Raw genomic sequence first — 68,901 nt, forward strand, 5'->3', positions numbered from 1 at the left:
TCCAGACCTCGTCATCTGGACGATTTTTTTGTTCCCTCTCTCTCTACGCCCATCCGTCCGTCCACCGGCCCTGCTTTAAACTTGGATGTTTCTTTGAAGTCCATGTGCTCCTGATAATTGAGGCCGTATAATCTGCGGAAGACAATAAAGGGAGCCTCGTTTTAATGGATTCCATTCTGGACTTGAAGGGGAACCTACAGGGCTTGTTTTGAATTTACCGTCGCGCTCACCTATCGCGTGAGATCCCTCGGTAATCCACTGACGTGGGATCATCTGTTGCTCCTGGAAGATTTTTAGCCAAGCCGCGCAGATGCAGATGCAGATGCAGATGCAGATGGGGCTCCAATGTGCCTTTAGCCGCTTTCCATCACAACTGACGGATTTGTTTTTATGCTGGACTGTTTGTTTGTTTGTTTGTTTGTTTGTTTGTTTTTTTAGCAAATTTGATTACAAATATTCACACTCAGATTTACACTTTACTGAAAAAAATCTTTCTAGATGTAAACATGTCCCAGAGCATGTGTGTCAACGTTAAGGTAGATGGTCCAAAATGCAAACCGTCAGAACTTTTAAAAGGTAAAGTGAGCTGTGTTAATCATAATAAACTTCCATTACACACGTGGAGATGGGACGCTGCCACTGCACACACTGGTGTTTCAACAATTACAAGAAGGTCCTCGACACTCAGTGCTCAGACCCTAATAACAGTACAGGTCTTGTGTTTTGCACGAGAAAGTCTGATCATATTCATATTTAACCCCAAGCATAGCGATTGTTGATTGGTTAGGCATTTGTTTCAAAAAATGAAATCTTTCCCTCCTGTATCAAAAGAGGATGACCTCTTCATATGCACTCCCAATAAATCAGCCTCCAGTTGTTTCTTCTCAATTAAAGTTGCATGCTGACATAAAAGGAACTTCCTCTCTTTTCCCTATCATTCTTATACTCTTATGCATGTATATATATCCATACATATATGTGTGTATGTATATTTATGTATATACGGTATATGTGTATATAGATAGATACTTATATGTCTATATCTATATATGCATATATCTACATATGTACATATCTATAGATATAGATATATACATATATGTTATTGTGTGAAATACACAAAGCAGACAAAGCAGCACTCCCTGTTAATTAAACGCCCTCCTGTGTCTCCACCACAGGTGAGAGGGTGACCATGTTCCCGGTGGTGGACATCGACCAGAACGATATCGTGGACACTAATGGAGCTGGAGACGCCTTTGTGGGAGGTACGGGGCTGGGAATTATCGTCGGCACAGCTTGACTCCTGTGTGCATTTCCAATTAACCTTTGATACCTGCAAAGTATGCAGTGTAGTAATGTCTCCGGGTTATATGAGCGTGACATTTAGCCTGCTGCTTTTTACTCTGCGTGAGCTTATCGTGGCACCGCATTAAAAGAAAGGAAGAGAGAAAGAGAGAAAAAGCCATCACTCGTTTCCTGTCGCGGCTGTGCCAGCGGCGCCGCTTCCCTTCTCTCCAGCTCTCATTAGCACATGGCTCACATTTGAAACTTGCTTCAGCTAACAACTTTTTTTTTTGAAAGCGAGGGATACTGAGGGGGGTTGACCTCGACCTTGTCGTCTCCCCCCTACCCAGGCTTCCTCTCTGCGCTGGTGCAGGAGCAAGCGTTGGAGGAGTGCATCCGCGCCGGACACTACGCTGCCAACGTCATCATCAGACGGGTGGGATGCACCTTCCCCGAGAGGCCCGACTACCACTGACGCGTCCCAGCGCCGCCAAATGTGTCTATTTCTTTCCATAAGAAACCTGTACATGTATACTCTGGGAATTAATGTTCATTTTTATTTTCATTATTCTTTTTTTTTTTTACTGTAAAAAATAATTCAATATTGTACTTTAATTTTTATCAAGGTTCAATAAAGAAAAACTCACATTTTAATACAATTCAAACAACATGTTAGCCAGAGAGGTGATTTGTTCACATCATTTGTAGAGACAGCAGCTGGAGATCATTGAGAATGTGGCGTTGCGACATGAGGCACTACAAATAAGGCAAAACTTTAAGGTTGCTGTGTTACTCCGGATCTGTTATTATTATCATTATTATAAATTTTGGTGCCAAGCTCTAAATCCATCTATTTTCTTTACTCCAGAAAGCGCTTTACAGAAATGTCCACCCTTTGTGATGTCACAAAAAGGCACTAATTCCTCTCCCACATTAGTGGCCATGCCCCCTAAGCCAGGAGTTGGCTCTGCCCTCTGAGACTGCCTCCTTTTTTGTCCCCTTTCCAAAAACATGTGGTAGGTCCAATGAAGCATCACAGGAGGCTGCCAACAGAGGGCTAAATGTGCTGGTTTCTGGACACTCCATTGATCATGCGCAGCTGCTCCACTGGACTCTAAAATGACAAAATAAAGATCTGAAAAGAGGCCGTGATATAAAACCTTTAGTGGGCACATTAAAGCGTCACCAGAAAGTTCATGATTGATGGTTTCAAATCGGCTGTAATAATGAACCAGAGTTCTGGTGGGAAAAAAAAGAAGAGTATTTAAGTGTCTGTGTTCATTTTCCCAAGCAGACCCGACAAGTCATTTTTTATTTGCAGTTAGGCTTCTGCTGACTATTTTCCAAAACAGTTAGCGCTTTGCCAATACGCACCGCTAATTGCATTACCTCCATCGGAGCCCCTGAGCTATGAGCTGGCAGTGTGGTGACTCAGAAGTAATGTGCAGTGTTTTAATGGTGTAAACTGCAAGTGCCATCCTTCACAAAGCAGCGGGGCTCTTTTCAAGCCTTGAGAGAGTTGTAATCCTGATTGCAAGCAATTGTAGCTGCATTTTCTCCTGGTGATTGTGCTGTTCAAACATTAAAAATAATATAATAATCATAATAAAAATAAAAAGCAGCCGGGCTGCTCAAGACTTAAACCTAATCTCGCCCATCTGGCTAGGTGCCATACCGATCTCACCCATCCATCTTGTCAAGCTCCAGCAGAAAGTGTTTTAATCAGTCCTAAAACTGCATTGTTTCCAGGGGCCATTCATTCTTCGAGTTGTGATCAAACCGGGAAACAGGTGCTGTTAGCAGCCTAGCAGAGATTAGCTTATCTTGCAACAGGAGCTGCTTTTATCAAATAAAGATAAAAAAAACTAAAACAAATAGGTGGCACTAAAAGTAGAGCAAAGAACAAAACACAGTGTTTTTCTCTGTGGAGAAGATATTTTAACTTCATTCCTGACAGGCTTTGGCAAGAATTTTGTGAAAACAAAAGCACATATGAGCAAGGCGAGGTTTAACGACTGACCCAAATCTCAGAACCAGCCAATTCTGGAATGCGATGGACGGGAATCTTGTCCAACTACCTTCCTTGTTTATCGTCCCCCGTACAAATGTTTTCCACGAGCGATCTGAGATGTATAAAGAATGAATGAATAACAAAACAAATTTGCAAATGTCCCATGTAGTGTATTAGATGTGTTATAAAGTTCAGGCAAGATTTTATTTCCAACATCTTTACTTGATACCCCCCAAAAACCAGACAGACAGAGTTTGTGTGTATGTGTTCATTCATTCATAAAAATATAAAACAGCCAGATTCTTCAGACAGGACCAGCACCATCCCTGTCCTGGTTCTGCTCAGTCCCACAAGTGTCGCTGTCCGTCTAGGTCCTGACGGGGGTCTCGGGGTTTGGAGCTGCACTGCAGTGCTACAGGAGAAGGATTTTCCTAGTCGGGGGATTAGCGATTGCTCTTCTCGCTGATCATTAGAAGGACCCTGAAAATTAGGCTGATCCTTCAGACTCAGCTGTGCTGCCGATGGGGGGGGATCAGAGGGCGGCCCCTCCTCTCCCTATACCCCTCCCCTGCCACACAGTGGGCAGTGCCTTGTGTGTTTCTATAAACATGTATATATTAGAGGCAATTTTTTTGTTTGCTTTGAATAACCTGTTACATCACATCCTCTATATTGTTCCATTATGTTCTGGAGGAATCAAATTTGTTCTTTTCCACACTCACTGCTTAGGGAGCGATGTTTTCTGTAATGAGGCATAGTTTATGCATGTATGCAAATCAGGGGCAAGGAGATGAAAACATTCTCCAGCCAAAATGTTATTAACAAGTTTGAGACACTTTTCTTTTTTTTCTTTTTTTTTTCTCTCTCTCTCCATCAGCTTTTTTTTAAGGTTTCACACAGATGCGCTCTGAAAAGGAGCACATTTCTGATTGGGCAAGATCACACTCCATGGCAGCTGGTTCATTTGCCTCTCAAGATGACAGATGGCAAAACACAAACACAAAAAGAGAGAGGGAGAGCCATGATCAAGTAATGAGAGCGCCTGCCACAATAAGGAAGCTACTAAATGTACTTTTCTTTTATATAAACTTCTTGTGGCATCAATGTTTTTTCTCATTTAATGCACGAAAGTAAAGATAATGGGCACACTATTTATTTATTTTTTTTGAATTGGTCTCGTAGTTTGGTGATTCCTTGAGCATTCTGAAATGTGTGGGAGCAGTTTACAGAGTCTCTTCTCATTCGCTGCATTTCTATTGAATCGTCTTCAAAGTTGGTTGGACTTTTGTGATCTCTAAGTGAAATAGAAGCAGAATGTTTAGTCGGGAACACAGACGGCGGAGTAACTGGGGCCTGGCCAGTGTTTTGCCCCACAGATGGGCAGCAGTGTTTGTGAACACCAGTGTGGCAGTTGGCAGGGATTGGGGCAGGGGGGTGGGGGTGGGGGGGTTGGGTAGATTGCAATGGCACATGCTCCGATTCAAATTATCCTTGGACCCTTGAAGCAGCAGAGGACCTGCTGGGCCCCAGTGTGGCTTTCATTATAATCACACACACACACACACACACACACACACACACACACACACACACACACACACACACACACACACACACACACACACACACACTGGGGCAGGTTTGGCCAGTGCCTCCAGCGTGTCCTGTATACATCCAATCAAAACCTTTGTTACGCCCATGTCACCTGTTTGGTCACATTTTATAACCCGGTGCCTCAAATTATCTGCAGGCGTAGATGGAATCCTCATCAATTAGAGCCGTCAGGGTAATAAGAGGGAGCATCTGATGGAGACGCAGCACAATGACAACACTAACGACTTGCAGACTGAACTAAAAATGTTTCCCTCTTCCTAAGGAAAGGGTTGAGATTTTTCCATTTGGGAGGGTTTTTTTTCCCCCTAAACATCACTGCTACAGTGCAGCTCGTACTCATAATCTGATGGTGGGAAGTTACCAATTATCTCTCTAATTACGTCTGTATTACTTCGTGAAAAATTAGCTTTCTGACATTTCTCATGCTGGAAAAAAAAAATATGAGAGCAGCAGTGATCTTCGTTATTGCCAGCAACTTCTCTCCCCCCTCGTCCCCTCTTTTTCTTTCTTCCTTAGGCATGGTGGAGTTAATTAGCAGATTAGGGTGTTACTCTGTGATATCCCATGCTGCCTTTGGGGGTCATTTTAACCAGTGTTTGATAAGCTCAAGTAAAAAATAATAATAATAAAATAAAATAAAACAAAAAAAATCGATACATAATGTTTGTATACTGTACAAACATACACACACCTATATAAATATACATATATATATATATATATATATATATATATATATATATATATATATATATATATATATATATATATGTACACACACACACACACACACACACACACACACACACACACACACACACACGCACACACGTGTATGCATGTATGTAAGTGCATGTGTTTCTGACGCCAGAAATCAATCACATTTAAGCCTTTATCCACATCACATCAATGGGAGTTTAAAAAGCCCTGAGGGGATTGATGTTAATAGGGGTGTTATGACATAAAACTGTAATGTAGCCTGCTGGGACCAAACCTTAAAGGAGAAGGGGGGGGTGCGGGAAAGGAAGATGAGGAGAGGGAGAAGAATGGGAATACAGTGGACGTGTAAAGATATTTCCTGGTGTTGACAGAGCAGAGAAAAAGTGAAATTGACAAGATGATTGTGGGAGCGCGACTGTAAAGGGGCGACGGTCCGCTCCACTACACTGAAGTAGGGATGTCTACCGTGGAGGAGGAAGGAGGAGGAGGAGGAGGGGGAGGAGGGGAGGGTACCACTTTGTCACAGGCTGCTATGTAGATTAACCTTTCAATTAGTTGTTATCAGGTCCTCTCCATGTCTCGGCGCAGGCTTCCCAGCCTTCGTTTAACGGGAGCGAAAAAAAGAGAGAGGAAAAGATCCCACGGAGGAGGAGGAGGAGGAGGAGGTGGCGGTGAAGGAGGAGGAGGCGGAGGAGGGGAAAAAAGCCGCCTGGATATGTCGCCGCGCATCCATCCTTCGACGTTTCCCCGATAATGAAGAGGAGTATCGGAGAGGGGGGGCAAACTTGAAGAGGTAAACTACCAGCATCAAAAAGCCAAAAAATATTTCCGCGCTCGCCCTCGGCGTCAAATCTCTCTTTTCACGACCTCCTCGTCTCTTGTCGTCTCTTTCCGACTTGTTATACGTTCGCCGTTGCATGAGAAACTTGCTCGCTGAATTCTTGTTGTGGCTTTTCTTGCCCCACGGCGGCGGAAGATTACATGGACAAGCTGTTGTTTGTGTAACATGTTATGTATATATATATATATATATATATATATATATATATATATATATATATATATATATATATATATATATATATATATATATATATATATATATATTTATATATTTATATATATATATATATTCTTACCATTTTCATTTATTTATTTGCAAAGCGGAAAAGAAGAACATTGCGTTACGCTGCCACCAAACGCCACTTTAAAGATGACAAATCGGTAGCGAAGCGAGCCGCGATACGTGTTTATCTGTGATGTGTGTTCTTGTGGAAGCGTCGCTCCCCCCCACCAACACCACCACCAGCCTGTCGTGTTAACTTGTATTCCCCTCGGCTGAACGTCTTCATTCTCTCGCAGGGGCTCAAACTGTTTTTCCCCCGTCGCAGATATTTGATAGTTAACGGTGATAACGAGGTCATGGCATCCGCGCACGGCGCAGAGCAGGACGTTCGAATTTCGCCTCGTCAGAAACACTTTTTCTCAACCCCCATAAATGTACACCACTTCCCCCTGAAGGTTTTTTATTTTTTATTTATTTAAAAAAAAATATATATAAATATTTGATGTATTTAAGTGGCTTGTAGTTTAAATGGTTCGATGTCGAGTGGATGATTACGTCTCCCTCTGCAGAAAATAATAAAAGGGGTGAGTGAGATAAAGAGGAGGGGAACACAGGCGAGAGCACACGTTGAGCCCGCAGGAGTCGTTTCTTATATTTATCCACGCCACCTTTGGAAATCGATAGCGCCTCAGACGTGTTCCACTTTAAATCGGCACCACGATCTTCACGGCTTCCCCCCTCCCATCTCGTTCACTCAAGCCATGATAGATTTAACAAACAGCCAATTAAAGTCTAAAATGTTCTCCCAAATCACTTTGAAGCCTTAACCAACTGTTTCAAGGAGGAATCCGTGTAAAGGTGGGCCGGTGTTAAACGACTGCGCAAACGAGGTTAAACGCGGACGTCATTAAACTCTCGACTCCTTCTCATTAGAGCCTTCTAGAATGTGCTAACTGCTTGGAATATTTCCCGTGGCTGCGGTTATGGCGTATTTTATTTTCTAAGATCAGATATTACGAGTGCTGAAGGTAGCCTGATTGTTCAGCACGGCCGGCGGATGAAGGGGGCTGGCGGGCGAAACTGTCGGGGTCCACCTTAAGAGGCGGGTCAATGGCGCCGAAGTGACAGATCACACAGCCAGTGGCGTGCCGCGGAGAGTGAGCTCATACATAAAGATTGACATGTGCTTTATCAAACCAGGGATCGGAACTTGTCTTTAACAGCCAATATTGAAGTTGCTGGGGAGGGCACATTAGCGCGGCCACGCTTTAATGAGGCTCCATTGGATTGTAATCAGCGTCATGTCGGATTCATGTAAACTACAACATTGTAACAAAATGGCGACTGTTTAGGTGACATCAGTACCGCTGGCGACGCTGTCATTTATCTGCTTAACTCAGCGGAACGCAACTCCCGGGTTCGTTGCGTGACTTCTCTTCGGTCTATCTCTCTCTTTCTTTCTCTCACTCTCTCCCTCTGTTCTTTTCCTTCCCCTCTTCCTCCTCCGCCGCTTCTCTTCTCTCGGCGGAATCGCTCGTCCGCGGACGTGCCCCGAAACGTCTCGCGCCAGCTGTCAGGAAGTGAGCATTGATTCTCGCGCACGTAACCAAGGGGCTCGCGCTGATCACTTTGTCGTCGCCACCGACGTCGTGCTGTCAAAAGTCGCGTGCCAGGGGGTTTAAGCGAATTGACGGTTCAGTTGTTTTTACGTTAATTTGACGCCCTTTGCGACGTTATTTTTTTTCACCCTCTCTCTCTCTCTCTCTCTCTCTCTCTCTCTCTCTCTCTCTCTCTCTCTCTCTCTCTCGCTCGCTCTCTGCCTCCTCAGCCTGGCTCTTCTTGTCTCTTGAATTCTGAAATATTGCGTTGACATTCTTATGGAGGCTTACGTGCTGGTGAAAAGTGTGTTGACTTTTATTTTATTTCCGCCTCTTCAGAGCTAACGTGAATTTGTGAAACGTTTGTTGTTGTTTTTCTATCTCACTGACTGTTTATACTTTTTGCACAAAGTTAAAGTTTCACGCTAGCCGTTAGCAGGCATTGTGTAGGAACTCACTGCTTTTGTCGAGATATACGTCTTGTTTTGGTAGTGTGTCAGGGAGCTACAGCGCCTGACCAAGTGTGGACAAAAATAGTAGATTTTGTTTGTCAACCGTGACAGCTCATGCATCCGTTTAAATACGCCTTTCTGGTTGTCAACACGTAATAAATGTCCAACATTCCTCTGTTTTTTTTAGCCTTAACATTTCCCTGACTGCTGACTAGGTTCTAGAGAATGTGAATGATTAATAATAATAAATTGACTAACTTGTAAAGAGTTGTAGTTCGAGTTTATTAACCTGTCTGTTGTGTTTTGTTTCTTCCTTTTAGATTTGAACTTGGATTAAGGCAATAAAGGTCCGGGTCAGCCGGTGACTCACATTGTGGAATTTACTTGTGCCAACTTTGCCTCATATCAAGTGTCACATACCCTGGATTCGGAAGCAATGTGCAGGATTCTGGTATGGAACATAACTTTTTGACCTTTTTTCCGAGGATGTGGATGTACCCAGTGTTTTAGCAGCCTAAGGTGGCAATCTGTATGGATCGCCTATTTGTGAGCGGCGTCATCATTCAACCATGGTAAAACTTGCAAACCCTCTGTATACGGAGTGGATTCTTGAAGCAATACAGAAAATCAAGAGGCAGAAGCAGAGGCCCTCGGAGGAGAGGATTTGCCATGCGGTGGCCACGTCGCATGGACTGGACAAGAGGACCGTCCTGGAGCAGTTGGAATTAAGTGTTCACGATGGCTCTATTCTCAAGGTTACAAATAAGGGGAGCACCTCCTACAAAGACCCAGGAAATCTTGCGAGGGTCGGATCAATCTCGCCTCCACACGTGCCCGTGCCATCAAAGGAATCTATGTGGAATTCCAGCGATCTGCGCCTTATCGATTGGAATAAAATGCTCAAGAGGGCCATTGAGGGCCTGGACGACACCCATGGCTCCTCGCTAAAGAACATCGAGAGGTACCTGAGGAACCAGGACGACCTCTCGAGTGTCGTTGACAACCCTGCTTTCCGGCAGAGGCTACGTCTGGCGGCCAAGCGCTCGGTGAACAACGGCAGGCTGTCCAAGAACGGCCCGCGCTATAAGCTGAGCCACGGCGGTGCGGAGACACGGGGCCCCAGGTGTCCGAGTGCTTTCTCCTTGCTGCTTTCATCAGTGACACTCCTCCCCCACGAGCGAGACCAGGTACACTCACCTTGGCCTCTGCCTTCTCACTTTTCTCTCTTCTTGCGCTGCTCTCATGTTACCATGGACTCTGCCTTGTCATTTGGCATCCTTCAGGAACACCCAAATGGGCCCAAATATTTATCTGCTGAAATGATTTATTTGTTGTTGTTTTTTTTTGAGTTGAGTGACTGAATTGTAAATGTCACACATCAACACCCACCAAAGTTTTATTTTCAGGGCTTTTAGTACCTTTTTAAAACATGCTTTTTCAAAAGCATGGAAAGAGTGTTTGCTGTCCTACTTTTGCTCCCTTTTGAAACAAAACAACTATTATTTTTTTGTGGCGCCTCATCTTGGCTGCTGTGAATCAACGCCATTAAGAGCGCGTCCTTCAGGCGACGCGTCGCTTTTGGTGTCCATAATAAGAAAGCTTGGATAATCAGAAAGTCATGCTGACTGTGTGTGCAGTAGGCAGTCTGCTGTAAGCTACCCACAGGTTATGTAACCCTAGCCTAATGACCTTAGGGGAAATGGCTGGCTGGCTGTCCTGTGCACAGCAAAGCGTTTGAGAACAGATTTGGGGAGTTTTATTGGTCATTTACCAGGAACCAGTCTTTGCAAAAAAACGTTACAGAGAAGTGGCTGTGTGGTCAGGCGGAAATAAAATGCACGATGCTGTTATGACCTTTGAGCAAACCTTGATGGCCCCCCCCCCCCCCAGAGAGGAAATAAAACCACGCAAACAAGCTTCCAGGTGGCATTGTTTTGGTTGCTCTGTGAACCTGAGGGGAGGCTCGGAGTTTGCAGAGGATGTTTCTCTTAACGCTGCAGCTCAGCTGGAACACAAACATGTGGACATGTGTTTTTGGATTTTTCTACTGCAGTTGCAGTCACAGTCACCGGCAGGTGTGTGGCTGTGGCGGCGGCGGCGCGCCTGGGAGAATTGTTTCCATTGTTGGGCTGCGACGCTGCACTCCGTCCAGTCATCTAGACTATTTTGTGGTGCAAGCTGGTTGCAACACTAAGTCTCCGTTGGGTCTGTGTGCGCCGCTGAGGTTGCAGGCAGCGCTGCTCTATAGAGATGTCACCCTGCTCCCCATCAGTTTCACAGTGAATAATCAGGAAGCGACACCTTGATGCTGCGACTACAACTGTGACTGTGTCTGTGGTCGGGGGCCAAAAGTGAAACCGAGAGCTGTTTAGAGACACGGTGTCCCTGCCATGATTCTCATAGTTGAGCGCAGGCCCGCTGTTTTCCATTTGGAACATTTCAACCCATCGCTCCTGGGCACGATGACATCAACAAGGCTCGGCCCAGGTTCGCCGTGCACTTCAAAGGCTGCGTGGAGACGGCTTCTGTGTGTGTGTGTGTGTGTGTGTGTGTGTGTGTGTGTGTGTGTGTGTGTGTGTGTGTGTGTGTGTGTGTGTGTGTGTGTGTGTGTGTGTGTGTGTGTGTGTGTGTGTGTGTGGAATAAGAGACACTTTGAGGTTAAAAAAAGAGCAGTCTTGGTTTTGAGTTTATTAGATTCTGAAGAGACTCTGGCAGGAACAAAAGCAAGGAATGAGAGCTTTTTTTTCCCCCTGATGTGTTATGCAACCACTTGAGCTTGCGCTCTCCCTCTCTCTATCGCTCCCTCGCTCTCCCTCCCTCTACCAGCAGTTTTCTAAGAGGACCCCACCCCCTCACTAAGGACAGCCTGCACTTTTGAAGCAGCATAATTTCCTGTAATGTGCTTAATTTAGAAACCCCACCTCCCATCCCCCATCCCCCCCGCCACCCCTCCAAGTAAATCATCAGCATCTCTTCAGCTGTGTTTGTTTCTCCATTTTTACATTTTTGTACTCTGCAGATTGCAAATTGTTATTGGTTTTAATCAGCAGGCCTAAGAACGTTGCCGAAAGGAAAATTAATCCACTTCCTGGATTAGACTTCATAGCTCAGTCAGCGGGGACTGTGTTACGAAGTGAAGATTTATTAAACAAAATGTGTGCCCGTCAAGTCGCTACGCTTCTTCGGCAGTAAGCGGCGGCTGATTATTAACAACCACGGCGCAGTAAATACAAGGTCTTTACATTCTGCTTCACGCCTGTACGTGAGATTTAGTAGCAAAAAAAAAAAAAATCCTAAATTCTTGTTTATAATGATTCTTTTTTTTTAATGGTCCCCAATTCACACGTTAAAGGCTCGGAGGAAGTGTGTTTACACAGCATGTGTGGCTGCTTTCTTCTGGAAACATTCTCAGAATAGCACAGATGCACTTTTGTTCATTTGCAGGAAGTGATACCTCACTGAGTCATCGCTGAAGTTTCTGACTCCATCTTTTAGCCCCATGAACCCAGGATACCTTGTGATGAAGTACAGAATGTGGCATTTCACGCTCACCAGAGATTCGGTGTTAGAAAAACCTTGAAACAGACACTTTGTGCCGTGTTGTTGCAGACATGCTGAACTTAAATAGATGGAGGTTCAAGTTTGTGTTCGTGCACATTTAGGATTTGATGACAGAGTTTCTGCTTTTCTTCATTTTTACAAAAAAACCCAAGTTTAATCGGCTCACTTGACATTTAATTACATAAATACTCACATTTTATAACAGCAAGAGCAAAGACTTTGTCATAATATGACATTACAGGCCCTTTCGCTGTGCTGCAGGCGCAGTTGTTCCCTCTGCAATGCACAGTTATTTTAAGAAGACAGCCGTGTTTGTGCAGCAACAACAAGATAGTTTGAAATGCGGCGAACGTGGCCAATTTAACCCGAGCAAAAAAGTTGTCCTCACGCAGGAGCCGTTTCGTTAACGTCCTTAATCACGGCGGTGTGAACGGTGGCCGGCTGCTAAATGCTAAATGCCAGCGGCCGCTTTCAAATATTGACCCGGCGGGGTCGCAAAATAGGCTAATCGTTGATGTGGCGGCAAATTGTTTTCCTTCGCCCACAACAAGTCGTTGACGCAAAACAGCCGACAGGGGAAACGCACCACAGGCAGACAGACGGGCCATCATTCCAAGACTACATGATTGTAGCGAACGTAGTTGCCATGTGCTCGGCTCTATCGATCTCAGCTGTGAGTGTCAGGATGTAGCAGGTGGTCAGGAGAGCAGCAGAAATAGCACCATACCGGAAAAGACCTCAACAAGCACAACTCGAGGGGCGGAGCAGGGGGGGAGGGGAATACAGAACAACATTGTTTTAAATTGCCACACATTTGACCTGCAACTAGATCAGAAGTTTGTCAGCAACAAAATAGATTCAATAATTACAAAACAAAACAAAACAAAACAAAACAAAACAAAACAAAAAATATATATATATGTATATATATATGTACTGGTTTTTACATGAAAATTTGCTTGCTCGGATTGATGAAAAATTTACTCGTACTGTCTCAAATTTTAGGGGAAAAGTGCAACTATTTTGGGAGAGTCTGGAGCCTAGAAGCCAATCGGGCCAAATGTAGAGAACAGGTTGTTTCAAAGATCCAGAGATGTTCGTCTTTTAGTCAATGAATGAATGAATGAATCAACCTTTATTTGTACAGCACTAAATCACAAACAAAGGCGTCTCAAAGTGCTTTGTACAATCAGAGGAAAAGAAAGGAAAGGAAGGAAGGAAGGAAAACCAACTTTGTGTGTGTGCATGCGCGCGTGTGTGTGTGTGTGTCTGTTGACGGTGGAGCTCGAGTTTATTCAGAACATGACTCAGGAAAATAAAGTCAATAAAACCACAATGAAATGCCAACTGATACTTTTGGAGAGTTTGTGTGGACATGTTTGACACGTCAGCAGCTGGGAGGGCTGAAATTGGCACCGTGACTACACCGACTGCTGTTTGTCTGAGGACGTCCACACACAGAACAATGCCAAACCAAAGGTGAAATTGTAAAAAAAAAAACACTAGCTTCCTGTGACCACACACACATGAACAAAAGAGTTTTCTGAAAGTTATCACGCGAGCACGAGTGTATCTGAGCGAAGGCTCCAATTGGAGAGGCTTTTATTGGATGTTGAAGAGGGAGAGCAAAACACCTGTATACCTGTGGACAAGGCCAAAAAAAAAATAAAAATAGAGAAAACAAAAGCTCTGTCCCTCGGTGAGGGTTCGCTCACGACTCTGAGGAATTCCAATTTTGTTGAGGTGATGCTGATTGGCGTCGTGTAAACCAGGAAGTGACAGCTCCCAGGTGGCACTGGGGCACCTCAGTCAGCTCATGGATCTATCATAAGAACTGGATACCGGACTCACAATATAGCAGCATGTCGATTCTTTTTTTTTTTTATTTCCTAGTGTCCACTGGTACTGCAGCAAAAAAAAATCCCACGGGCCCAAAAAGCATTTTCCCCATAGACCGCAATACAAAAATAAACAGGACGACTGTGACCTGAAACGCCATTCATAGCAAATCCCTCTTTTTGTAAAATTTTCGGTTTTGGTCTTTTAGTCGTTTAAAAAAAGGCCAGAAAATCATCAGTAAACAGTTCATTCCCAGCGTGACGTCGTAGTGCTGCTGTCTCAGCTCGTCCTGATTGGCTGCGCCCTGCCGTGTCTGTAAGTGACGTTCTCCAGAATCGTTCTGATTGGCCAAATAGATCATGTGAGCTACAGAGGTGTGATGGGAAATGACACTACTGCGCATGCTCTGTGGGCCCATTAATGCAAAAGTCCAAAACTTTTTCGGCGTATGCGCTGCGCTGGGTTAGGGAGGCGGGAGGGTGGGGTTGGGTCAGCTGACCAGGTCTTGGTTGATATGGTAGTAATGATGAGGATGAGGGTTATTTGCGGTAACCCCTGAACCCGCCGCTCCCACCCCCCTTTTTTTTTCTCGGTTGCTTCCTCCGCAGAGAACTCGAGTCTCAAGTGCAGAAGCAGGCAGCAGCACTTGGTTTGATGCTCCTCTCGGGGTTTGTGTGAGTGATCTCATCTCTTAAAGGACGCGTTATGTAATCCAGATTCTGAGTCGCGCTTTGTTTTTTTTTCTTTTGCTTGTGTTTTGCGGCCTGAGAGTGCTGCGACTTGACCAGCTGCTTTTTAAAAAGACGAAAATGTTGTTGGTTGTTTTCTTTTCCTTTTTTTATTTTTCCTCCACCCTGTGAGTGAGCGAGTGATCAATAGGGGGAAAAAAAATCCCCTCCAATCTCGAGCTCATCTCTTACCTCCTCTCCTTCTGATCGTCCGCAGGAGGAGTGTTTGCTCTCATTCTCTCACACGTTTACGGTGGATCACGGCGGCAACAATGATGATGGGAAGGTTTTTTTTTTTCCCCCTTTCATTGTGGAGGTAATTTGATTACACGCTGGTTAATCCTCCCGGACCGGAGTGAGAGCTTTAAAAGTTGGATTAAGCCCTTAAACTATGATTACCGCCATCACTTAGCCGTTTAGATGTAATGGATAAATGAGGTGGATCTCAAACGCAGCGTATCTCCCAGGATGAGCCTCATTTATTATTCATTTCTTGTCTGTGGGAAGTGAACTCTCTCTCTCCCACTCTCTCCCTCTCTCTCCCACTCTCTCTCTTTTCCCTCTTTCTTTGAGCGTCTGTTCCACATTTTCTTGGCCGTCTCATCAAAACACACACTGGGTTTGTCATCCTGCCTTTACCAACAATATGTCGGCGGTGATCTCTGAAATCCTCCGCGGGATAAAATGTCCGAAAACAAACAGGCGCGCCGCGCTAGCCTCGTTTCGCCCGGTTGTTATTTTCTTTTTTTTTTTTAAATGCTCTCGTCTCTGTTTGTGTTCCCACCCAGCTCCGCGTCGACCCCATCCCCATATGCAGTTTCTGTCTTGGAACGAAAGAGTCGAACCGGGACAAGCGGCCGGAGGAGCTGCTGTCGTGTGCAGACTGCGGGAGCAGCGGTAAGTAGTGGCCTAGAGAGAGAGAGAGAGAGAGGTGATGGAAACAGGTTTGCAGAATAAACTGTGACTGTGCAAGCCAGTTGAAACAACTCACTCTTTCACTGGCAGCGAATCACTTCAGGGTGACACAGCAATTTTTTTTTTTTTTTTGAAGCAAAATGCAACTTAATTTATAGTGGATTAATATTTGCTCTGCACTTTTGTGGAAACCCAGCTAATAAGAGATTTGTGTGAGGAATTGAGGGTAGAAACAGGAATTTTCCGTTGGTTTCCAACCCCGAAAGTCCATCGCAGTATTGAGATTTACACACTTGTTAAGTTGTTGATCCGCTAGAGTCACCAGAGTGCTGCAAACGATTAGCACTCTGCTCTGAATTAGACAAATATTCAATGATACGTCATGTGAAAGCAAATCCTCTGATTACCCGATCAAATGTTTTCTAGTTTCCCGTCTTTATCCAAGATGTCCTGACACCTGCTGGCAACGTTAATATTTCACCACGATTATATGAGAAAATGTAGCTTGCAAATAGTATTTCTTTTGCCATTTCTCAAAGTTAGAGAAGGTGGAGGGCAAAACAAAACAAAAAAAACTACAGATAAACTACCGTTGTTCCTGTTGGAGTAACAACTCAAAAAACCTTTCAGCCCTCAAGATGGCTCTGCTCATACACTTTAGCAGGAGGAGATCTCGGCAGTGTTTGTCATGGTACTCGGCGCGCGGTAGTAAAAATCTGGTGTGACTGATAACATTGAATATTGCAGTGCCTTTAAAAATTCCCACGACAACTACCTGCTGCACGGGAGTTCAGGGCGGTGTTTTTCAACCTTTTATGAGCCACGGGACGTTTTTCTAAATTGGAAATGAATCCCCATGGCACACCGCCAACAAAAATATGAAAAAATGAAATTTTTTGCCTTATAATGACGGTATAGTCTCTTAATTTATTTATACTCACTCAGTGTGAAGCCTGGGCCTGTTCCGATGCTCACAAAGCTGATATCCTGGGAGGAATTGAGGAGGGGAAACAAGCTCACTTTCCTTTTAAAGCGCACTCACTCAACAAGGCAATGTTATAATTTTATTTAGACCAATTAAGCACCTGACATTATCTCACAGTACACTAGTGTACCGCGGCACAGTGGTTGAAAAACACTGGTCTCGGGTCGGCCGACGAGCCGGCGAAACACCTAAAACGCCTGGAATTCAGTGTTACAGATGCCAAGAAAAAGTCTCCTGCGTCCACAATCGCAGCTGACGCGGTGGCAAAAGGCAAAAACAATCAATCTGTGGCAGATGGCATATTTCAACCCGCCAGTATAGAACATGCTCTCGTTCTCTCCCCCCCCCCTCCCTCGCTCCCCTGCGCCTGCTCTGCTGCGTCCGCCGCTCCGGCAGATGTCACGTCCTCACTCTGCATATCCCCACTTCCCCCTTGAAGGGACGTAATGGAGCAACAATGTTCAGCTGGAGTGGCTGCAGGGATCCAAGTGACGACTTGGAAAACCTCGGCGGGCTCCAGAAGGGCAGATGCGCCACGAGTGGCAGTTAGGATCTGAAATCGCTCCACTCATTTCCCCCTCAATTCAAGACTCTCGCTGAAGAGCGGGTGGGCGGGCGAGCGAGCGAGCGAGCGAGCAGGTGCAGCGGATCAAAGATCGCCGCCGCCGCCGCCGCCGCCGCTTCCCTTCACCTCAACAGCGAAACTGCAAAACTGCCAGAAAAAATAAATAATAAAATCCCTGCCGACGCCGCCGAGGAGTCATTTACGTGGGAACAATTATTTTGAATGCCGCGAGGGATTGTTCTGGCACCGCTGACATTTTTATAGCTCAAATTTGACTAAGTAGTGCTGAGGTGGTTTTCATTAGCCGCTCCCGGTGTACACAAATTGTGCTCTCACTGTAAAACAGCTGCTTTACAAGCCAGAGGAGAGAGAGGTTGGTGGGGCAGGGGGGTGGGGGGAGGCAGGAGGGAGGGGTTGATGGTGGGTGGGGGGGGGGTGCGGCCTTTTACACGACTTTCATGGATGGCCTCTGTTAGCGCCCCCCCCCCACCGTTTCTGCCTCATTAGGATCAAATTATCTGTAATTAGAGGCTCAGATGTTCGATCGCACTGTTTTGAGACACAATGTGGGCGGGGGGGGGGGGGTGGCGGCGTTGGGGGTGTAAATGCAGTGGACACACTGGCATCCAGCCTGCTTTCTTTTTTCCTTTTTTCTTTTCTAATGTTATTCAACCTTATTGTGAGAAGACGTAAACTACAATCACGTCTCTGGTTCTGCTACGATGTCAATTCTGGTGACGTGCTAACACTCTTGCTCTCTCTCTCTCTCTCTCTCTCTCTCTCGCTCGCTCGCTCGCTCGCTCGCTCTCGGTCCTGAAGGCCATCCGTCATGTCTGAAGTTCTCCCCCGAATTAACCTCAAATGTGAAGAGATTACGATGGCAGTGCATCGAATGCAAAACCTGCAGCTCCTGTTGGATACAGGGGAAAAACGCTGTGAGTACCTCGCCACACCACACCACGCACACACGTGCACACACATGCACACACATGCACACACGCCCGCCATTCCCATTCCCCTCCTGGCGAGCTCGCATGCACGTCTCATTCCAAGGCGACTTGTTTTGCCCCCCCAAAAAGACTTGAAATGTTACATGTAGTACGCTACAGGATCAAACACACCCACACACACACACACACACACACCAACCCCCCCCCCTCCCCAACCTTTTTCTTTCTCTCTTTCAGGATGAGATGCTCTTCTGCGACTCGTGTGATCGGGGCTTTCACATGGAGTGCTGCGACCCGCCGCTTTCAAGAATGCCAAAAGGTGAGCTGCTGTTTACGCTGTCTCCCTCTCATACCCCCCCCCCCCCCCACTCCCCACAGACACCCCCTCCCCCACAGACAGCTGTGTGCCGCCGTCACTCAGCGAACAGAGAGTCAGCGGCGACTTATTAGGAGCTTTGCGTGCACATCAAATTGTTTGCACGTCCCCGGGGAGCAGATTGGCTGTCTGTGGATGACAGCGTTGACCCCACAGCGAGGGCGCCCTCTGCAGGCAGGCAGCCAGGCGGCCGTTAGGTCGGCCGGTCAGGAGGCAGTTGGTAGAAACAGTACAGTTCTGCTGACAGGAAGTCTATCTGACCAGATAGGAAAAAAAAAAAGTGACCCAGAGTTTTCCTAATGGATTTTTACTTTGTGCTGAGTAATTGATCGTCATTGTGAGCGAGCGGGACTGTGGCCAGGGCCCTCGCTATCCAAGACGAATGCACCGTATGCCCCCACCCCCCTTCCAAATTGATGAACCCACCCATAATGGAGCTCTCTCTGTGTTTGGACGCCCTCCAGGAACCTGGATCTGCCAAGTGTGCAGGCCGAAAGAGAACGGGAAGAAGCTGCTGCAAAAGAAAGCCGATCAGATCAAACGTCGATATGCAAAGCCGATCGGACGGCCCAGGAATAAGTTCAAACAAAGAATGTAAGTGCAATAAGTGGGATTGAACCTCTGTAGGCAAGGACGGTATTCAACCGTTTGCCGTCAATGTTCAGTTGTCACAATGTGAAGTAGCAACGTTGCTGTAAAAGAAGCGAAATTGCCGTGACGGCGACTAGTTTACTGGTGTTAAACATTCACTCCAGATCTCAGGTTGACTTTTGACCCATTTCTTTATGGCTGTCATATCTTAGAAATTACTTTTGAACAGCCACAATAACACAGATGAGACGGCAGCCAGACCCAAACAGTAATAAACTGGAATTGGCTTTTAAAGAGCGCAAGAACACACTGAGAAAACAAAAAAAGTTTATCCAAGCCTTAGGAAAATCTTAGAGAAACTGACTTGTTTGTTTACTGCAGCTCTTAAGAAAACAAATGATTTTTTTTTTCTTATTTTTTCTTTCCCTCGTGTGGAAACAAGAACAAACTCAGAAGTCAAAGCAGCCATTTGTAGTTAAAAACATGAGCGTGGTTGAAATTGAGTTTATTATTCAGAACAGCCTCTCAGATGTTGTGCGTGTCGTTGAAATGTGGCCGTGAAGCCGAGACATTCTGTGTGTTTTATCGGTAGGTGGATGTTTACACTGCGTCATGTTAGGCCAGACGGGTCGCAGAGTAAACAGTTTGAATTGAGGGAGAGAAAAAATAGTACGGTTCAAATGTAAATGTTGACATTTGATGCCCTGGACCAGACTGACGCTACGAGCTACTTTTCGTCTCCAAGAGCTGCAGTTGTCCATTGTGTCTGTCATCATTTCAACTATTGATCTCTTTGATTGTTTGAGTTGGTAAAAGATAAAGAATAATAATAAAAATGTGGAAAAGACATATGTAGCTGTAACAACAAGAAAGTATATATATATATATATATATATGTACTGGTGTATATATATACACATATATATATATATATATATATATATATATATATATATATATATATATATATATATATATATATATATATATATATATACATATATACATATATATATATATATATATATATATATATATGTATATGTATATATAATCGACTTATATATATATATATATATATATGTGTGTGTGTACACACACACACACATATATATATACACATCTATCCTGGTATTGCGAAACACAACAGCGGAGGCAAAGTTTAGCAGTAGCAAAATTAAGGAAATTAAAGGTCCAGTGTGTAATATTTGGCTGATTTATGATTTTTGTTTCGGTAAAGGTTTAAAAGTGATTTGGTTTTTCCGACCCATAGAACAGTTACTTATGTATATACATAGATCAAGAGTCTTGCTTCCAGTTAGCAGCCGTCTTGCACCGCCCTATTTCTAAGGGAGCTCGGTGTGGACAATCCAGCCGCCTGACAGCGCGTTTTGTAAAAAGGTTGACCGCTCGCATCTTCAAATGAAGAAGAATAATGTGGTTGAGGTATCCAGGTTTGCCCGTAGTTTCCTGGCAAACTCGGGAGGGGGAGGGAGAGTGAAAGGTGCTGCAATCTGAAATGTATCCCTTTGATGTCGCTGTTTCTTCTTCAAAATCTCTAAATATTACACCCTGGACCTTTAAACTTCGATTCAGGGAAAATTGCAATGTGATAATTATTTTTTTTGGATGCGTCCCAGTCACTTTGGCTCTGTCCTCTGTAGTTTGTTGGCCGATCAAGGCTAAAACACAACATCCCACTTGTGTAACACGTCTAACGGTGCGACCTTTGTCGTCGTTGTTGTCTCTTGTACCCCCACTCCCCCCCCACCCCCGTGTCACCAGGTGCGTCACCAGCGTCGGCAGCGGCTCCGCGGTGGCGCTCGGAGGAAGGGGGTCACCTGGTAGGGGTCAAAAGAAAAACGCCGTCTGTTCCACAACCTCATCCGGTCATGCTGCATCCGTGACCAGAGACGCCAGAGACAGACTGGCGCTCGCAGGCCCCGCCCACTTCTCCACCTCCTCCTCCTCCTCCACCCCCCCCACCACCACCACCACCACAACCACAACCACCCCCCCCACCTCCCCCTCCCCCTCCTCCTCCACCACTCCCTCCCTCACGCCCGCGCTCCTCGCCGTTAACAAGAAAACCAAAGGGCTCATCGACGGGCTCTCCAAATTCTTTACCCCCTCCCTTGTGGGCCGGCGCTCGCGGGGCGCCGCCACCGAACCGTCGAGCTCTCGGGACCCGGCCCCGCCCCCGCCCCAACTGTGCCGGCCGCCAGAGCCATTTGCCCCCGCCCCCACCCTCGCCCCCGAGGCCCCTCAAAAGATAAACCCCTGCTCGTCCAGCGCTGCCCCGCCTCCCGCCGCCCCCCCCACCTTGCCGGGCCTTAGTCCGCCCCTGCAGATGTCCAGCAGCTCGGCCTTCGCTTACTCGCCCCAGAGCTCCTCCAGCCAGTCGAGCGTCCCCTCCCTCAGCAGCCTCTGCACTAGCAGCCAGCTCAAGGGGCTGTTCGACGGACTCTCGCACATGTACTCCACTCAGGGACAGTCGCGGAAAAAACGGCCGCCCTGCTACGCGCCGGCCGAGCGCCGCCACCGTGACCAGGAGTCGGGCCGAACGGCGGCAGTGGCGGCGGCGGCGCCCCCCCCAGCCGTGGGCGGGAGGGGCCAGCGACTTGGGAGGAGCGAGTTTAGCAGAGCTAGGTTGCACAGAGGAGGACACCCGTTTAAGATGGTGGCTCATTTCAAGCGTAACCCCTTCCTTAAGAGGCACAGGACGCTAGGCAGACTGAGGTATAAAGTCAGCCCCCAGAAGGGGGCGCCCTCGCCAGGGAAGGGAGACTTGACAGACGGAAGAATTAAGCCTGAGAATAATCATGGTAAGCAAGGCTCCAGACTTCAGCCGAGGCCTGCGTCTCCATTTCCTTTTTTTTTTTTTTTTTTTGTTAGCTTCTTTCATTTTTATTTTCTTTTGTAGCTTGGCACTCACAGTTCTCCAGTTTTACACAGAGAGAGACAGGAGACACATCCAGCATCCTAACCGTCTTACTAATCTGCCTATTTTTTTATTTTTTTACTTTCTTAATCCAGTTGCGTTCTCTAACTTGGCTGCGGACTCCTCGTGGCTTCCATCCTCTCGCCCCGTCGGCTTCCTGTCCTAGTGCATGGCCCACTAACTCCTGCCTCATGTCGCTCCTGTGCTCTGTCCTTGACCTTGACTTGACCCTGTGCAGTAGTCGTGCGATCGCCTCTCTCTCTCTCTCTCTCTCTCTCTCTCTCCCTCTCTCTCGCTATCGCGCTCATCCCACCCCTGAAATCTCTCACATTCGCGCTCAGCCACACTGACGCTCGTCATTGTAATCATCATCATCATCATCATCATCATCATCATCATCAGACAAAACACACAGTAACCAACCCTGGCCTGGTTCACAGGGCCTGGGGTCGACTTGGAGACCCCCTGGTGGACGTGGCCAGAGGTGCAGTTAGCCTCGGACGTCTCCAGGGGTGGAGTCACTGTTGGAAAAAAAAAAAAAGAAATAGATCTTTGTATCAAGCAACACCACTCAGCCCAATATGTTAATGCCACATCAGATCCACTTGCAGTGGAATCTTTGTTTTGGTGATAAAGTCACACTGTTGATGTCTCATGAAATAACTGCCTGCTTTGCAACATCAACTCGCTTTTCATGTCGGCAACTCTCTCTGTCGCTCTCTCTCTCTCTCTCTCTCTCTCTCTCTCTCTCTCTCTCTCTGTCTCTCTCTCACTCTGTCTGTCCCTGAACTGCATCTGCATCTGCGTCCTCATTCATGGGAAACTGTCTTGGTGGATGACTAAGCACATAAAGGCAGTTATGCAATTAGAGTGATTTAGTTTCACTTCATTACATTAGGGGATCTTCACATAAACATGCAGAGATGATGCATTACGATATTCCTGGGAGAGGCGGCCTCAAACAGGCTCGGTGGTGGCGGCGGCGCTCCCAGTATAAGCACATTTGCATAGAATTCATTTACTACAATATTCAGCTACGACTGCCTCAAACAGCCTGCCGCCACCGCCGCCGTGGTGCTTATCTGATGTGATGTGCTGATGTTGTGGTGTCACTGTGCCTGCGACAGGCGTCAACACGGAGTTGCACGTGAAGCAGGAGGTCCGGGCACAGCTCACCGCCATGTCCAGAGACCACGTGATGGACGAGGACATTCAGACGTTTGCGCACGTGCAGGAAGTCGCTCTGCAGGTGAGGAGCCAGAGACGTGAAGTGGATGTGACGCATGAATTCATCTGACAGCCGTCTCCACAGAAGAACCTGTTTACGATGAGCCTTTGAGCGGAAAGCTTCATGGATGGATGGATAGATGAATGGATAGATAGATAGATGGATAGATACTGTAATTGAATTTATTGCAACTCAATAGTGTTGGTCTCCAGCTGCCCAGCAACCAGGAAAGTCCCTCCTTCACAACTTGTTCCTGCTCCTCTTCTCAGAAAGTGGCCGCTGAAAACCCACAGCCCTTTGTGTTGTCACAAAGAGCGCTGGCGCCTCTCTCGGGTCAGCTACAGCACCCCCAGCAGGTGTCGGGCCCCTGCAAATACCTATAGTTGGCTATTAACAGAGGGCTAAACATACTGTTTCCTGGAGATCTAGAAGATTTTTATTTGTTATTGGACAAAGTTGGTTTCAAATCTAACCCAGCGTGAATTTCATTTTGCTTCAGAAGTGGACATAGTGAGGCAGCATTGTGCGTTTAATTAATGATGTGGGCCACCACATGTACCCATTCGTATTCATTAGGCCCTTTTCTTTTTTGCAGAGGACTGGATCTCTGGTGAACACAGACTCCGTGCGACGTCCTGCCTACATTGAGTTTGGCAAGTACGAGATCCAGACGTGGTACTCGTCGCCGTACCCGCCCGAATATTCAAGGTACCATACCCCACCACACCCACCTCCACACTCGCGTCGCTCCGGCACCGCTTCACTGGTCCGTGTGCATCCGAGTCCATATTTGTTTTTTTGTTGTTTTTTTTCTTTCCCAGATTGCAAAAGCTTTATCTGTGCGAGTTCTGCCTGAAGTACATGAGAAGCAAAAACATCCTGCAGAGACACACAAAGAAGTGCGGCTGGTTCCACCCGCCGGCCGACGAGATCTACAGGAAGGGCGACCTCTCTGTGTTTGAGGTGAGAGTGTGTGTGTGTGTGTGTGTGTGAGCAGCGTAAGGCTAAGCTGAATGGGTTCCTCTGAGGAGGAGCAGCAGGAGGAGTTGGAGGAGTCGGCTGCTGCTGCTGCTGCTGCTGCTGCTGAACTGGGAGCTGTGTGAACACTGTCCTCTTGCTCTTTTTATTCCCCTGTTTAGGTCGATGGAAATGTCAGCAAACTCTTCTGCCAAAACCTCTGCCTGCTGGCCAAACTCTTCCTGGATCACAAGACCCTGTATTACGATGTGGAGCCTTTCCTCTTCTACATACTGACCAGGAACGACGAGAAGGGCTGTCATCTTGTGGGCTACTTCTCCAAGGTAAGAATTACAAAGTGGTTGCATGGGGAAATGGACATGCTTATTTTTCCCCTCCCTAACGGTGTGACTGATGCAGTAAGCTGCGAGTTGCCCATTTTTTTCTGCGAGGGATTTAAATTACCCACAGAAGAATGTTGGGGTTGTTTTATAGATCGCTTACAAATGTCAATCAATCACAGCGGTTAAGACTTGAAGGCCCCCTGTTGGTTAAACTCCCTTTTTTTCTGGTCTATATGTTTCAGTTTTCAGCAGTTTGCGCAATCTGTTTTTTGCAAAGAGAATCTGCATATGCAGCCTCCTGCTAAAACGCTGGTTCTCCGGCTGCAAAGCCGACACTTGACTGTTGGAATGCCAGTCTTCAAAAAATGAATTTTTCTTTGCACTTTCTGCAAAGGTTTTTAATAATTTAACGATGCGTCGACACGGGGTAATTTTCTGAAACAAGGTCAGTGTGTGTGTGTGTGTGTGTGTGTGTGTGTGTGTGTGTGTGTGTGTGTGTGTGTGTGTGTGTGTGTGTGTGTGTGTGTGTGTGTGTGTGTGTGTGTGTGTGTGTGTGTGAGAAAGTGGCAGAGCTAACTCCTCAAAAGCAGTTGAACTGGGCAAAAAAGCAGATTTTCAACTATTGCCTGCGAAGATACATTTAAAGTGTTTATAAATAACATCCGCTTTCTTCACACCTCGTAGAAGCCGCTTGCCCACTGACAATCAGCTGATAATTTAATTAGTGTTTCACATCTTTTCTTGCGGCCTGTTCTTAGCTCGGCGACGTTCAAGCTGCAGCCGCCGTTTGCTTTCGCTCGGCAATTTGAAATAATTCTCCTTTGTGTTTGTGAAAATTAAAACCTTTTCTTCGTCGGATTTGTTCATAATTGGAAAAAAAAAAAAAAGCGACAGATAAAAATGTGTTTATTCTAATTCTTAATCTAAACACTAGTCTGTTAAATTATAGCAAAGCAAATACCCATATTTCTGATGTTTGTAAACATTGGGTTTTTTGTTTTGTTTTATTTTCACGAGTCACAGTTTGTCAGTTTGCTGCCTCGACCTTTGCCAGGATAATCGTTAAATCTGATTATATGACAGAGTTTGTCACTTTTTTTCAGCCTTTTATTCAGATTAAGTTGAACCTTTGTGAGTGAAGTGAAAGCTGATCACCGAGCGTGCGTGCGTGCGTGCGTGCGTGCGTGCGTGTGTGTGTGTGCGCGCGCAGTGCACTGGGGCAAGGGCAATGGCAGGTGCATTAAATTGGCAGCTTCAGCAGAGCTCTGACATACTTGATCTGTTTCTCCTTCCCTCAGGAAAAGCTTTGCCAGCAGAAGTACAATGTCTCCTGCATAATGATCCTGCCTCAGTACCAAAGGCAAGGCTTCGGCAGGTTCCTCATCGATTTCAGTGAGTCCCCTAATGCTTCTCTTGACATCGTTGAACTGCTCAGATTCTTTTTTTTTTTTCTCTCTGTTTGTTTTGTCTTTTACGTTGCTTTTTTTGCGTGAAGACATTGAATGTTTTAGTTTGTTGCTTGTGGCAAGGTGCTGGTAGTTAGTTAGCGTCTGCTGCTGCTTCTGTGTCGTAAAAGCCTCAGAAGATCCGCAGCCAGAGACATTAAGTCCCGGCTGCTTGTTTTTATTTTTGTGGTCATTTTCAGAGAGTTCTTCTCTCATTCCTGCTGCCTTCCAGGATGCACGGGGACTGTTTTTATCCTGTTTAGTTGTTTTATTTTTTTATTTTTTTATTTTTTTTAGCCCAGTCAATGCAACACATACAATATTTAAAGGCGAGCGGCCCACTTGTGAGAACAGTCTCCTCCTTGAGTGGATTTCCATGTTTAGGCGGGCCAGATTGTCGTTCATTATCGCCTTTTTTATTGTTTTTTCCTGAGTCGTCGTCGTCAGCTCGGTGTTTGCGCGCCGCAGAGAGCAGGAGGACGAACGAACGAACGAGCGAGTGCGGTGCGGGCGGGCGGTAATGGAACATTTGATTTCCTGTTCACTTTGGGAGCCATTGAGACACGGGGAGATGCAAGAGGATCTGTGATATTGAGAGTGTGCTGATAACAAAGACGGGGATTAAGGGAGATTGAACACAGCTGAGTTCTGAGCCCTTTGAAGGCTTTATTGGAAAATGTAGCTGCAGGAAGCTGCAAGTTGTTTAGATTAAGATTTCCTGTAATGTTGGATTGTGTTTGCGGGGGGCGGGCGGGAGGCTGAGGGGGGGTGGGGGGGGGGTTCTTGGTTTCAGGTAGCTCTGCTGTGTTTCCATGACCCCTTGAATTGCGCAAAACCTAAATATGGCAATGAAAAAAACAGGTAATGGAAACAGCTAAACTTGGAAAAGCCTCTCAGATGTGGCTAAAAGGTTTGGACGCTCTCATGAGGTGGTTTTCCAGACGTATCCATATAGAGCTATATCGCAAAAGTGTCATGGAAACACTTTTGTCGCTTTTACACATCACCGGACGTGACGTACGGGATCACGTGACCAGTTCACTGTTCAAGTGAGAATGTTGGATGGAGGAGAAGACAGAGAATTCTTTACAAGTAATCAAAGAGAAAAATATAGCAACCATTCTTGACAGCAAGAAAACGTAAACAATCAAAAACAAATGTAATTATGCGCTTCACACCATTCAGTGGAAACACCTGCAAATTGCAATTGCACCTTAAATTTGTAGAAATATGGCTTTTATTTTGCGAAAAGCTGCAATAGAAAACATAGTTTGTGTGTGTGTGTGTGTGTGTGTGTGTGTGTGTGTGTGTGTGTGTGTGTGTGTGTGTGTGTGTGTGTGTGTGTGTGTGTGTGTGTGTGTGGAATTAAAATAAACAATAATGAATGGCCTCTTTGAAATCATAACTCAAAGGATGCTGAGTAGCTCTTTTGTGTTCATCATTATTGATGATGATGACACACTCGTGGGGTGACACGCAGTGAAAAATGATGAAAACATCTCTGGGCTAATTTATGGGACTGTCGGCGGCTGAGTGTTTGTCATCGCTGGGTCCTCCTCTCAGTTTAGTTTTTTTTTTCTGCTCATGAATATTGCCGTGATTAGCGGGACGTGATGCGTTCTTGGCCGTTTGGTGATTAGATTTGCTGGTTTGGGTTCTCGGCAGCAGGCAACGCATTAAAAAGCATTAATTAATTTTGCGCCGCTCGTAATGGACGACCCTTCACAGGGTCGCTGTTGAGCTAATTACACATAGATACATGTTAGTATTAGGGCTTTTTTTTTCAATCAATTATTATTGTTCTTTCTGGTTTTTGATCTCGGCGACGTCCAGCCGCTCGCCGTGTTTGGCTTTGCTTTTTTTTTTTTCTCCTTATACTGCAGGGCTGGGCAATTTTGGACAAAACTAAATCACAATTTTCTTTTTCTCTGACATCTCGATTTTCAACTTTGATTCCAATCTTTTGGTAAAACTACAAAAGACGATGGAATCATTTTTTTTAATATCTTTATTTTTAAAGAAAAATAGCAAACAAATCTTCCTATTGGACTTCATTGGGAATGAAGTGCAACTAAAATATACTGTAAATCCTCCTTGGGTTTAGTAAAGTGACATCATTTACAGTCTTCTTGACCAAACAAAGATGAATGAATGATTGAGGAAGTGAGAACCTCACTTTCACCAAACTTCACCTGAAAATAAACAGGTTCATCATGAACGAAGATGAAGTTCCCTTATTCGGGACTGAAGTGAAAACTTAGGAACCAAACACAAATGAATCCCCCTGTGGATAAAGTGACAACCTTAACCGTCGTCCACCAAACATCACTCAGGTTTTTCCATCATCTTGAACAAAGATGAATGAATAAAGAGCAAAACTTTCACATTTTGTAAAAGAGGTCCGCAGCCTTGGGAGCGTGCGAGAGGAAAATCGATTTTAAGATTCTCCTTTTTTTTTTTTTTTAACATCGTCTTGACTAATAAATCTGATTTCGATTTGAAATCCATTAATTGCACAGCCCTGCTTCACTGCCTCGTCACAGAAGCTGCAGGCAACCTGGGGAAAGAAGGGATTGTTTCTCTTGACACCGTTCCATTCTCGAACCGCGAGTTGGAGTCCTGCTGCTGCCGATGACGATGTTGTTCTCTCTGTCCCGGCAGGTTACCTGCTCACCCGGCAGGAGGGACAGGCCGGCTCCCCGGAGAAGCCGCTGTCCGATCTGGGTCGCCTGTCCTACCTGGCGTATTGGAGGAGCGTCGTCCTGGAGTTCCTGTACCGCCACCCTGACAAGCGCGTCAGCGTGAAGGGGATCAGCAGGGCCACCGGCATGTGTCCGCACGACATCGCCGCCACTCTGCAGCAGCTCGGGATGATTGACAGGCGGGACGGCAGGTCAGTGTGCGAGCCCCGCACCCCCCCATCTCCTACTCCTCCTCTTCCTCCTCCTTCTTTTCTTCCTCTTCCTTCTCCTATTCCTCTTCTCTCTCTCACTCTTCCTCCTCTTCCTCCACCTCCCCCACTTACTACTTCTCCTTTTCTTCCTCCTCTTCCTCCTCCTTTTCTTCCTCTTCTTCCTCCATCTTCTCATCCCCCTCTTTTTCCTCCACCTCTTCTTTATCTTCCTCTTCCTCTCCCTCTTCTCTTCCTCCCTCTTCTCCTCCTCCTCTTCCTTCTCCTCCTCCTGCTCCTCTTCTTCCTCCCCCTCTCCCACTTCCTCTTTTTCTTCCTACTCCTCTTCATTGCTCCTCCTCTCTCTTTACCTCTTCTTCCACCTCCTTTTCCTCCTCCTTCTTCCTCCCCTCCTCCTCCTCTTCCTCCTGCTGCTGCTGCTGCACACTGTCTGACTTATCCAGGCCAGCTGGTATTTTTAACAGCGTCTCCATTAAAGCTGCTGCTGAATATTGACAGAAGTAAGTCAGGCTGAGCGCCCCGAGGACACGGAGCACCTGGCCGTCCCAGCGAGCTCCTGTTTGCTGCACTCGCTGACAGTCGCTGACTTTCTCTCCGACCGCTCCCCTCACCCACCCCCCACCCCCACCCATCCCCCCAGGGTGGTGTTGATCAGACGAGAGCGATTGATCCAGCGGCACGTGGAGAGCCTGAGGGCCGGCCCCCGCAGGAGGGAGTTGGACCCCGACGCCCTGCGCTGGACGCCCTCCACCGCCCTCAACGCCGTCCTGTCCGAGGAGGAGAGGGAGGCGGAGATGGACGTAGGTTCACCAGCAGCTTTGCACTTAAAAATTGTCTGTTACATACATTGTGCATGTGCGTTAGACGTGCGAGTGCCACGGAAAAGCGTCGCGGACCGCCTGACACCGCGATAAATTGCAGTCGAAATCAGTTCACCGCACTAATTGATAGCAGCGAATATTCCATGAAATGCAGTCGTTCCACGGTTGCTTAGTGAAAATTTCTCCTCCGCCAACACACACACATACACACACACACACACACACTTCCCATGAAGGGCGAACAGCCAATCGAGACGCTGCTTCCTTATTATCTGGAATCAGCAACGATTCTTTTGTCATGACGTTAATTCCAACACCATTAGCCTCCGTTGTCACACACACACACACACCTCTCCTGGTGATGACGCCTTGGGTCTGTGTCATCACCACCAGGCCGAGCGGCTGAAGCAGCAGGCCAGCTGCTGGGAGAAGGAGGAGAGGGTGGCCTTCGGCGGCCGGCAGCCGCTGACCAAGGTCCACTGCAGGGTCCCCTACCGCACCTACGAGCGCCGCGCCGCCCTCTCCTGGGCCCGACGCATCCAGCAGCACCCGCAGGAGGCGGCGGCGAGTGACGACGACGAAGATGCAGACGACTACTCGGACGCATCGGACGCATCGGACGGCTCGACCACGGCGCCGACGAGGGCCCACGGCGTGCTGGCAGCCAAGAGAAAGGTGACTCTTTATGTCGGGAAGGAATCAGTCCATCGATTATCAATTACCGTGAGCTGGCGGAACAAAGGGCCGTTTCAATGCACTGGATCGCTGCATCACTGAACATTTCCTGCTCGTTGGCAGCCACATCGTGATGATGTCTAATGAGATCTCTTCAATATTCATGCGTGCGGCGGTGGGTTGAGAGTTTTGTTGTTTTTTTTGTTTTTATCGCGGTGCCTGCGTGCAGCTGCTGATGATGGAGTGTCGACTGCAGCAGGCTGAACCTCCTCGCACTGCTGTCAGCGGTCACGGCTAATTTGCTGGCCGCTTATGTCTGTTTTCTCCTTGTGACGCACTGCCCCCTTGTGCCGGAGACGATATTGCAAGCAGGTGCATGACGTAGGTGGAAGGAGGAGGGGAAGAAAAAAAAAAAATAGTAAGACGACAACAACAGCGGCAGCAGTGCTGGGCGTTTGGAGTTGATTTGGCCCATTAGTTACAATATTGATTTCTCCCTGCCAGTGATTTGGATTTGAAGGCAGCCTTGTGGGAAATAACAGAGGAATGCAGAATGAAGCCTGCGCGTTCGCGCCTCTCGTTTGTGGTCTTTTCACTCCAACATTTCGGCCTCACTGTAGCGCACGTTCAGCGCGGCGGCCTGGAGGAATTTCCTGCCGCATCGTCCGCAGGCTGGGAGGTGTGGGGTGGTCAATCACCCAGTGTCCCAGTTTACAGCAGTTACACAACCACTTCAGCCAGACTTGAGGTTTTGTCTTTTTCTCAATAGTCCCTACCCCCCCCAAACCCCCCCGCTCACTCATTTTTTCTTTGTGCTTCAGAGAACGGTCGTGCTGAAGAGGAGAGGCCGCAAGAGGAAGAGGATAAACAGCAGCGTCACCACGGAAACCATCTCGGAGACCACCGAGGTGCTGAACGAGCCTTTCGACAACGGCGAGGACAAGCGGCCCGCCCTTTCACGACCACCGCTGCTGGACCGCCGCGGCTGCAGAGTGGGTAGCAAGGAGGAGGAGGACGAGGACGAGGAGGAGGACGAGGAGGAAGAGGAGGAGGAAGAGGAGGAGGAGGAGGAGGAACAGGAAGTCAGGAGACCCGTCCTGCCCATAAAGCGACGGCGAGGCCGCCCCAGACTGGAGAAGAACATCCAGAGGGACAATCAGCAACGCTGGGACGAAGGTATCTGCATCTCTGTAGTGAACTGTTCAGTGCACCAGCTGCATAAAATAAGACATAAAAACAAATCAGGGTTCAGCGTGAAAAAAGAGATGAGTAGCAGTAGTAGTGGAGGATTCTGCAATATGGTTCTGTGTGTTCAGGAATGTTCTTCGTCTCAGGTGTAGTATGGAATGTAATTGTAATGGAAACAGCGAGAGATTCCTTCAACATCTACACATCATCACTGCACGAGAAACCACACGGGCTGTAGTTTTATTCCAGAAAGGCAGAATAAAAATACAATACACAAAATTTCTAAATGTGTCTTACATTCTGTGTAGGTTTTCTGGCTGGTGTTTGCATCTTGACTGTCTGATAAAACTTGTTCTCCAGTTAAGCAATGATACGTTCTCACCCACAGGAGTCGAGGTTCTCTGCAAGAGACCCAGCCGACCCCGTCCCATCAAACGGAAGAAGGGCTGGCCCAAGGGGGTGAAGCGCGGCCCCCCCAAATGGAGGCTGAAGAACGAGAGGAAGACGGGCTTCAAGCTCAACCTCTACACGCCGCCCGAGACCCCGCTGGAGGCGGAGCAGCAGCACCTGCACAACGACCAGGAGGCTAAAGAGGAGCCGGAGCTGGAGCTGCCGGAGCTGGAGCTGCCGCTCTGCGCCGACGAAGGCATCGGAGTGGGCGGAGCCTCTGCCAGTCCGGAGCCGCCGGCCAGCCCCGCCCACCTGGCCTCGTGCCGCTCGAGTTCGCCCGAAGGCTCGCCGGCGGCCGCGACGCCCCGCCTCCCCTCCCCAGAGCCGCCTGATGACCAGGAGAGCGACCACGACCTGGACTCCGCCGCCGCCAAGGAGGCGGGACGGGACGATGGCGAGGTGGAGGAGGAGGAGGAAGAGGAGGAGGAGGAAGAGGAGGAGGAAGATGGGCAGAGCCAGCATAGAACTAGAGCAGCGGCGGCAGACAGGGTGGCGGACGTGGCGGCGAGCCCGGGCGCCACCATCGAGTTGGAACTGGACCCCAGAGACGAGTCGGAACCAAGTGAACAAACCTTTTTAGACGCGAAAGGAGACGAGGATCCCGAGTCGAGTCGGCAGCTTCCTGAGGCAGTTTGCCGGGAAGAAGACGGAGAAGCGGCTGCAGCCGGAGGAGGGCAGCAGGAGGAGGTGGAGGCAGACGGAGCTGCAGCAGCAGCAGCGGCAGCAGCAGCAACAGCAGCAGCAACAGCAGCAGCAGCAGCAACAGCAGCAGCAACAGCAGCAGCAGCAGCAGTGGACTCTGACAACCTGGCCGAATCTGACTCAGAGGAGGACGAGGAGGAGGAGGAGAGGGAGGAGGGGGAGAGGCCTCCCAGTCCTCAGCCACCTCCTCCTCAGCCCGCCCTTAGCCCCGCCCACAGGGGGGCAGAGCCTGCCGACTCAGAGACGGTCCAGGCTGTCTGCTCACTGACCGAGCGGGAGACGGCGTTCCGGGACTGCGCCGAGACGCCGGAGCCCCGCGGGGGCCTGGGGGCTTTTGGCTGCGTGGCGCCGAGCCCGCAGCTCCCCCTGCTGGACGAGCGCAGCAGCCCGCCGTCATCCTCCGCCCCCTCCCACCCCAGCCAGTCGGTTCGCTCGGCCAGCAGCCCGGCCGTCTCCCTGCTGGACAGCGGCTACACGCAGATCAGCCCCGAGCATCACGGCGGCGGCTCCTCCGCCACCGCCGCCATGTCGGCGGCGCCGTCGCTGCTCAGCGTGGAGACGAGCCCCATGATGGACGTCCCGTCGGTGTCGGACCACTCGCAGCAGGTGGTGGACAGTGGCTTCAGCGACCTGGGCAGCATCGAGAGCACCAGCGAGAACTACGACAACCCCAGCAGCTACGACTCCAGCATGGGCGGAGGCAGTGTCTGCGCCGCCTCCGGCCCCCCCCAGACCAGCTGCTCCTACGGCGGCCTGGCACAGAGCAGCTGCGCTGTGAGCCAGCAGCTGCAGAACAGCCTCAGCTCGCCGCCGCCGCCGCCGCTGTGCAGCGTCAAGTCGCCGCAGGGCTGCGTGGTGGTAGTGGAGCAGCAGCAGCAGCAGCCGCGGCCCCCCAGCAACAGCCAGCACAGTCAACACAACTCGCACAGCAGGCACGGCGGCGGACAGCAACACAATCAGCTCGCACACCATCACAATCACCACCTCCAGCGCAATCAGCACAGCCAGCACAATCAGCACGCCGCGCCACAGCAGCAGCAGCAGCAGCAACAACACGGCCTGCACAATCAGCACGTCCAGCAGCAGCAGCAGCAGCAGCAGCAGCAGCAGACGCCCATGGCTCAGTGCGCCCTCCCCTCCAACTTCTCCGCCTCCATGCAGCAGCTGACTGACGTCTCCGACTCCTGCGGCCCCAACTTTACCTTCTACGACAGGATCAACCACCAGGGGGCGTACTGCAGCGGCGCTGCTGCAGGTGGCGGTGCAGGAGGTGGCGGCACCCACTACTCGCAGTCGTCAGGCCTCAGTCTGGCCAAGCTGCAGCAGTTCACCAACACCTTCATGGAGCACCCGCACTCGCTGCCCTTCAACCACACGGGGGCGCCACCCGCACCACCGCCGCACCACCACCACCACCACCACCACCACCCCATCACCTCTTATGCAAACGCGGCGCCGTCGCAGCATCACCGCGTCCCCAACCCGCAGGTGCAGGCCACCATGACTCCGCCCCCCAGCCTTGGCTCGCCGCCGCCGCCGTCGGCCGTCATGCTACAACGTAGCAACGTTGGCGTCCCGCCGTCGCAGCGCATCCAGCCGCAGGGGGTCACCAAAGGTCACGTCTCGGCACGCTCTAAGCCGGCGCCGCTCTCGCACCCGCACCCCCACCCTCACTCTCACCCCCATCACCACCCCCACCACCATCACCACCACCACCACCACCAGCAGCAGCAGCAGCAGCAGCAGCAACAGCAGCAGCAGCAGCAGCAGATGTACGCACGGGCAGCAGCGCCACCGCCGCCGCCCGTGGCCATGCAGGCGCCGTCCCGGACGCTGGCCGCCGCCGCCGCCGCCGCTGCCGCCATGCCACGCATGAACATGAACATGAACATGAGCGTCAACATGAACATCATGCCGGCCCCGGCGTACAACGTCGGCTCCATGAACGTGCCGTCGCTCAACCCCATGAACGGCTACGGCGTGGGCCACCAGCCCATGATGAACGGCGGCGGCTACCACGGCAACCACGCCTACCACCACGTCAACCAGTCGGCCCAGTACTCTATGCAGATGGGGATGATGGGAACGCAGCCATACGCCCAGCAGCCCATGCAGGCGCCGCCGCCGCACAGCAACGTGGTGTACGCTCCGGCCAGCCACCACGGATACATGAACGCTGGCATGTCCAAGCAGCCCCTGAAGGGGCCCTTCATCAGGCGGTAGCCCTCTGGTGGCCCCCTGGTGCCCCCTAGTGGCCCTATGGTGGGCCCCTGGTTGCCCCCTGTTGGCCCTCTGTTGTCCCCCTGGCGGCCCCCTTGTGGTCCCACGGTGACCCCCTGGTAACCCTTTGGTGGTCCCCCTGTTGGTCCCCTGGCGGCCCTCTGGCGGCCCCATGTTGGCCCTCAGGCGGCCCCATGTTGGCCCTCTGGTGGCCCTCTGGTGCCACTTGTTGGTCCCCTTGGCCTTTTTATTATTTTCTTTTGCTCTTTTATTATTTTTGATGTTATTACTCACGATGACGTAAAAACCAGCAGCAGCACTTGGAAAGAATGCAAAAATTTTCATTAGCAAAGTAAACTTTGATTATTTTTTTTTGTGTGTGTGTATTTTTTTCATGTTTCTGTTTGTTTGTTTGTTTGTTTTTCCAAGATGGGAAGCCTTACATCATTACGATGAAAATCTATTTAATTCGTGTTCAGTGTCTCTGATGTGTCTTTAGAGCAGCAGGCGGGTTCGGAGCTCCGGTTTTTTCGAGATTTCATCAGTGGTTTTTCGCAGTCGTGTAGCAGCAGCAGCAGCAGCCTCAAATGAAGCCATTAAATGTGCCTGCTACCAGTGAGTCAGTGGCTGTTTGAACCCGTTCAGTGTACCTGTCTAACAGTGCTGACTATTAGTTTGTACTATACTCATGCCTTTGTATATTTAAATTATTGTACTTTTTTTTTCTTTTTACTTTTCTTTTCTTTTTCTTTGTAAAGTGACAACTAGCATGCTTCAGTCTCTGTTAGTGACAGTGCATTGAGTAGTACTGTACAAGTGTTGTGCTTAATAGCAAGCCATTTTAAAGATATCTGGCCTTTATTGGGTTTCCCTCCACGGCGGGAATAAAAGATGAAAACTATATTTTGTTAATTCTAATAATGTACAAAAAAAAATGTAAACTTAGTCCTGTTTTCTGTTGGGTTTGAAAAGGTTTTATTGCTATGTATGTATAATTCTGAAGTCTTTTGTAACAGATCTCCTCGAGGCAGCTTTCTGTTTTAAATAAAGCAGACTGATGTCTGTGGAAAAATAACAAAGCATATCTCAGTGTTTGTACCCTGAAAATCCTAAAACATTTCGACGTGTTGAGAAGTGTGGCGGAATAAAAATAAAAAATAAAAAAAAGAACTAAATGATTATAATGATGAATAACAAATAGAAAAAAAACTATAAATTTAGTCCAAAGCTGATATTTTACATAATGCCTTTAAAAGCTAGGTTTTCATTCCACCTGTAGATTTGTTTTCTATCTTTATAAAATGTTGGATTTATATTTTACCGAAGCGTAGAGGAATAGAGCCTGTGAATAGACCAAACTAAGCTAATGGATTGCATGTAAAACGCAACTTGTACTTGTGTTTTTGTTTATATTGCTCTTTTGTAGCCTTTGTACCTGTACAGAGTTGCTGGTAAGAACAGGGGGGGAAATACCTGGCGATGTGCACAAGAATCGGACAGATTGACTCTCTTGTATTTATGACTTCTCTCCTTTTGTCAGTTACTTAAAAATGCTGTACATTTTAGCATAAGAATAAATTATGATTGACCATGTCCTTTGTTCTGCTTATAATTGATAGCCAGCTCAGAGGAGGAGGAGGAGTTGGAGGAAGAGGAGGGCAGAGGTCGGAGAGGTTTAACGGCCCTGCAGGAAAGTATTTTAACATCAAAGGGAAACCCGAGACAGTTGCACACCTTTAATTTTCATCCCTGAATGCAAAACATCAACATCTAAAGTTTCTAACCGGTGGCACACCTGCAACACATAGCGATAATCCTAACGAGGCAGGGAGGCTTTGCTCGGTCAGACACGGCGACAGTTGAATTTCCTTGGATCAGAAATTAATAACGCACTCGCTTGTCACAGGAAACCTGATAAATTCTGCATTAAAGATGTCATGTTGTCTCCATTTGCACGTCTTTATTTAAATCTGAGCCTCATGTGGCGCAGCAGCCTTGCAAGGCTAATTAGGCGAAAACTTAACAATGTCCAAAACGTCACTTTGAGCCTTCTGTTCACAGCCTCCTGCAAAAAACCAAACCGAAAACAAAACACTGAGTTTCCTGAAACGGACACTATGCAGCAACTTCTACCTGTTGGAAGCGGACATAAACGAGGCAGTGACAGGGGGCGGAGCCAATGCCTGGCTGAGGGTGTGGTCATTGGCCCAGGGGAGACGTCGATGAAGCATCTGTTCCCTTTGTGTTGTCATAAAGGGACATGTGATGTGGTAAAGTGAATTCTGCCAAAAACAGAGCTCCGACCTTCTGTAAAACTGAGGCAAAATCCAGCGATTTTGAAAGCTTGGCTGAACATTAATGTGTTTTTAATGGTCAGAACCTCGAGATCTGAACCTCCGATGTCCAGGATGGTTTTCCACTCGGTAGTATGTCAGTCTTACATGTTATGGACTCTGTCTAAAGAAGGACGATGCCTTCAAATAACTTTAGACTCATTTGGACTTTGCCAGCTTTATAGTCAACGTCAGCCAAGCTGAACTCGAGTGGAACTGCTCGGCGGCGACTTGAGCCTGTAGTTTTATTTCCTTTCCTCCAGGAGGCGCATGTCCAGCTCCCTCAGCTGTTTGAGGAAGCCCCAGTTGGGGATGATCCGCCGCCGCCTCTTCACATGTTCCACGGCGTCCACCAGCGTCATGTCCTCGCAGATCATGAGGTAGGCGAGGAAGAGCGTGGCTGAGCGACTCCGCCCCATCACGCAGTGCACCAGCAGTTTGTCTGGAGGAGCAGCAGCAGCAACAGTGACTTAAAGCACCAGAAATTAAATCCAACGTTTTATGTAATTGGCAAATCTGAGCGCAGAAGTAACTCCAAGCTCCAAAACCCAGATAGTTTTCAGTTTTGGTCGATTAACCTCACTTTAGTAAAAACAAAAGCGGAAAACAGAAATATTGCTAACGCTTGGCATCAAACCACAGAAGAAGAAAGTAAGCATGAAAGCTCTTTAGTTGAAAATCTGCTGCAAGAGATGACTAGCATGAATGCTACAGTCATGGAAGTTTATATAAGAAACTAAATTCAGATATTGTTTTACCTGTTTATTAGTAGTTGTTGTTTTTTCTATGAGGTTAAGGATTGCACTCGGGTAAAAAGCTTAAAGGTCCAGTGGTTTAGGGTTAGATAGCAACTAGTGGTTAGAAAGCAAACTTCAGACAAACTAGTACGTTGAAATGAATGACAGCACAACACCTGCCTTAGTGTTTCCCTTCTATTTTATGTGGATTGGTCCCTGTGAAAGTTGTGCACTGGCCCTTTAAAGGATTTTTCACTCCTTAGAATAATCCAAACACTCCTCAAATAACAACGACCTTCCTTACTCTCGGGGACACTCAGCGTTTCCCGGATGAAGTGGGCGGCGGGGTAGAAATGCGGGCTCAGGTCAAAGGTCGTCACGTCCTCGGCCACCATGCCGTAGTAGACCACGTCCATGTCGGCGTAGTAGGGGGCGCCGGTGTCCACGTTGTTCCAGGTTCCCTCGGCGGCGTTGAGGACGTGGGTGACGCCCAGCGTCTTCAGCAGACTCTTGTCCTTGGCCGTCTGCCTGCGAGGAGCCAACGGCCCCAATTATACACTTTTACTAATGTCTTTTTGGGCAACATGTTAAGCTTTTCGCAATATAAAAATCCTAAATCAAGCCAAATTTCACACACTGGAACTGTAATTTTCCTTCCCCGGCGTTAACGCCTTCGTGTCCCCGCCCCTCCCTCACTCACTCGTCCCCGATGTAGACGCCGGGCCAGACCTCGTTGACGTGGGTGTACGCCACACTACCGCGGTTGAGGATTTTCTCCAGCTCGTAGCCTCCGGGTGTGACGTATTCATCTGCCGCCGCGCCGACGTTAATCCCTCTGCCAAGGTGAGAACCATGAGAAGCCATTTTCTTCTCGCCGCTGCCGCAGCCTCCGCTTTCGTTTCACACCTGACAAATCAGCTTGAGGGACAAAAAGAGAAACGCTCAACCAGCGCACTCTGCATCAAGTATGGCTGCCCCATTCATTTGAGTGGAGTTGGTAGCTAGCCTGATATTCTGCGCAAAAGTCCACCATTTTGAAATGGTTTCCGAGCTACTTCCGAATTATGCGCAGTAATGTCACTGCTTCCCTTCCCATCGTGCCTCTGTAAGTTACGGGATGCAGCGGGACATGTCAGCCAATCAGAACGAGCCAAGGGACAGCACGTACGTCTGGTAATATAAAGCTGAGGATTTTCTGGCCTTTTCTACATTTTTAGAAAGATTATAAAATCCACGACTTAAGCGTCTATAATAGAAACAATTATTACAAACCATGTTTAATTAGGTCGTCCTGTCAACCGTTTTATAGCCATTTATTTTTGTATTGCGGCCTATGGGAAAAATGTTTTTTGGGCCTCATTGGATTTTTGGCTGCAGTACCTCTCGTTGCCACTGGAAAGAAATCGACGGGCCGTTGTATAACCAGTCTGGAATCCATTTCTTATAATACATCCACCTGCTCAACTCATGTTCTTCCACTATGATTGTAAAAACTCTATTTTTTAACTTTTGTTTTGCCGTTTATGATTTTTGTCTGCATGCGCTTCCTGTCACCACTCACCAGCAGATTGACAATAATCCAGCAGGAAAACGCTCTTGCCGCAGCAGCAGCAGCAGCAGCAGCAGCAGCGCCGTGGGGCTGAATGCAGCCGAGAGTTTCTTTCTGTCGGGCCGCAGTGGGATTGTGTGACGCTGCGCTGTGACACTGTGATATTTTTAGGTCTGTGTGTGACTCGACCTTCACTGCTGCTGCTGTGGTGACAGTCGTCTTCTTCACTCTTGTCATGTCCAAACTGTGCTGTGCTTTTCACACAGAGATTCTTGCGATTCCACTGGCTGCTTGGACTCAACACTGAGATTCTGATTCTTGCGTTCGCACAACAAGTGCTGAGGGGTTTTGCCTCTTTTGACTTTTTTTTTTTTTTTTTTTTTTTTTGCGTGACGATTCCCAGACATGTGAGCTTCAAGGCCTCCAGGTCATGATTGCCTCCTTAAAGATAAGTGTGTAATATTTGGAGATTTCAAAGAAGATACTGCGACACTGAGTGGTTACATTTTAGATTGCAACAACTTTCATTGTCCCTTCCTCTCCCGAGCTTGCCAGTGAACTACGTTGGCCTGCACACCCAAACCTGGATACCTATACCAGTATATTAACCTTTAACCAATGTAAAAATCATATCTGAAGTCAAATAATACACACTGGACCTTTAAAGAGGGACTTGAGAGCCTTGGATCCTTCATGTTGGGATCCAGGAGTGACAACACCTCAGGCCAAGTAAGTTTTTGCTTTCCGTGTTACTTCCACATCATACAGCCCCATATGTGGTAGTAGTGTCACTTCCCATTATGCCTCTGTAGCACATGTGATGTATCACGATGCATCAGCCAATCAGAACGAGCCGAGACGCAGCATGCTGGGAATGAAAAACTCTTGTCTGGTGATTTTCTGGCCTTTATAAATATTTTACAATTGATTAAAAGTCCATGACTTAAAAAATCTACAACAGAATGATTTTTAGTGAACTGTGTTTTAGGTCAAAGGTCGTCCTGTCAGCCTTCCAGCCTTAGATTTGCAGGCGTTTGTGGGAGAAATTGCTTTTTGGAACGCATGGGACTTTTGGCTGCAGTACCTCGCGTGGCAAAAAAAAATAAAAACAAAAAAATTTGAATTTATTATGGGATAGCCCCTTGAGATGTGCCATCTCATTTTCAAGGTGGTCCCTTTGCCACGCTGTCATATCGGTGTCCGGTTCTTATAAAACATCCATGAGTGAAAACGACTGAGTTGCAGGACGGACGAATGAAGCCGTCAGACAGTTTTCTCCTTCACCCTCCTCATGTCTTTACCCTCTGACAGTGAAATCATTGAACCTGTGATTTCTAATTCCTTTTATTTTATTCCCTTTAACACTCCCCCACCCCCCCACAATCCCCCCAGGGTTGGCTGCTTCATCTCCTCCTCAAAGTCTGACCTGAATCTGTGCACACATTCACAAGCACGCCGGCGTATTTTTAGCAACTTGTGCAGAACCTCTTTTTTTTTAAATTATTATTTATTCATGTATTTATTTTTTAAGGTGCCGTGGCTTTTTGACGTAGTATGCTCCAGCAAACACACAGCAGATGATGAAGAGTTGTGTTGTTTATTCGAGGTGGAACCTGCTTTTCTGTGTCTTGTTGCCGTTGGGGGTTTTCAGCAGATTTGCATCGCTTAATATTGTGACTCGGCGTCGGCCATCGTGTCGCACGCACCCAGAAAACAAACGTGTCACTTTCATCACGTTTGCTGTCATTTGGTTTGTTGGTCACACGGGGCACTTTAGTTTTTTTTAAGTTGCTCTGTGCAGGTGGAGCTTCTATCACACTTTCCTCTCGAGCTCAACTACCAAGCACATGCGACAATATGCAGTCCTGAGGCTCTCGCTCTCGCTGCAGCGAGAGACAGCAGACTTGACTTCACTCAAAGTGAAATGAAAATGTATGCGATTTATTTGACGGCCGTTTGAAATATTTTCACACTCTTTGCAAATTTGCAACACCGGTTTCGAAGTGATTCAATGCCGCTGCAGCGACGTGTCCAGCCGACGCAGCTGCTCCAGGAAGCCGGCGTTGGGGAGGATGTTCCTGCGCTGGCAGACAAGCTCCAGCGCCGCCACCAGGCTGAGTCTCTCTCTGATCATCAGGTATGCCAGAGCCAGGGCGGCGGAGCGGCTGATCCCCCGAGCACAGTGCACCAGCACCTTACCTGCAGAGAGCAGCCAGAGGACGCCAGCTTAGGTGGGGTGCCACACACACACACACACACACACACACACACACACACACACAAAAGGAGGATTTGTATTTTTTTGATTTTTTTGTTTTGCAAATAAACATCTTTTACATTCAAATTTCTTACGCAGCAAATTTTTCAGACAGCTGGGAGCTGATCTGTTCAGCTACATGGGCTCCTCTCCGCAGCGGAACGAAGAGGAGGCCGACGAAGAGGAACAGCTGACAGCTGTACAACGTGCAGAGCCGGTACGTGATGCACACAGACAAGTCAAGACAGGCTGGACTTATTTGCAGTGATGACTGAATCACCAGCAGACGTGTTCGTGACTCGGACATTTAGGTCAGAGCTGCTGTCTTGTTATACTGACATATAAATATTTCCTAGTGTGTTCTTTTGTTTTGGGCTTTTTTTCAAGAGAGATAATGGAAAGACCCGCCCACTACTTTGTTTGAATGGGATGGATATGGTTAAAGTTACGGTTCATACAGAGGTAAGGAAGCGGTTGCCAATCAGCTGCCAGTAGGGGCGGGCCATTGCTGAATCTCGCTGCTGTCAGTCACACTTACCTTGTGTGTTTGTTGCACCCGTGTTTTGTTTTTGCACATGATAATAAAAACAACAGCAACAACATTCCCACATCTGGATGTGAACGTGGCGCGGCGCCCCCTTGTGTTCGCACCTCTCTGACTCAGAGCCTCGTGGATGAAGTCGGCCGCTGGGCCAAAGTAGGGAGCCAGGTCGAAGTCTCTGCGGTCGGCCGCCGGGACGCCATGATACTTGAGGCCCACGTCGCTGTAGAACTGCGGCCCCGTGTCGATGTGCTGCGGCCCGTCGGCTGCGTTCAGCACATGCGTTATCCCCAGATCGGCCAGCAGGGGCTTCTGCTGTGCCGTGGCGCTGCAACCGAAAACAGAATAAGTGGAACCGCCTCCTGTGGTTCTCTGCTCCGCCTCCCGCTCTGCTACAAGCCCCCTGGATCCAAGATGGGGGCCCAGTCGTGATTTTGAAATGGTTAATTTTGAATGATGTCACTTCCTCACGTGAAGCACCAGGACGTACAGCCAATCGGAACAGGCCGAGACAGTCTGGGAAAATCAAATTTTCTGGCAAATATTTAATGTCCACGACTTCAAAACATACTTTATTGAAAGATATGTGATGAACCACATTTCAGGTCAAAGGTCATCAGCTGTTTTAAAGGCCTTTCCCGGTTTAATTGGCTAAAAATGCTTTTTAGGGCCATGTGGGATTTTTGGCTGCAGTACCTCAAATGGCCACTGCAAGAAATTGCCACACCACCCTTTTGGCGTCCGTCTGGTATCCAGTTTTTATGATACATCCACCCTCTGCTCTCTGCTAGCATGTGTTGGTAAAGCTGCTACTGCTGCTGGTGTGACTCTAATGTCTGCGTCCCGCCAGGCGGCACCGCCTGGTTTTGCGGCGACAGTTTCTCCCTCCGTTCCGCCGCCGTGTTGCAGTGCGAGTGTCACTCACGCATCTCCGACGAAGAGGTTGGGCCAGACCTCGTTGACGGCTCCGGTGGGGCGTCGGTTCCTCAGCAGAAGGCTGAGCAGATCGCAGGTGGGAGGTGTCTGACGCTCCTCCGGCTCCTCCCCTGGCCTCGGCGCCGCCGTCGCTGCCGTCATCAGCTCGAAGCTCCGGGACGGTCTCGCTGTTCCTGGAGAGCAGATTGGAGGAGTCCCCGCTGCTGTTCCGCTAGTTTGTTTTTATTTATTTCTTTTGCCTTCTGCTGTTATTTGGAAGGGAGTGTTACCTCCGGTGACCTCTGAACCTGGCAGCGTGGCGCGGCGCATACTCTGCCCCTCATTCCCTCAGTGGGAATGTGAAGAGTGCGGAGTACCACAGGCTGCCTGGACTATTTATTGCACAGATGGGCGGGACAGAAGCTGCTGCTTGTGTTACTGCGACTCTGACTGCAGTGTTGACGATGGCAACAGGAAGCACAGCAGGGAATCGCTGCCCACTGAGTTTTAAACCAGAATTAAATCAGACTCACAGAGATGCTTCTTTGATTTGATACGGTCAACCTTTATTTTGAAAAACTGACTTCTTCAGCCCTTTAGCTTGTGTTTTTGTGTTACTGGCATGACAGCTAACACACCAAGTACGAAAAGCTAATTATCATAGTGACACCTCTGCAGAGTTTTTTTTTTTAGTGGGGGTGAGTCATTACTGCATGAGAGCGAGAAGCCATATTCCCCACTGGCTAGCACTAGCAGTGAGCAGCTGGCCAATCACATAGGAGTGGGCTGTTTGTGAGGGCTGTATGGCTGAAACTAGGAGTTCCATTGACCAAACTTACTTTGTTTATTGTTGGGTGTTGACGACCAACAGTAATTTATCAAATCTGGAGATGGCCATTAAACAACACCTTTAAAGGTTAAGTGTGTCATATTTGGAGAAGCTTCTAAGTAGCACAGTGTAAATGTTTGATGATATAAAAATTGATCAATGCTGAAAGCATTGGGAAGAATTTTAGGAAACTTTTTCCAAATTTCAGGGGAGCTAATAATTCTGACTTTAACTGTACACACACACACACACACACACAGTATGTTTTTTTGTTTGTTTGTTTGTTTTACCATACTGCAAGTAAATACTTTTATTAATGTATTTCTGTAAAATTTACACGCTGAACCTTGAGGCCTTGATTGCCCTTGAGGCATTTTCAGCAAACAAGCAAAATGTTGCTCAGCCGGCTGCAGGTTTGTCACTGATGTTGATGTTCAGCCGTGACACTGGCTTGAAATCAGACACAGCCAGAAAACATCGGCCCAGCTGGTACGTGGTGCACGTAGCAGCAAAATCAGCAGAATCCACAGACGCTCTCTGATGACTCTTTGTGTGTTTTTGCCACCTGACGTCATTTATATGGAAATATTCTGCAAGGCAAAATTAGTCAGCGATGGCGTCTTTTCTGCAACCGCCGCCGACTCAAGACCCAGTCAGTCGCCAGCGCTGTGAGTCACCGGTGCTGGAAGGAGGTCCGCGCCACAGTGGAGAAGAGGAAATCTAACACGACAGGATAATGATGCATGCGGCCAAAGGCTGAAACATTTGAGAAAAACGTGCAGTTTGAGAAAGGAAGAGGAGTGCATCGAACACCCAGCTGTCGATTCACCTGGTGACAGGAGCAACTTGACTTGGATGGATGTGGAGCTCCGCCCCTTCCCTCGACTACTCCGTCAGCTCGTTTGTGTGTTTACAACTTCCGTTCCGACGTCTAATTTGTGGCTCCTCTGGGAGTTAAACGCAGAGAGGAGCGCTTCTCAAACTCCTGACTAAAAAAGTTTTCCACAATATTGCAACAAATGTTTCGGCACGCGCTAATCCCCCCGCTTCCTTATCGCACCCACACCCACCACCGCCTCCCCCTTCCCAGCGGGGATTAGTGGGCATGGGGGCGCGTAATTGAACTGTCTTGCAGCCTGTGTATTCCTGCCAGGGATTACTGTAAGGACCCGCTGCACACTGGAGCCCCGCCCACCAATCGCCCCTCCCTCCACCCCCCAGTCCCCCAAACATGTGCAGGGGGTCTCGTCCTATTACTGTCATGTCAGATGGCGACTTGGCTTTGCCTAACAGGCCAGGCAGGCGGCGGCCACCGCTGCTCTAATTGTGTAATTTCCATGTCCAATAAAAAGTGTTGCTTACAAATGACTGGAGGCTTGGAAATCCATTTAGAGCCAATTTTTGCCAGCTGAGGTCAGAACTCGCCGGCGGATTAGCGCGGGAGAAACGAATATTAACTCCACATTTTTCCCAGGGTTTGATTTGCATCGATGAGGCGACGCCACTGGGGGTCGTCGGTTGGCTGATAAATGTTTTCAGGAAATAAAAGACAGAGCTTTTCAACCCCTCGGCCGGCTCGCTTAACCAACGCCCTCGATGAAATTAACTTCGCTGCCGAACAAAAGAATCAGACTCAGGATGAAGTTGGGCCAGTTGAATTCTTCTAGGCTTTGATTTTTGGGCCTTGGTTGAAGTCGGGGGCTTCAGATTTGCAGATTTGGAGATCCTGACTCATCCAGAAGGTTGTTGCTCCCAGTTTGCGTGAAGCCGTTTTTCCTTGTTTTTTTTTTTTTTCACGATCAGGTCATATTCTAGTTTGAAAATGGTTGAGAGACTTAAACTGAGAATATCAGTGTTTTGCCACAGTACGACAAATTTGTCGGAAAACCTGATTTGTTTCCAAAATTCGGAATGACGTGAATTAGAGCCATCTGAACATCATTTATCAATTAATTAATTAATTGATTAATTTATGGGTACTTAGTTGAAGTCAGTTTCATCTGATTTGAATTTTTTTGCGTTAAGAGCACATTAATCAGATTCAAGCGTCCGTGTAAATGTTGCCTTAGTTAGCACAATTGCTAATCATCGCTCCTTAGTGGATAGTTTTGGCGCAGACACAGTCGGAAGTCTCACTCGTGGGCGTTCACACTGTAAATATCACCCGACTGCCTAATTGCACGATGACCCAGTCACAGGTCTCATTTTCATCCAAGGCACTTGGCGAGTTTATTTTTCTCCGAGAGATAAATAAACAACAACAACAACAACAACATTGGTATTCGAGGCCTGTAAACATCGTTTTTTCATTTCCTCCAAGGCAACCTGCGCATCTTCAATGAGCAGAGCGAGCTGTGGAGAGAGAGAGAGAGAGAGAGAGGCTCAGACTGTGCTTACATTAGCATCAGTATTAGCATTAGGCTCCGCCACCTGCAGGTGGAGGGCGGATAGCAACGTCTATTCCCATTAATGTGGCACTTGAGTTTTGTTTTGTTTTTTCCCCACACCAGACGTATCGGGGGGGGAGTCTGTCTGTCCCACTGACCTTTTGTTGATCATGTGCTGTTTCGTCTGCACAACGTGGGCGTGCAAGCGTTGCCGTGCACGCGCATGATCGTTGGGTTTTTCCGTTTCAAAAGAACAAGACGTGCTGCCGAGCACCTGCAGGCTGTTTTCTCTTCCTCCTCATTGATCCACCGTGAGGGCAAAACCTCTGCCTCCCACCGCTGGGCCCCACGCACGCACGCACACACACACACACACACACACACACACACACACACACACACACACACACACACCCCCCTCAGGCCAACCTGTCCCTCCTGCCTTACTTGTGTGTAATTAAGGACGCCATGTATGGCACAGTGCCCACGGTGAACACCAAGGGCAGGTGAAGAAGAACTCTCCCTTCACCCTCTCAGATCTGCTCTGGCTGCAGCAGCAACGTCCTCTCTGCTGCTGTCAAGGCCCCAACTAATTAATCCACTGCAGCTTTACTGAAACAAACTTTACGAAATAAATATGAGTAACTACTCAATGAAATGTAGAGACTTGGTAACCTGATCCGTCAGATATAATTCCACCCTTCTGAACAACCCTGGAAACCCCCAACTTGGGGGCATTACCATTGGAAAGCCTGTGCCCACGTTTTATTTCAAAGATTTACAGATTTCCTGATCCCAACCTCAACCCCAACCCTAACTCCAACTCCAACCCAAACCCCAACCACAGCCCAGACTCTCATCAAAACCCAGAACATTTGAACACACTCCCTATTTGACTGGATGCCAAAGGGGCCACCTACTTGGAGACGGGGAAGTCTGAAGAATTACATAGCAGCCCTAAATGTTGCACAACCACCAAGATGCGACTAGCTTCTGGTTTCTGCAAAACCCAATTGATCCGACTTTCCTCCCTGGTTCTGCTTACCTATGATTAGCATGATCTGAATCCTGACCCTAGCTAAAAACCGGAACCATACTTCCAAGCTTCAGAAACCTAAATGCACAAAGTTAGGACAGGTTTCACAGATCTGAAAGGGGAAAACAACCTGCATCACTTTGAAGAGGTAAATAAAAAACAGTAATGAATGTTTTTTTTTTATGCAATGTATATTTTTATGTACATAAAAGAAAAAAAGAGGCATTTAACATTTAAAATTCACAGGCTAAATATGAAATTGATATGTAGTATCAAAAGTAATAGAATTTATTTACATTCTCTCTGATGTGACATCATTTGCCCTCAACCCATAATTTTACACCACGTTCACTTATCAGGCCAAACCCAAACTATGTAACCATCAGTCAGCCGTTCCATTCCACCGTTGCCGCCGCCACCGCCGCCCTCACAGGATGTGACACGTCCTCTTCTTCCTGGTCAGCTGAAGGTCCAGGTCCAGCAGCAGCGCCAGGAAGTTCCTGTTGGGGTAGATGGCCCTCTTCTTGACAACTTTCTGCAGGGCCTGCTTGAGCGAGAGGTGGCGGTAGATCATGAGGTACGCCAGCACCAGAGTGGATGAGCGGCTCAATCCCATGATGCAATGCACCAGAACTTTTCCTGCAGAACGGACAGGGGAAGTGAAGGAGGGATTAGCGGGAGGCTTCAGTCTTATTAATATCGCACATGGTTGCCCGTCTCACACTGCGAGCCTCTTTTTTTCTCTTTTTCTTCTGGGCCCGCTGCAAACTATAAATAGTTCCCACTATTCATCGTCTTTGTTAACTTAAGGTCCCTTTGCAGAGCCGTGGCACAGTCTGTCTCTTTAATCCCTACCGGCCCTCTGCTTGATGGCTTCTCTGAAAAGAGCCACATTATATAGACTTAAATTCTCAAGGTAAGACCCCTGGTTATTACTGCCGGCTCAGAGAAATAGACTTACACACCATTACAAGTGGCATTACTGCACTGACATTGAAAGGGAGCACTTTCAAAAGGGGATTTGAAGGGTGTGAAATGATCATAAATGTGCAATTTCTCTCTTCAGGAGTGAATTTTTTTTTTTATTTCGCCACTCCGCCATTGGGAAACTTGACATCACATGTAACAAGAATCTGCGTCATACCATTGGGCGACTTGAGGGCCTTGTGAATGAAGTCAGCTGCGGCCTGGAAGTAGACGTCCAGGTCAAAGTGCGACGAGTCGTCTGCCGGAATGCCACAATACACAAAGCTGCTGCCGTAGAAGCTCTGGTTCCCTTTGCTGCCTCGCTTGGAGTGAGCGGCATTTAACACGTGAGTGACACCTAAATTCTGCAGGGCGCTCTTGTTCTGGGCCACCGCCCTGCCGAGACACACAGACGGAGACGACAGGTTCAAGGCCCCATCTTCGCTGAGTGACACAAACGAGAGTTGTCGTGTTGTCGTCTTACTCACACATTCCCGATGTAGATCTTTGGCCACACCTCGTCCACCTCGTTGAGTTTGAGCTTGCACGAGTCCAGAACCTTCTGGAGATCCTTCACCGTCAGATATTCCTTTCTCTTATCCTGGTGGGCCGACATTCCGTCTCCAGATCCGACCGCTCTGTCCTGGGAAGGCTGGTTGTCGGCGCCGGCTCGGGCTGATGTGTGCCAGCAGGTGCTGGACGGACTGCTCCCCCCCTCTGTCCAGCCCTGGACAGTTACCCAATTTAGTGCTTAACCCGGCGGGTAGTCTTACCCCCGTGCAGAGGGCACGACAACAAACAGTGCAGCTCTAATTCAATAAGCCTGAAAACTGAGACGAATCGCTCGGTGAGGCGGAGATAACTGGATCGGATCACCTCAGAAATGTTTAAGATGTGGATGACTGAACGGTGCAGAGTGATGCAGCATTTACAGATTTATATGTATAAATTGGTTCAGGCAGCAGTGTCTATCAGTGTGCGAAAACAGTAACGTTGTTTAATCGATTAAGTTCATTATGTCTTCGTTCTTCATAGCTTCGCTGTTTCTTTTCGAAAGACGAGGGTTTTTTCCTCTTACCTTCACATGTTTCGGCCGAGCTTCTGCCTTGCTCAGAAGTGTCACGAGATGGTATGCGTGACACGTCCTATCAGCTGGTGTTACAGAGGCGTGACCCACTTGCCAGATTTGACAGGTGGGTCACGCCTCCGGCTGCCTGTTCGCCGCTCCAGGATGCCGCTCCAGGTGTGCGAGAGCATATACGCTGCCTCGTAGCGGGTTCATTGTCCTTGAGCCCCGTCTTCTGAAGACGGATGTTTTTGTGATCTGATATATAGTCTAAAATTGTAGCAGTGTGAGTTGTAAGAAAATGATCTCTCAGCATTTTAAAGTGCACAGTTAAAGGCCCACTGTGTCAGATTTTGTGCCATCTAATGGCTAAAAAACATATTGCAAAAATGTTCAAATATTACAGTTTTCATATAGCAGCACCCAGGGGAAAAAGTCCTGAGATCCTGAGAAGATCACAGTTTTTGACTATTATGCAATCGCGTCTCCTCCTCACGTCCGGATCTGCTCTTTACGCTAGCTAAATGCTAATAAATGCTAATTCTTAGCAAACAAAAGCTCAGCAGTTAATTACTGTAGCGGCTTTATCACTTTCCGTTTCATCTCAGCGAATCTCTTTAAATGCAGCTGGGCCTTTCACACAGCACAAAGCTGTTAATGATCTTCCTGCAATTAAGAGTTGATTAAATCTTAATTTCACCACCATCGTCCTGATTAATAAGATGTGCGAGAGTGCCAGACATCTCTGGACTGGACTCTCTTGAGGAATTGTGACATTTATTAAAATGTGTACAATTATTTGCCAACATGGAGCTTGATGATTGTTTGTCCTTGTTGCTTTTAATTGCGTTTTCAAGCTGCAGGTCGGATTTGGATGTGAATGCTTTGTTTGTTTAACAAAAGGAAGAGGAAGTTTTGACTTGTCTTATTTTCAATCCACCTCAAATGATTGAGGCTATTTATTTATTTTTTTTTTTTATTTCTCGCCTGCCAATATTTCTCCTCAAACTAAATTCCCCAGTGTTCTAAACTATTGACATGCAGCAGGAAAGCTTCAAAATGCCAAAACAGAAGCTAATCAAACTGGCATCAGATTTATGCACCAAATTGAACAAAAAACTCCAAGGCCGTGCTTGTGCATAAAAAGCTCTCTGATGATTTTAATGTGAAAACCATCACAACACAACAGACTTTCATTTCATCAGTGAAATATGTGATTTTTTCTTTTGTAGTTAAACAATTCCAACCTCGAGGGGAATTGATTACTGATTTAACGCTGCTCTCCCCCCCGAGTGTCATCGGTTACCTATCACCTGACCCAACCCACCTGCCGCTGTTGGTGGTGAACATCAGAATACTAAATGTAAATTCAATCCAGAAACCCATTTAAATGCTTTATATTAATATAGTACATTTATTCCTCCACGTCCAGCCTGGAAATGAACCGTACACAACCCCCACCCTCCACCCCTAAATTAAAAGGCAAAATCTGTCTTTATTGAATTGATTTATTTCATCTAGTTACAATTTAAGTGATGCAGTAGAAAAAATCTTTAATTTCATCTTGCATTTTTTTATTTTTTTATTTATTTATTTTTATCATTTGAGACTGAGGAAATGGGAATCTGTCGCCCCCTTGTGTCCTTTCCACCTCACATCCTCCAATGGCTCCTTTTTGAATTGGCCAGTTGTACTCAGTGTTTTCAGCAGGGTTTTTAAAAATCTTCCAGAAGGTGTCAAGAGCACGTTCAACGATTTTACAACAAGGAGTAAAAGCCTCAGACAGTTCTAATAATTATAGTTTGTATACAAAACAATTCAATTATGATCACCACTCTACAGTATAGTGGTGTTGTATCCTTGTTTCTGAGCCAGCACTTTGAACTGAATCGCACATTGACATTGTTCCTTGAAAAGACAACAGACAATGCAAATGTACCTTTTAACTCATCGCAAAGGGAGGAAAAAAACAAACAAAAAAAACCCCTTAATGGCACAGTAATGTTGGCTTGAGTCACCTACTGTCCACCTGTAAATACTTCCAACAGTTCCTCTTCTCCTCTCACACACATGAAATATCGCAGCCGTTGCCACAATAATAATGTTAGCATTGATTGTGGCCATGAGTTCAGGCGCCTGTAGCTGCAACAGTGCCAATAAGAGAGTTAATTAGACGAGGAGAGATGGCGGAGGCTGCCAGGAGGACACACTCGTGGCGTCTTAGTGGCAGAAACTGTATCAGCTGGGAAGCATTGGAAGTGAAATCGCTGGGGTGAATTTACAGGCAGCGACAAACACTGGATGAGATATTTGTTTTTCTCAAATAAAGCCCTTCTTCATTTTGAAGAAGGGCTTTATTTGAGAAAAACAAATAAGACGAGTGATGGCATCAACCAGGACAAAGATCCAGAGATGTTTGTCTTTGTGTGAGTGTGTTTTCATTGTGTATACTTTAATTATCCTTGTTGGGAAAAGAAAAGCAGGTTCCTATACTAACTTTTCATTAGAAGGAGAACAGTCCCCATTCTTTAGACCTGCAAATAGATCAGAAGTTTTTCCGCAACAAAATTGATTCAATGACTGCGGTTTTTGCATGTTTTGCATCATGCTCAGATTGATGGAAAATGAACTAGTACTGTCTCAAATTTTATTGGAGAAATGTGACCATTTTGGGCAGTTTGGAGCCCAGAAGCCAGTTGGGCCAAATGTTGAGAACAGGTGGTTTCAATGAGATGTTTGTCTTTCAATCAATGAATCAGTGAATCAACTTTTTTTTTGTAAATCCCAACCAAAGGCGTCTCAAAGTGCTTTTGTACAATCAGTGGAAAACCAACTTTGTATGTGTGTGTGTGTGTGTGTGTGTGTGTGTGTGTGTGTGTGTGTGACCCTCACAGTGACCGCCAGTTCCTCAGGGTTCCCCGCCGTCAGAGGAACGTATGGAACATGCGAGTCCTGAGGCTCCTGCTGCGTGGAAGGTTCCTCCTGCAGCAGCTCATCATCTTGCACAGGTTGGAGCAGCTGACCAGGCCGGGGGAGGGGAAGCTGCCGCTCCGTCGCTTCCCGTGGAGGCTCCAGAAGGAGGCGGAGCAGCGCTGGAAGACCTCCACGCTGACGGCGCAGTGTCCCGGCGCCCGCTGGCACACGTGCACAGCGGTGACGGAGGAGGAGATGCCACAGGTCCGGGGGGGCGAGACGCCGTGGAAGACGGACTCGCCGGGCCTCAGCGGCGCTGCCCTCCGCCACACCGTGCCGACCTCCTCGGCCAGTGCCATCCCGCTCAGGTTGCAGAGCGCCAGCAGACACGCCTCCTCCAGGGCCTCCTGGTCGGGGAAGCGCAGCAGCACCGACACCAGGCGGGGAACCGCGCCGCGCTGCAGCAGCAGCTCCTGCAGCTTGGCTGAGAACACAGGAGCTTATGATAATAATAATAATAATAATAATAATAATAATAATAAAAGTTCTCAATTAATACTTTGTTTATGTCTTATTTTATTTATCCTTGTTGGCAAAAGAGGAGCAGGAGATCTAATCTAGGGGGCACCACTGTAAATGGAATTCCTCTCATTTTAACTGTACTCGCTACTGATACATACTTTTACAATAAATACTGTACAGAAACGACATTGTTTTAAAGTCTCAAAGTTCTCATCTGCAGGTAGATATGAAGTTTGTCTGCATCAAAATAGATTCAATAATTAAAATGAATAAATAAAAGATTTACATTTTACATGCAAATTTACATGTGAATTGAATTGATGGGAAATTTACTCATACTGTCTCAAACTTTAGGGGCAAAATGCGACCATTGAGGAGCATTTTGGATCCCTGAAGAGTGAAAGCCAATTGGGCCAAATGTTACGAACAGGTGGCTGCAACTGAAACAATTGGCGGCAGCAGCAGCAGCAGCCTCACTGATCTACTCACAGCTCTCGTAGGACAGGCGAGAAACGGCTCTGGCTGTGTGAAGCAGTAGCTCTTCATCACTGCTGGTTAGAACTGACAGCAGCGCCGCCACCAGACCGGCGTCGCCAAAACCTTTGCGGACCACAGCTGAGGCACCAGACACAAAAAAAATCAGTCAGTAAATAAATGAGAATGAATAAAAAAAATGGGTGGGAGGAGGGGGACTTACACTCCTTGGCCAGTTCTGACACCAGTCTGGCTGTTAGCCGGGTCAGAGCGCCCCGGTGCCGCAGAGACAGGGCCAGGATGGGCAGGATCCCGCTCACCACCACCTGCTCAGCAGCGCCCTTGTCTGGACACAAGTGAAATTGCACTTGACTTGGGTCTAACGTTGCCTGTCACGCGTACATTGGGCGGAAGAGAGCGTGGATACAGAGGGTGTGGAGGTGAAGTGTTACAGTGTGTATGCTCAAAGTGGTCCAATCAGATTCGTTACGGCCAGCAAGTGGAAAAAAAACTTGATTGGTGGGATGGTGGACGTGAATTGCAGCCTTGTGTTCCAAGAGGAGCCAAAGCCACTAGACCAAGGGTGGTCAAACCTTTTGACTGATGGGCCACAATGGGTTGTAAAATGTGACAAAGGGGTCCTAAAATACATATAATATAATATAATATATAATATAATAATAAAAATATCTGTCGTTGAAGACCCACGATCTTTAGGTCTTAACTGATATGACTCTTAGAAAACTGAAACAATTGAGAATTACAGCTATTTTAAAACTTACTATTGCTTATAATATATTTTCCTGATGAAGCAGCAAGTGGCCCCCTGTCTCTAGGACAAAGTTGACCTTTGACCCTCATAAACTTGCTGAAGTTAGGGTTAGGGTTAGGGTTAGCAGAAATTAGGGTTAAGGTTTCAGGGTTCCTCATGGGCTAGAAGCCCCAAATTTGTTGTGGGTGTGTCTTAGGGGGTCCTGATGAAGCAGCAAGTAGGCCCCATGTCTCTAGGACAAAGTTGAAATTTCACCCCATGGACTTGCATTGAGTTAGGGTTGGCGATAAGGCTGAAGCTAGGGTTAGGGTTAGGGTTAGGGTTCCTCAAGTACTAGAAGCCCCAAATTTGCTGTGGGTGCTTCTTGGGGGCTCCTGATGAAAGAGCAAGTGGCCCCATGTCTCTAGGACAAAGTTGAAATTTCACCCCATAGACTTGCATTGAAATAAGGCTGAAGCTAGGGTTAGGGTTAGGGTTAGGGTTAAGGTTAGGGTTAGGGTTCCTCAAGTACTAGAAGCCCCAAATTTGCTGTGGGCGCTTCTTGGGGGCTCCTGATGAAAGAGCAAGTGGCCCCATGTCTCTAGGACAAAGTTGAAATTTCACCCCATAGACTTGCATTGAAATAAGGCTGAAGCTAGGGTTAGGGTTAGGGTTAGGGTTAAGGTTAGGGTTAGGGTTCCTCAAGTACTAGAAGCCCCAAATTTGCTGTGGGCGCTTCTTGGGGGCTCCTGATGAAAGAGCAAGTGGCCCCATGTCTCTAGGACAAAGTTGAAATTTCACCCCATAGACTTGCATTGAAATAAGGCTGAAGCTAGGGTTAGGGTTAGGGTTAGGGTTAAGGTTAGGGTTAGGGTTCCTCAAGTACTAGAAGCCCCAAATTTGCTGTGGGCGCTTCTTGGGGGCTCCTGATGAAAGAGCAAGTGGCCCCATGTCTCTAGGACAAAGTTGAAATTTCACCCCATAAACTTGCATTGAAATAAGGCTGAAGCTAGGGTTAGGGTTAGGGTTAGGGTTAAGGTTAGGGTTAGGGTTCCTCAAGTACTAGAAGCCCCAAATTTGCTGTGGGCGCTTCTTGGGGGCTCCTGATGAAAGAGCAAGTGGCCCCATGTCTCTAGGACAAAGTTGAAATTTCACCCCATAGACTTGCATTGAAATAAGGCTGAAGCTAGGGTTAGGGTTAGGGTTAGGGTTAAGGTTAGGGTTAGGGTTCCTCAAGTACTAGAAGCCCCAAATTTGCTGTGGGCGCTTCTTGGGGGCTCCTGATGAAAGAGCAAGTGGCCCCATGTCTCTAGGACAAAGTTGAAATTTCACCCCATAGACTTGCATTGAAATAAGGCTGAAGCTAGGGTTAGGGTTAGGGTTAGGGTTAAGGTTAGGGTTAGGGTTCCTCAAGTACTAGAAGCCCCAAATTTGCTGTGGGCGCTTCTTGGGGGCTCCTGATGAAAGAGCAAGTGGCCCCATGTCTCTAGGACAAAGTTGAAATTTCACCCCATAGACTTGCATTGAAATAAGGCTGAAGCTAGGGTTAGGGTTAGGGTTAGGGTTAAGGTTAGGGTTAGGGTTCCTCAAGTACTAGAAGCCCCAAATTTGCTGTGGGCGCTTCTTGGGGGCTCCTGATGAAAGACCAAGTGGCCCCATGTCTCTAGGACAAAGTTGAAATTTCACCCCATAGACTTGCATTGAAATAAGGCTGAAGCTAGGGTTAGGGTTAGGGTTAGGGTTAAGGTTAGGGTTAGGGTTCCTCAAGTACTAGAAGCCCCAAATTTGCTGTGGGCGCTTCTTGGGGGCTCCTGATGAAAGAGCAAGTGGCCCCATGTCTCTAGGACAAAGTTGAAATTTCACCCCATAGACTTGCATTGAAATAAGGCTGAAGCTAGGGTTAGGGTTAGGGTTAGGGTTAAGGTTAGGGTTAGGGTTCCTCAAGTACTAGAAGCCCCAAATTTGCTGTGGGCGCTTCTTGGGGGCTCCTGATGAAAGAGCAAGTGGCCCCATGTCTCTAGGACAAAGTTGAAATTTCACCCCATAGACTTGCATTGAAATAAGGCTGAAGCTAGGGTTAGGGTTAGGGTTAGGGTTAAGGTTAGGGTTAGGGTTCCTCAAGTACTAGGTTCCTCAAGTACTAGAAGCCCCAAATTTGCTGTGGGCGCTTCTTGGGGGCTCCTGATGAAAGAGCAAGTGGCCCCATGTCTCTAGGACAAAGTTGAAATTTCACCCCATAGACTTGCATTGAAATAAGGCTGAAGCTAGGGTTAGGGTTAGGGTTAGGGTTAAGGTTAGGGTTAGGGTTCCTCAAGTACTAGAAGCCCCAAATTTGCTGTGGGCGCTTCTTGGGGGCTCCTGATGAAAGAGCAAGTGGCCCCATGTCTCTAGGACAAAGTTGAAATTTCACCCCATAGACTTGCATTGAAATAAGGCTGAAGCTAGGGTTAGGGTTAGGGTTAGGGTTAAGGTTAGGGTTAGGGTTCCTCAAGTACTAGAAGCCCCAAATTTGCTGTGGGCGCTTCTTGGGGGCTCCTGATGAAAGAGCAAGTGGCCCCATGTCTCTAGGACAAAGTTGAAATTTCACCCCATAGACTTGCATTGAAATAAGGCTGAAGCTAGGGTTAGGGTTAGGGTTAGGGTTAAGGTTAGGGTTAGGGTTCCTCAAGTACTAGAAGCCCCAAATTTGCTGTGGGCGCTTCTTGGGGGCTCCTGATGAAAGAGCAAGTGGCCCCATGTCTCTAGGACAAAGTTGAAATTTCACCCCATAGACTTGCATTGAAATAAGGCTGAAGCTAGGGTTAGGGTTAGGGTTAGGGTTAAGGTTAGGGTTAGGGTTCCTCAAGTACTAGAAGCCCCAAATTTGCTGTGGGCGCTTCTTGGGGGCTCCTGATGAAAGAGCAAGTGGCCCCATGTCTCTAGGACAAAGTTGAAATTTCACCCCATAGACTTGCATTGAAATAAGGCTGAAGCTAGGGTTAGGGTTAGGGTTAGGGTTAAGGTTAGGGTTAGGGTTCCTCAAGTACTAGAAGCCCCAAATTTGCTGTGGGCGCTTCTTGGGGGCTCCTGATGAAAGAGCAAGTGGCCCCATGTCTCTAGGACAAAGTTGAAATTTCACCCCATAGACTTGCATTGAAATAAGGCTGAAGCTAGGGTTAGGGTTAGGGTTAGGGTTAAGGTTAGGGTTAGGGTTCCTCAAGTACTAGAAGCCCCAAATTTGCTGTGGGCGCTTCTTGGGGGCTCCTGATGAAAGAGCAAGTGGCCCCATGTCTCTAGGACAAAGTTGAAATTTCACCCCATAGACTTGCATTGAAATAAGGCTGAAGCTAGGGTTAGGGTTAGGGTTAGGGTTAAGGTTAGGGTTAGGGTTCCTCAAGTACTAGAAGCCCCAAATTTGCTGTGGGCGCTTCTTGGGGGCTCCTGATGAAAGAGCAAGTGGCCCCATGTCTCTAGGACAAAGTTGAAATTTCACCCCATAGACTTGCATTGAAATAAGGCTGAAGCTAGGGTTAGGGTTAGGGTTAGGGTTAAGGTTAGGGTTAGGGTTCCTCAAGTACTAGAAGCCCCAAATTTGCTGTGGGCGCTTCTTGGGGGCTCCTGATGAAAGAGCAAGTGGCCCCATGTCTCTAGGACAAAGTTGAAATTTCACCCCATAGACTTGCATTGAAATAAGGCTGAAGCTAGGGTTAGGGTTAGGGTTAGGGTTAAGGTTAGGGTTAGGGTTCCTCAAGTACTAGAAGCCCCAAATTTGCTGTGGGCGCTTCTTGGGGGCTCCTGATGAAAGAGCAAGTGGCCCCATGTCTCTAGGACAAAGTTGAAATTTCACCCCATAGACTTGCATTGAAATAAGGCTGAAGCTAGGGTTAGGGTTAGGGTTAGGGTTAAGGTTAGGGTTAGGGTTCCTCAAGTACTAGAAGCCCCAAATTTGCTGTGGGCGCTTCTTGGGGGCTCCTGATGAAAGAGCAAGTGGCCCCATGTCTCTAGGACAAAGTTGAAATTTCACCCCATAGACTTGCATTGAAATAAGGCTGAAGCTAGGGTTAGGGTTAGGGTTAGGGTTAAGGTTAGGGTTAGGGTTCCTCAAGTACTAGAAGCCCCAAATTTGCTGTGGGCGCTTCTTGGGGGCTCCTGATGAAAGAGCAAGTGGCCCCATGTCTCTAGGACAAAGTTGAAATTTCACCCCATAGACTTGCATTGAAATAAGGCTGAAGCTAGGGTTAGGGTTAGGGTTAGGGTTAAGGTTAGGGTTAGGGTTCCTCAAGTACTAGAAGCCCCAAATTTGCTGTGGGCGCTTCTTGGGGGCTCCTGATGAAAGAGCAAGTGGCCCCATGTCTCTAGGACAAAGTTGAAATTTCACCCCATAGACTTGCATTGAAATAAGGCTGAAGCTAGGGTTAGGGTTAGGGTTAGGGTTAAGGTTAGGGTTAGGGTTCCTCAAGTACTAGAAGCCCCAAATTTGCTGTGGGCGCTTCTTGGGGGCTCCTGATGAAAGAGCAAGTGGCCCCATGTCTCTAGGACAAAGTTGAAATTTCACCCCATAGACTTGCATTGAAATAAGGCTGAAGCTAGGGTTAGGGTTAGGGTTAGGGTTAAGGTTAGGGTTAGGGTTCCTCAAGTACTAGAAGCCCCAAATTTGCTGTGGGCGCTTCTTGGGGGCTCCTGATGAAAGAGCAAGTGGCCCCATGTCTCTAGGACAAAGTTGAAATTTCACCCCATAGACTTGCATTGAAATAAGGCTGAAGCTAGGGTTAGGGTTAGGGTTAGGGTTAAGGTTAGGGTTAGGGTTCCTCAAGTACTAGAAGCCCCAAATTTGCTGTGGGCGCTTCTTGGGGGCTCCTGATGAAAGAGCAAGTGGCCCCATGTCTCTAGGACAAAGTTGAAATTTCACCCCATAGACTTGCATTGAAATAAGGCTGAAGCTAGGGTTAGGGTTAGGGTTAGGGTTAAGGTTAGGGTTAGGGTTCCTCAAGTACTAGAAGCCCCAAATTTGCTGTGGGCGCTTCTTGGGGGCTCCTGATGAAAGAGCAAGTGGCCCCATGTCTCTAGGACAAAGTTGAAATTTCACCCCATAGACTTGCATTGAAATAAGGCTGAAGCTAGGGTTAGGGTTAGGGTTAGGGTTAAGGTTAGGGTTAGGGTTCCTCAAGTACTAGAAGCCCCAAATTTGCTGTGGGCGCTTCTTGGGGGCTCCTGATGAAAGAGCAAGTGGCCCCATGTCTCTAGGACAAAGTTGAAATTTCACCCCATAGACTTGCATTGAAATAAGGCTGAAGCTAGGGTTAGGGTTAGGGTTAGGGTTAAGGTTAGGGTTAGGGTTCCTCAAGTACTAGAAGCCCCAAATTTGCTGTGGGCGCTTCTTGGGGGCTCCTGATGAAAGAGCAAGTGGCCCCATGTCTCTAGGACAAAGTTGAAATTTCACCCCATAGACTTGCATTGAAATAAGGCTGAAGCTAGGGTTAGGGTTAGGGTTAGGGTTAAGGTTAGGGTTAGGGTTCCTCAAGTACTAGAAGCCCCAAATTTGCTGTGGGCGCTTCTTGGGGGCTCCTGATGAAAGAGCAAGTGGCCCCATGTCTCTAGGACAAAGTTGAAATTTCACCCCATAGACTTGCATTGAAATAAGGCTGAAGCTAGGGTTAGGGTTAGGGTTAGGGTTAAGGTTAGGGTTAGGGTTCCTCAAGTACTAGAAGCCCCAAATTTGCTGTGGGCGCTTCTTGGGGGCTCCTGATGAAAGAGCAAGTGGCCCCATGTCTCTAGGACAAAGTTGAAATTTCACCCCATAGACTTGCATTGAAATAAGGCTGAAGCTAGGGTTAGGGTTAGGGTTAGGGTTAAGGTTAGGGTTAGGGTTCCTCAAGTACTAGAAGCCCCAAATTTGCTGTGGGCGCTTCTTGGGGGCTCCTGATGAAAGAGCAAGTGGCCCCATGTCTCTAGGACAAAGTTGAAATTTCACCCCATAGACTTGCATTGAAATAAGGCTGAAGCTAGGGTTAGGGTTAGGGTTAGGGTTAAGGTTAGGGTTAGGGTTCCTCAAGTACTAGAAGCCCCAAATTTGCTGTGGGCGCTTCTTGGGGGCTCCTGATGAAAGAGCAAGTGGCCCCATGTCTCTAGGACAAAGTTGAAATTTCACCCCATAGACTTGCATTGAAATAAGGCTGAAGCTAGGGTTAGGGTTAGGGTTAGGGTTAAGGTTAGGGTTAGGGTTCCTCAAGTACTAGAAGCCCCAAATTTGCTGTGGGCGCTTCTTGGGGGCTCCTGATGAAAGAGCAAGTGGCCCCATGTCTCTAGGACAAAGTTGAAATTTCACCCCATAGACTTGCATTGAAATAAGGCTGAAGCTAGGGTTAGGGTTAGGGTTAGGGTTAAGGTTAGGGTTAGGGTTCCTCAAGTACTAGAAGCCCCAAATTTGCTGTGGGCGCTTCTTGGGGGCTCCTGATGAAAGAGCAAGTGGCCCCATGTCTCTAGGACAAAGTTGAAATTTCACCCCATAGACTTGCATTGAAATAAGGCTGAAGCTAGGGTTAGGGTTAGGGTTAGGGTTAAGGTTAGGGTTAGGGTTCCTCAAGTACTAGAAGCCCCAAATTTGCTGTGGGCGCTTCTTGGGGGCTCCTGATGAAAGAGCAAGTGGCCCCATGTCTCTAGGACAAAGTTGAAATTTCACCCCATAGACTTGCATTGAAATAAGGCTGAAGCTAGGGTTAGGGTTAGGGTTAGGGTTAAGGTTAGGGTTAGGGTTCCTCAAGTACTAGAAGCCCCAAATTTGCTGTGGGCGCTTCTTGGGGGCTCCTGATGAAAGAGCAAGTGGCCCCATGTCTCTAGGACAAAGTTGAAATTTCACCCCATAGACTTGCATTGAAATAAGGCTGAAGCTAGGGTTAGGGTTAGGGTTAGGGTTAAGGTTAGGGTTAGGGTTCCTCAAGTACTAGAAGCCCCAAATTTGCTGTGGGCGCTTCTTGGGGGCTCCTGATGAAAGAGCAAGTGGCCCCATGTCTCTAGGACAAAGTTGAAATTTCACCCCATAGACTTGCATTGAAATAAGGCTGAAGCTAGGGTTAGGGTTAGGGTTAGGGTTAAGGTTAGGGTTAGGGTTCCTCAAGTACTAGAAGCCCCAAATTTGCTGTGGGCGCTTCTTGGGGGCTCCTGATGAAAGAGCAAGTGGCCCCATGTCTCTAGGACAAAGTTGAAATTTCACCCCATAGACTTGCATTGAAATAAGGCTGAAGCTAGGGTTAGGGTTAGGGTTAGGGTTAAGGTTAGGGTTAGGGTTCCTCAAGTACTAGAAGCCCCAAATTTGCTGTGGGCGCTTCTTGGGGGCTCCTGATGAAAGAGCAAGTGGCCCCATGTCTCTAGGACAAAGTTGAAATTTCACCCCATAGACTTGCATTGAAATAAGGCTGAAGCTAGGGTTAGGGTTAGGGTTAGGGTTAAGGTTAGGGTTAGGGTTCCTCAAGTACTAGAAGCCCCAAATTTGCTGTGGGCGCTTCTTGGGGGCTCCTGATGAAAGAGCAAGTGGCCCCATGTCTCTAGGACAAAGTTGAAATTTCACCCCATAGACTTGCATTGAAATAAGGCTGAAGCTAGGGTTAGGGTTAGGGTTAGGGTTAAGGTTAGGGTTAGGGTTCCTCAAGTACTAGAAGCCCCAAATTTGCTGTGGGCGCTTCTTGGGGGCTCCTGATGAAAGAGCAAGTGGCCCCATGTCTCTAGGACAAAGTTGAAATTTCACCCCATAGACTTGCATTGAAATAAGGCTGAAGCTAGGGTTAGGGTTAGGGTTAGGGTTAAGGTTAGGGTTAGGGTTCCTCAAGTACTAGAAGCCCCAAATTTGCTGTGGGCGCTTCTTGGGGGCTCCTGATGAAAGAGCAAGTGGCCCCATGTCTCTAGGACAAAGTTGAAATTTCACCCCATAGACTTGCATTGAAATAAGGCTGAAGCTAGGGTTAGGGTTAGGGTTAGGGTTAAGGTTAGGGTTAGGGTTCCTCAAGTACTAGAAGCCCCAAATTTGCTGTGGGCGCTTCTTGGGGGCTCCTGATGAAAGAGCAAGTGGCCCCATGTCTCTAGGACAAAGTTGAAATTTCACCCCATAGACTTGCATTGAAATAAGGCTGAAGCTAGGGTTAGGGTTAGGGTTAGGGTTAAGGTTAGGGTTAGGGTTCCTCAAGTACTAGAAGCCCCAAATTTGCTGTGGGCGCTTCTTGGGGGCTCCTGATGAAAGAGCAAGTGGCCCCATGTCTCTAGGACAAAGTTGAAATTTCACCCCATAGACTTGCATTGAAATAAGGCTGAAGCTAGGGTTAGGGTTAGGGTTAGGGTTAAGGTTAGGGTTAGGGTTCCTCAAGTACTAGAAGCCCCAAATTTGCTGTGGGCGCTTCTTGGGGGCTCCTGATGAAAGAGCAAGTGGCCCCATGTCTCTAGGACAAAGTTGAAATTTCACCCCATAGACTTGCATTGAAATAAGGCTGAAGCTAGGGTTAGGGTTAGGGTTAGGGTTAAGGTTAGGGTTAGGGTTCCTCAAGTACTAGAAGCCCCAAATTTGCTGTGGGCGCTTCTTGGGGGCTCCTGATGAAAGAGCAAGTGGCCCCATGTCTCTAGGACAAAGTTGAAATTTCACCCCATAGACTTGCATTGAAATAAGGCTGAAGCTAGGGTTAGGGTTAGGGTTAGGGTTAAGGTTAGGGTTAGGGTTCCTCAAGTACTAGAAGCCCCAAATTTGCTGTGGGCGCTTCTTGGGGGCTCCTGATGAAAGAGCAAGTGGCCCCATGTCTCTAGGACAAAGTTGAAATTTCACCCCATAGACTTGCATTGAAATAAGGCTGAAGCTAGGGTTAGGGTTAGGGTTAGGGTTAAGGTTAGGGTTAGGGTTCCTCAAGTACTAGAAGCCCCAAATTTGCTGTGGGCGCTTCTTGGGGGCTCCTGATGAAAGAGCAAGTGGCCCCATGTCTCTAGGACAAAGTTGAAATTTCACCCCATAGACTTGCATTGAAATAAGGCTGAAGCTAGGGTTAGGGTTAGGGTTAGGGTTAAGGTTAGGGTTAGGGTTCCTCAAGTACTAGAAGCCCCAAATTTGCTGTGGGCGCTTCTTGGGGGCTCCTGATGAAAGAGCAAGTGGCCCCATGTCTCTAGGACAAAGTTGAAATTTCACCCCATAGACTTGCATTGAAATAAGGCTGAAGCTAGGGTTAGGGTTAGGGTTAGGGTTAAGGTTAGGGTTAGGGTTCCTCAAGTACTAGAAGCCCCAAATTTGCTGTGGGCGCTTCTTGGGGGCTCCTGATGAAAGAGCAAGTGGCCCCATGTCTCTAGGACAAAGTTGAAATTTCACCCCATAGACTTGCATTGAAATAAGGCTGAAGCTAGGGTTAGGGTTAGGGTTAGGGTTAAGGTTAGGGTTAGGGTTCCTCAAGTACTAGAAGCCCCAAATTTGCTGTGGGCGCTTCTTGGGGGCTCCTGATGAAAGAGCAAGTGGCCCCATGTCTCTAGGACAAAGTTGAAATTTCACCCCATAGACTTGCATTGAAATAAGGCTGAAGCTAGGGTTAGGGTTAGGGTTAGGGTTAAGGTTAGGGTTAGGGTTCCTCAAGTACTAGAAGCCCCAAATTTGCTGTGGGCGCTTCTTGGGGGCTCCTGATGAAAGAGCAAGTGGCCCCATGTCTCTAGGACAAAGTTGAAATTTCACCCCATAGACTTGCATTGAAATAAGGCTGAAGCTAGGGTTAGGGTTAGGGTTAGGGTTAAGGTTAGGGTTAGGGTTCCTCAAGTACTAGAAGCCCCAAATTTGCTGTGGGCGCTTCTTGGGGGCTCCTGATGAAAGAGCAAGTGGCCCCATGTCTCTAGGACAAAGTTGAAATTTCACCCCATAGACTTGCATTGAAATAAGGCTGAAGCTAGGGTTAGGGTTAGGGTTAGGGTTAAGGTTAGGGTTAGGGTTCCTCAAGTACTAGAAGCCCCAAATTTGCTGTGGGCGCTTCTTGGGGGCTCCTGATGAAAGAGCAAGTGGCCCCATGTCTCTAGGACAAAGTTGAAATTTCACCCCATAGACTTGCATTGAAATAAGGCTGAAGCTAGGGTTAGGGTTAGGGTTAGGGTTAAGGTTAGGGTTAGGGTTCCTCAAGTACTAGAAGCCCCAAATTTGCTGTGGGCGCTTCTTGGGGGCTCCTGATGAAAGAGCAAGTGGCCCCATGTCTCTAGGACAAAGTTGAAATTTCACCCCATAGACTTGCATTGAAATAAGGCTGAAGCTAGGGTTAGGGTTAGGGTTAGGGTTAAGGTTAGGGTTAGGGTTCCTCAAGTACTAGAAGCCCCAAATTTGCTGTGGGCGCTTCTTGGGGGCTCCTGATGAAAGAGCAAGTGGCCCCATGTCTCTAGGACAAAGTTGAAATTTCACCCCATAGACTTGCATTGAAATAAGGCTGAAGCTAGGGTTAGGGTTAGGGTTAGGGTTAAGGTTAGGGTTAGGGTTCCTCAAGTACTAGAAGCCCCAAATTTGCTGTGGGCGCTTCTTGGGGGCTCCTGATGAAAGAGCAAGTGGCCCCATGTCTCTAGGACAAAGTTGAAATTTCACCCCATAGACTTGCATTGAAATAAGGCTGAAGCTAGGGTTAGGGTTAGGGTTAGGGTTAAGGTTAGGGTTAGGGTTCCTCAAGTACTAGAAGCCCCAAATTTGCTGTGGGCGCTTCTTGGGGGCTCCTGATGAAAGAGCAAGTGGCCCCATGTCTCTAGGACAAAGTTGAAATTTCACCCCATAGACTTGCATTGAAATAAGGCTGAAGCTAGGGTTAGGGTTAGGGTTAGGGTTAAGGTTAGGGTTAGGGTTCCTCAAGTACTAGAAGCCCCAAATTTGCTGTGGGCGCTTCTTGGGGGCTCCTGATGAAAGAGCAAGTGGCCCCATGTCTCTAGGACAAAGTTGAAATTTCACCCCATAGACTTGCATTGAAATAAGGCTGAAGCTGGTAGGGTTAGGGTTAGGGTTAGGGTTAAGGTTAGGGTTAGGGTTCCTCAAGTACTAGAAGCCCCAAATTTGCTGTGGGCGCTTCTTGGGGGCTCCTGATGAAAGAGCAAGTGGCCCCATGTCTCTAGGACAAAGTTGAAATTTCACCCCATAGACTTGCATTGAAATAAGGCTGAAGCTAGGGTTAGGGTTAGGGTTAGGGTTAAGGTTAGGGTTAGGGTTCCTCAAGTACTAGAAGCCCCAAATTTGCTGTGGGCGCTTCTTGGGGGCTCCTGATGAAAGAGCAAGTGGCCCCATGTCTCTAGGACAAAGTTGAAATTTCACCCCATAGACTTGCATTGAAATAAGGCTGAAGCTAGGGTTAGGGTTAGGGTTAGGGTTAAGGTTAGGGTTAGGGTTCCTCAAGTACTAGAAGCCCCAAATTTGCTGTGGGCGCTTCTTGGGGGCTCCTGATGAAAGAGCAAGTGGCCCCATGTCTCTAGGACAAAGTTGAAATTTCACCCCATAGACTTGCATTGAAATAAGGCTGAAGCTAGGGTTAGGGTTAGGGTTAGGGTTAAGGTTAGGGTTAGGGTTCCTCAAGTACTAGAAGCCCCAAATTTGCTGTGGGCGCTTCTTGGGGGCTCCTGATGAAAGAGCAAGTGGCCCCATGTCTCTAGGACAAAGTTGAAATTTCACCCCATAGACTTGCATTGAAATAAGGCTGAAGCTAGGGTTAGGGTTAGGGTTAGGGTTAAGGTTAGGGTTAGGGTTCCTCAAGTACTAGAAGCCCCAAATTTGCTGTGGGCGCTTCTTGGGGGCTCCTGATGAAAGAGCAAGTGGCCCCATGTCTCTAGGACAAAGTTGAAATTTCACCCCATAGACTTGCATTGAAATAAGGCTGAAGCTAGGGTTAGGGTTAGGGTTAGGGTTAAGGTTAGGGTTAGGGTTCCTCAAGTACTAGAAGCCCCAAATTTGCTGTGGGCGCTTCTTGGGGGCTCCTGATGAAAGAGCAAGTGGCCCCATGTCTCTAGGACAAAGTTGAAATTTCACCCCATAGACTTGCATTGAAATAAGGCTGAAGCTAGGGTTAGGGTTAGGGTTAGGGTTAAGGTTAGGGTTAGGGTTCCTCAAGTACTAGAAGCCCCAAATTTGCTGTGGGCGCTTCTTGGGGGCTCCTGATGAAAGAGCAAGTGGCCCCATGTCTCTAGGACAAAGTTGAAATTTCACCCCATAGACTTGCATTGAAATAAGGCTGAAGCTAGGGTTAGGGTTAGGGTTAGGGTTAAGGTTAGGGTTAGGGTTCCTCAAGTACTAGAAGCCCCAAATTTGCTGTGGGCGCTTCTTGGGGGCTCCTGATGAAAGAGCAAGTGGCCCCATGTCTCTAGGACAAAGTTGAAATTTCACCCCATAGACTTGCATTGAAATAAGGCTGAAGCTAGGGTTAGGGTTAGGGTTAGGGTTAAGGTTAGGGTTAGGGTTCCTCAAGTACTAGAAGCCCCAAATTTGCTGTGGGCGCTTCTTGGGGGCTCCTGATGAAAGAGCAAGTGGCCCCATGTCTCTAGGACAAAGTTGAAATTTCACCCCATAGACTTGCATTGAAATAAGGCTGAAGCTAGGGTTAGGGTTAGGGTTAGGGTTAAGGTTAGGGTTAGGGTTCCTCAAGTACTAGAAGCCCCAAATTTGCTGTGGGCGCTTCTTGGGGGCTCCTGATGAAAGAGCAAGTGGCCCCATGTCTCTAGGACAAAGTTGAAATTTCACCCCATAGACTTGCATTGAAATAAGGCTGAAGCTAGGGTTAGGGTTAGGGTTAGGGTTAAGGTTAGGGTTAGGGTTCCTCAAGTACTAGAAGCCCCAAATTTGCTGTGGGCGCTTCTTGGGGGCTCCTGATGAAAGAGCAAGTGGCCCCATGTCTCTAGGACAAAGTTGAAATTTCACCCCATAGACTTGCATTGAAATAAGGCTGAAGCTAGGGTTAGGGTTAGGGTTAGGGTTAAGGTTAGGGTTAGGGTTCCTCAAGTACTAGAAGCCCCAAATTTGCTGTGGGCGCTTCTTGGGGGCTCCTGATGAAAGAGCAAGTGGCCCCATGTCTCTAGGACAAAGTTGAAATTTCACCCCATAGACTTGCATTGAAATAAGGCTGAAGCTAGGGTTAGGGTTAGGGTTAGGGTTAAGGTTAGGGTTAGGGTTCCTCAAGTACTAGAAGCCCCAAATTTGCTGTGGGCGCTTCTTGGGGGCTCCTGATGAAAGAGCAAGTGGCCCCATGTCTCTAGGACAAAGTTGAAATTTCACCCCATAGACTTGCATTGAAATAAGGCTGAAGCTAGGGTTAGGGTTAGGGTTAGGGTTAAGGTTAGGGTTAGGGTTCCTCAAGTACTAGAAGCCCCAAATTTGCTGTGGGCGCTTCTTGGGGGCTCCTGATGAAAGAGCAAGTGGCCCCATGTCTCTAGGACAAAGTTGAAATTTCACCCCATAGACTTGCATTGAAATAAGGCTGAAGCTAGGGTTAGGGTTAGGGTTAGGGTTAAGGTTAGGGTTAGGGTTCCTCAAGTACTAGAAGCCCCAAATTTGCTGTGGGCGCTTCTTGGGGGCTCCTGATGAAAGAGCAAGTGGCCCCATGTCTCTAGGACAAAGTTGAAATTTCACCCCATAGACTTGCATTGAAATAAGGCTGAAGCTAGGGTTAGGGTTAGGGTTAGGGTTAAGGTTAGGGTTAGGGTTCCTCAAGTACTAGAAGCCCCAAATTTGCTGTGGGCGCTTCTTGGGGGCTCCTGATGAAAGAGCAAGTGGCCCCATGTCTCTAGGACAAAGTTGAAATTTCACCCCATAGACTTGCATTGAAATAAGGCTGAAGCTAGGGTTAGGGTTAGGGTTAGGGTTAAGGTTAGGGTTAGGGTTCCTCAAGTACTAGAAGCCCCAAATTTGCTGTGGGCGCTTCTTGGGGGCTCCTGATGAAAGAGCAAGTGGCCCCATGTCTCTAGGACAAAGTTGAAATTTCACCCCATAGACTTGCATTGAAATAAGGCTGAAGCTAGGGTTAGGGTTAGGGTTAGGGTTAAGGTTAGGGTTAGGGTTCCTCAAGTACTAGAAGCCCCAAATTTGCTGTGGGCGCTTCTTGGGGGCTCCTGATGAAAGAGCAAGTGGCCCCATGTCTCTAGGACAAAGTTGAAATTTCACCCCATAGACTTGCATTGAAATAAGGCTGAAGCTAGGGTTAGGGTTAGGGTTAGGGTTAAGGTTAGGGTTAGGGTTCCTCAAGTACTAGAAGCCCCAAATTTGCTGTGGGCGCTTCTTGGGGGCTCCTGATGAAAGAGCAAGTGGCCCCATGTCTCTAGGACAAAGTTGAAATTTCACCCCATAGACTTGCATTGAAATAAGGCTGAAGCTAGGGTTAGGGTTAGGGTTAGGGTTAAGGTTAGGGTTAGGGTTCCTCAAGTACTAGAAGCCCCAAATTTGCTGTGGGCGCTTCTTGGGGGCTCCTGATGAAAGAGCAAGTGGCCCCATGTCTCTAGGACAAAGTTGAAATTTCACCCCATAGACTTGCATTGAAATAAGGCTGAAGCTAGGGTT

General features: G+C 47.7%; 5 protein-coding genes across 12 annotated transcripts in view; 2 read left to right on the top strand and 3 right to left on the bottom strand.

Annotated features, from left to right (window-relative positions):
• adkb (adenosine kinase b) overlaps positions 1 to 1,955 on the top strand; it is a 123,759-nt gene extending 121,804 nt beyond the window's left edge. For 2 of the 3 annotated variants that reach the window (XM_076016233.1, XM_076016234.1), the window contains exons 10-11: positions 1,179 to 1,265; positions 1,635 to 1,955. In XM_076016233.1, coding sequence (XP_075872348.1) covers positions 1,179 to 1,265; positions 1,635 to 1,759 — 212 coding nt within the window. In that variant the 3' untranslated portion in view covers positions 1,760 to 1,955. The remainder of the gene's footprint in view (positions 1 to 1,178; positions 1,266 to 1,634) is intronic. The other variant, XM_076016235.1, reaches the window with a different exon arrangement.
• Positions 1,956 to 6,196: 4,241 nt separating this feature from the next.
• kat6b (K(lysine) acetyltransferase 6B) lies at positions 6,197 to 36,730 on the top strand. Of its 6 annotated transcripts, none has more exons than XM_076016227.1 (17): positions 6,197 to 6,422; positions 9,066 to 9,932; positions 15,662 to 15,770; positions 18,158 to 18,273; positions 18,526 to 18,607; positions 19,129 to 19,258; positions 21,041 to 22,080; positions 23,324 to 23,445; positions 24,020 to 24,132; positions 24,246 to 24,387; positions 24,564 to 24,725; positions 26,024 to 26,117; positions 28,832 to 29,063; positions 29,722 to 29,881; positions 30,296 to 30,577; positions 31,399 to 31,753; positions 32,154 to 36,730. In XM_076016227.1, the coding sequence occupies exons 2-17, from the start codon at positions 9,315 to 9,317 to the stop codon at positions 35,138 to 35,140; spliced, it is 6,744 nt and encodes a 2,247-aa protein (XP_075872342.1). In that variant the 5' UTR covers positions 6,197 to 6,422; positions 9,066 to 9,314; the 3' UTR covers positions 35,141 to 36,730. The 6 variants fall into 6 exon arrangements, with proteins under 6 accessions (XP_075872342.1, XP_075872341.1, XP_075872346.1 ...); XM_076016226.1 differs by lacking the exon at positions 6,197 to 6,422 and adding an exon at positions 7,927 to 8,112; XM_076016231.1 differs by lacking the exon at positions 6,197 to 6,422 and adding an exon at positions 7,929 to 8,112 and having other exon boundaries at positions 21,041 to 21,099.
• A 985-nt stretch (positions 36,731 to 37,715) lies between these two features.
• On the bottom strand, positions 37,716 to 43,799 carry LOC142881844 (uncharacterized). The gene is made up of 7 exons (XM_076016206.1): positions 43,760 to 43,799; positions 43,480 to 43,663; positions 42,665 to 42,882; positions 41,772 to 41,982; positions 38,908 to 39,099; positions 38,512 to 38,735; positions 37,716 to 37,912 (listed from the first exon to the last, which is right to left on the bottom strand). Exons 1-7 carry the CDS (start codon positions 43,797 to 43,799, stop codon positions 37,716 to 37,718), a joined length of 1,266 nt encoding a protein of 421 aa, XP_075872321.1.
• Positions 43,800 to 48,148: 4,349 nt separating this feature from the next.
• On the bottom strand, positions 48,149 to 49,308 carry LOC142881845 (dual specificity protein phosphatase 13A-like). Its single transcript, XM_076016207.1, has 3 exons — positions 49,176 to 49,308; positions 48,866 to 49,083; positions 48,149 to 48,360 (listed from the first exon to the last, which is right to left on the bottom strand). Exons 1-3 carry the CDS (start codon positions 49,301 to 49,303, stop codon positions 48,149 to 48,151), a joined length of 558 nt encoding a protein of 185 aa, XP_075872322.1. The 5' UTR covers positions 49,304 to 49,308.
• A 3,287-nt stretch (positions 49,309 to 52,595) lies between these two features.
• On the bottom strand, positions 52,596 to 54,051 carry LOC142881858 (rap1 GTPase-GDP dissociation stimulator 1-A-like; the record flags this gene model as incomplete). Its single annotated transcript, XM_076016236.1, has 3 exons — positions 52,596 to 53,150; positions 53,678 to 53,803; positions 53,886 to 54,051. Coding segments are annotated over 3 exons (765 nt in total), but the record flags the coding sequence as incomplete, so codon positions are not given.
• Between the last annotated feature and the right edge of the window lie 14,850 nt (positions 54,052 to 68,901).

This window comes from Nelusetta ayraudi, unplaced genomic scaffold (genome assembly GCF_046127955.1).
Source record: "Nelusetta ayraudi isolate G7.1 ecotype Tasmania unplaced genomic scaffold, CSIRO-AGI_Nayr_v1 ptg000220l, whole genome shotgun sequence".
In the NCBI taxonomy this organism is placed as follows: Eukaryota; Metazoa; Chordata; class Actinopteri; order Tetraodontiformes; family Monacanthidae; genus Nelusetta; species Nelusetta ayraudi.

Excerpts from the sequence above, each read along its gene's own strand:
- kat6b (XM_076016227.1), top strand. The coding sequence starts at position 9,315 with ATGGTAAAACTTGCAAACCCTCTGTATACGGAGTGGATTCTTGAAGCA. Across the intron at positions 29,882-30,295 it reads AGAGGGAGGCGGAGATGGAC|GCCGAGCGGCTGAAGCAGCA; the intron begins GTAGGTTCACCA and ends CATCACCACCAG. Across the intron at positions 30,578-31,398 it reads TGCTGGCAGCCAAGAGAAAG|AGAACGGTCGTGCTGAAGAG; the intron begins GTGACTCTTTAT and ends TTTGTGCTTCAG.
- LOC142881844 (XM_076016206.1), bottom strand. The coding sequence starts at position 43,799 with ATGCGCCGCGCCACGCTGCCAGGTTCAGAGGTCACCGGAG. Across the intron at positions 39,100-41,771 it reads CTGGACACGTCGCTGCAGCG|CGGAGGCTGCGGCAGCGGCG; the intron begins GCATTGAATCAC and ends GTGAAACGAAAG. Across the intron at positions 37,913-38,511 it reads AACGCTGAGTGTCCCCGAGA|ACAAACTGCTGGTGCACTGC; the intron begins GTAAGGAAGGTC and ends CTGCTCCTCCAG.
- LOC142881845 (XM_076016207.1), bottom strand. The coding sequence starts at position 49,303 with ATGTCGGCCCACCAGGATAAGAGAAAGGAATATCTGACGGTGAAGGAT. Across the intron at positions 49,084-49,175 it reads AAGATCTACATCGGGAATGT|GGCGGTGGCCCAGAACAAGA; the intron begins GTGAGTAAGACG and ends GTGTCTCGGCAG. Across the intron at positions 48,361-48,865 it reads GGCCCTCAAGTCGCCCAATG|GAAAAGTTCTGGTGCATTGC; the intron begins GTATGACGCAGA and ends TCCGTTCTGCAG.